This window comes from Nicotiana sylvestris, chromosome 4 (genome assembly GCF_000393655.2).
Source record: "Nicotiana sylvestris chromosome 4, ASM39365v2, whole genome shotgun sequence".
Classification (NCBI taxonomy): Eukaryota; Viridiplantae; Streptophyta; class Magnoliopsida; order Solanales; family Solanaceae; genus Nicotiana; species Nicotiana sylvestris.
This window is the reverse complement of record NC_091060.1, coordinates 36,606,956-36,679,044: the sequence shown is the minus strand read 5'-3', so window position 1 is coordinate 36,679,044 and position 72,089 is coordinate 36,606,956. Positions and strand designations below refer to the sequence as shown.

The 72,089-nt window shown below is 37.7% G+C and overlaps 2 protein-coding genes across 2 annotated transcripts; one reads left to right on the top strand and one right to left on the bottom strand.

Annotated features, from left to right (window-relative positions):
* The first annotated feature begins 24,772 nt into the window (after positions 1-24,772).
* On the top strand, positions 24,773-27,885 carry LOC104233814 (U-box domain-containing protein 11-like). Its single transcript, XM_009787263.2, has 4 exons — positions 24,773-25,162; positions 25,723-25,839; positions 25,919-26,371; positions 26,524-27,885. The coding sequence occupies exons 1-4, from the start codon at positions 24,866-24,868 to the stop codon at positions 27,592-27,594; spliced, it is 1,938 nt and encodes a 645-aa protein (XP_009785565.1). The 5' UTR covers positions 24,773-24,865; the 3' UTR covers positions 27,595-27,885.
* A 9,397-nt stretch (positions 27,886-37,282) lies between these two features.
* LOC104233812 (putative 1-phosphatidylinositol-3-phosphate 5-kinase FAB1C) lies at positions 37,283-47,079 on the bottom strand. The gene is made up of 11 exons (XM_009787262.2): positions 45,650-47,079; positions 44,495-45,271; positions 44,260-44,413; positions 43,833-44,177; positions 41,896-42,567; positions 41,484-41,815; positions 41,251-41,377; positions 40,955-41,110; positions 39,337-40,821; positions 38,975-39,241; positions 37,283-37,824 (listed from the first exon to the last, which is right to left on the bottom strand). The coding sequence occupies exons 1-11, from the start codon at positions 46,114-46,116 to the stop codon at positions 37,570-37,572; spliced, it is 5,037 nt and encodes a 1,678-aa protein (XP_009785564.1). The 5' UTR covers positions 46,117-47,079; the 3' UTR covers positions 37,283-37,569.
* Between the last annotated feature and the right edge of the window lie 25,010 nt (positions 47,080-72,089).

Sequence of the window (72,089 nt, the reverse complement as noted above, 5' to 3'; positions counted from 1 at the left end):
GATCAAAATCTCAGTCTGATGAATCTTTCTCCTGAGATACCAAAAAGAAAAAACCTAGTCTGATGAACCTTCTCCTAGGATCAAAATCTTAGTCCGACGAATTTTTCTCCTAAGATAGAGACCTAGTCTGACGAACCTTCTCCTAGGATCAAAATCTCAGTCTGATGAATCTTTCTCCTGAGATACCAAAAAGAAAAAACCTAGTCTGATGAACCTTCTCCTAGGATCAAAATCTTAGTCCGACGAATTTTTCTCCTAAGATAGAGACCTAGTCTGACGAACCTTCTCCTAGGATCAAAATCTTAGTCTGATGAATCTTTCTCCTAAGATACCCAAAAACAAAAAATCTTAGTCTGACGAATCTTTCTCCTAAGATACCAAAAAGAAAAGACCTAGTCTGATGAACCTTCTCCTAGGATCAAAATCTTAGTCCGACGAATTTTTCTTCTAAGATAGAGACCTAGTCTGACGAACCTTCTCCTAGGATCAAAATCTTAGTCCGATGAATCTTTCTCCTAAGATGCTAAAAAAAACATTTAAAAAAAGAGTCATTTTCCTAAATCCAGGCACCCACCTGTATAATGAGGGGAATACATTTCAGTTTTTTTCATTACAAGTGTTGAAGTTGGGAGCCCGCCCATAGAACAGAGGAATACATTTCAGTCCTTACATTTCAACCATTGAAGTTAGGCGCCCACCCGTATAACAAGGGAATACATCCTAATCTAGTGTTTAGTTCACTCTCAGCACTGCATCAGTAGTATCAGTGGGCAACGATTTTGCTAACGACTCACAAACCTTCCCAGTGCAAACTGGGTTAGGAAATTTTGTTTGTTTTGTTTGTTTTGATTGTCAGGGCCTGCCTGTAGAGCAGAAGATTCTTATATGTCAAAGATTGAAGAAGTTAGGGGTCCGCCTGTAGAACAGCGGGGTCGTTCAAAGTCAAGCCGTAACCCATTGGAAGGCAGAAGGCTACAACAAAAATCTCCAGCACTCAATCCAAGATAGAAGCAACAAGAAGCTCGCCCCAAGAATGCGAGTCAATAGTCTGAGAGGGTCAACAAAAGCTAGTCACAAAAAAAAAAAAAAAAAAGAAGAAGAAGAAAAAAGAAGAAAAATGAATGAATCCGAAGCACGGAAGTGGAGAACGGATGTAATCTGCTCAAGAACTAGCGCCTACAACTAGCAAGTATCAAGGTTCAAATCCAAAGTCTGTATGAAGCACCATTCAAGACTCAAGACCAAGTTTCAGAAGACTTAAGAGATAGGAATCCTTGTAACTAGTAGCTGATAGGCTTAGTTAGTCTTTTTCAGTTTTCATTTTAATGACAGGACCGCGGACCGGAACCTCGACGGAACGGCACCTCGATCGGCTCTTCACCTCGGTACAACTCTGCCATCTCTCTCTCATTTCCGAACTACACGTGGCCTGATTCCTGTATAACCAAGGATATGTAGGCAGCTCAGATACCAGGGCTCGGTCACATTCCCACCCTTTCCTTAAGTGTAGTCCGTCCAAGTAATGGTCGGGTCAAAAACACGGCTAGTCGTTCTTTGTCGGAAAACTCTTCGTGTTTCCAGTCAAAGAGGGCAGCTGTAAGCACGTGATTTTTGACCCTCCCCGGGAATTTTTACGTTCTTAAGCTTAAATATCTAAGTTAGGACTAGTATAGCAATTTTAACTATTTTTACTTTATTTCGTTGCAAAAAAAGAAAATCACAAAATATATATATATATAATTTTAGTTTATGTATTTCTCATAAACTTGAAAAATACAAAAATTGCACTTTATTTTTATACCTTATATAATTTCGAAAAATACAAAAAAATAATAATTCTATTAAAGTTTTATAGGCATTTTTAACTTTGAAAAAATACAAAAATATTACCTCATATTTTATCTTAATATTTAAAAACGAAAATTACAAAAAATAGTTTTATTAATATTTTGTAGCTATTTTTAAACCTTGAAAAATATTTAAAAGATATAGTTTTGTTTAAATACTAGTCTTATTTTTGGTAGTTATTTTGCTTACATAGGACTAGTTAAGCAACGTGTTCCTATTTCTCGGGTCCGGGCAAAAGAATAATATTCGGGTTTAAACTACCCGGTTTTAGGCCTAATTTTCGGACCTAGCCCATAATGAACAGTGTCCAGGACACGTGGGGAACCCCACCACGCGTGGGAGACATATGCCTCGAACCCCACCACGCGCGGGGCTTATTTTCATGGGCATTGTATTATAAAAACACGGACAAAAGCATAAAAGAGGGGGGGACCAACGAAAAGATTTGGGGAATTTGAAAAAGAGGGGACTTTGGAAATCTTAAAGAAAGAAAAGAATGGGCAGGAGGATTTTTGGGAATTTTTAAAGAAAGAGTACTGTACATCTTCTTGTTTATAAAGAAGAGGAGGAGGAACGAAAGAGGGACCTTTAAATTTTTTAAAAAGAGGGTACTGTTCCTCTTTCTTCTTCAAGAAGAAGAAAGAAAGAAACCTACGAAAAAACCCTACTGAACGACGCCCTCCCATCCAGCTACGTCAAAACCCTACTGTCAAACCCAATTCCTCCATAACCACCACCAAACGAGCCGTCTCCTCCCAAACTTTGTCGACAACAATCCCCAAACAGCTCCCTCCGTCAACTGCTCTAACCACCATAACCAACACCCAAACACCATCACCTCGTCCCCAGCTGCTCGTCGAAGCTGCATCGGCATCCTCACCTTCCCGTCGACCTTAACCCAGAACCCACCAGCTCCTCACCACCACCCAAACACCACCACTAAACAGACCCCTCCATCGTCCAGCTGCTGCCCGTCAAGCAGCAGCCATCGCTGCTGCATTGTCAAGCCTCACCTTCCCGTCGACCACTGCCCATCGAACTCCACAACTAACCAGAAAAACCCTACCCATCAACCACTGTAACCAGCCCCCCCACTCCCTCACGTCGTCATTGGCACCAACCACCCGTAGCAGCGTCGACCACTCTCCGAACAACCATCCCTCCTCCTCCTAGTTTCATCGTAGACCCCATTGCTACGTTGGTCGAGCGGCAGCCATTGTCTTTGTTGTTCGTTTTCAGCATGTCCGTCAAACAACAGCCCACGATCACCTACTGCCCAGCATCGTCCAAAACCACTGGCGTACACCACCAAACAGGTCCGTCAGTAAGGTCGAGTTGAAGTCGAGTTCCAGTCCAAAGTCCAAAAGTTGAGTCGAGGTCCGGTTCGTCGAGTGTGTTCCGGGGTTTTCGTTGTTGTTCCGCGTCCAGTGAGGTCTGGTTTGAATTCCGTCGGGGTCGTGTTTGTCGTCCTGAGTTTGTCGAGGTTCAAAGGTTAGTAAACTTCAAGCATTAGATAAGGAAATGTTACGTTGAATGTTTGAAGATGCAATATATAAATTGATGCGATAATGTTCTGCTTATGTTTTCACCATATGCGTTTTGTTCATTTTTGGTGTTTCGTATTTTTGTTTATTTGATATCATTTAATTAAGTAGGGTTAGTTGTTCCATGACACAGTTTGACGTTAATTTGTTCGTCTTTTCTCTTGCTTAGATCATTCGGACAAAACTAGCATTACTTGTTGTTATTACTTCCAAAACACTCATTTTGTTAGATTCCTTTTATTAAAATTGTAACGAGTTATGAGATTTCAGTTGTAAATAGGCCATAAGGTTTAGTATTGTTAAAGGCACAAAAATGGCATCCTTTTAAAATATATATATATAAAAAATAATAATAATAAAATAAATAAAAAATAAATGATAATAAAAAAAATAAAATGAGACGAGCCTCGCCGAATAAAAATACAAATTGCGGGGCCCTCATAAAACATACGTATCAAATACTTAGATTCCGGGACGGGCCGTTTAGCAAATTTCACGGCCCTATCCCAAAATAATAATGCGTTGGTTGCTTTAGGCGCGTTTTAATAATGTTATCTCCCTAAACTCGGGTGCACATTTATGTGACCCAAATCCAAATCTCAACGGAGTCGAAATATGTCTTTAGTCACGGGCGCATTGATTGTGGCGTGGCCCGAGATGCATTTCCATGACGTTGTAAATTCCTTTTAATAATAAATGAGACGAGCCTCGACAAACAAAAATGTAGAAGCTGCGGGGCCCTCTAAATGCATATATATTAAAAATACTTAGAATTCGGGACATGCCGTTTAGCAAATTTTACGGCCTTCCCCAAAACAACCATACGTTAGTTGCTTTAGGCGCGTCTTAAATAATTTATTTTTCTTAATTCGGGTGCACATTTATGTGACCCAAATCCAAATCTCAACCGAGTCGAGATATATCAATAACCACGGGTGCATTGATGTAACGTGGTTCGAGATATGTTTTCACGACGTTGCAAGTCCTATAAAAATAACAGTGAATGATAAAAGCGGTTTAAAAGATAAAATTGGCACATAAGTTCATACTTGTATAAAATCAGATAATCAAGCCGAATATAACAATTGAGCGACCGTGCTAGAACCACGGAACTCGGGAATGCCTAACACCTTCTCCCGGGTTAACAGAATTCCTTATCCGGATTTCTGGTACGCAGACTGTAATATAGAGTCATTCTTTTCCTCGATTCGGGATTAAAATTGGTGACTTGGGACACCTTAAATCTCCCAAGTGGCGACTCTGAAATAATTAAACGAATCCCGTTTCGGTTGTCCTTTAATTGGAAAAAACTCCCTCACGCCCCTCGGGTGCGGAAAAAGGAGGTGTGACACTTACCTCGATGAAACGAGCACAATTCAAGCCTCAATTACCGCTTTACATCTTGTTTCCACCACCAACTCGCTTGTATCTAGCCACAATTTGCTTAATGATATCAATAAATATTAAATGAATCAATTCTAATGCATGAAAATAGGTTTTATAAAGATTTCCTCAAAAGTCAAAAATCTACCCCGGGTCTGCTTGGTCCAAACCCGAAATTTAGACCAAAACCAGATTACTCATTCCCCCACGAGCTCAAATATGTAATTTGTTTTGAAATCGGACCTCAAATCGAGGTCAAAATCCCTATTTTTGTGAAAACTTAGGTTCTACCCAAAACACCCAATTTCCCCCATGAAAATAATTGATTTGAAGTTGAAATCATGTTAAAAAATGTTAATGATTGAAGAAAACTAGTTTAAAATGGCTTACAATTGATTTGGAGAAGAAAGGTTATTTGAAAATTCGCCTCTTATGTCTTTGGGGTTTTGAAAAGTGAAAAATAACTGAAAAGTCCGTGTAAATATACTCCTCTCAGACCCTCTCCGCGGACCGCATAAAACAGACTGCGGTCGCGCAGCTCCACCGCAGACCGCATAAAACGGACTGCGGCCGCGCAGCTTCACCGCGGACCGCAAGAAATCGAGCGCGGCCACGGAGGCTTGGCCTTGCTCACCGCGCACCACACAAATCCCACCACGGTCGCGGAGTCCCCACCGCGGACCGCGAGACCTGGCTTCAGAGACCTGCAACTTCTATGAATCTGCAACTTTTTTTTTCCTAAGTTCAAAACTTGCCGAAACACATCTGAAACACACTCGAGCCCTCGGGGATCCTAACCAAACACACGTACTAACTCAACAACATCATACGAACTTACGTGCGATCAAATCGCCAAAATAACCTCAATAACAATAAATCAAACCTCAAAATCAAGAAATTTTTCTCAAACTTTCAAGTATCAAATTTAGCAATTTAGGTCCGAATCATGTCTAACGACGTCCGGTTTCAACCAAACTTTACAGAAATGACTTAAACCATATATAAGACCTGTACCGGGCGCCGGAACCAAAATACGGGCCCGATACCATCTCTTTCTAATCAAACTCCATTTAAATTTCCTTAAAAAATTTCAGAAAACAATTTCCTTTAAAAATTCATTTCTCGGGCTCGGGAACTTGTAATTCGATTCCATGCATACATCCAAGTCCCATATTTTTCTACGGACCCTCCGGGACCGTCAAATCACGGATCCGGGTCCGTTTACCCAAAAATATTGACCGAAGTCAAATTTATTCATTTTACAGTCAAAACTTATCATTTTTCACAAAATTTCATATTTAAGCTTTCCGGCTACGCGCTAGGACTGCACACGCAAATCGAGGTGGCTCTAAATGAGATTTTCAAGGCCTCAGAACACGGAAGTTTTGTTTTAAAACAAGTGATGGCCCTTTTTGGGTCATCACAGTTTGTTTCGTCGGCTACAACGAGGTCATTATTGAGCAAGCTTTCTCTAGGTTCAACAATGGTGGCTTTCGATTTCTCCACTACATACAAGTACCAACTCGAAGTTTGAATCTCAATTTTTAGTCAAAGAAGAAAAAGCAAAGCAGCAGCAACAGAGAAGAAACCGGCATTTGAAGTTATCTAAATTTTAAATATCAGCTAAACTTTAAAAAGTAGGTACAAGTTAAATATGGTCGACTTAATAGGACTCTCCACGAAATTTTTACCAAATGACCTATTTGCATGTAGTCATCAATTTATCCTAAAAAGTCTGTCGGGAGACCACTAATTTTGTGCCTCCTAGAAATGGAAAGTCTAGTACTTATGGCTAATGAGACTAATTTTGGTTTCTAACCCCTTTTCCATTTTCTATTCAATTTATGAACTCTCTCTATTTGACTACCCCTTTAGTATTTTTTAAAAATTCTTTATGGGGATGAGAAGATAGAAGAGAATGATTTTGATAGTGATAGGATCGAAACCTTGCATCTATGGTGCAGTCATAAGTTATGTATCAACTAACTATAACACCAATCCCTTCATTAGCCGTTGGAAGAAAATTATTTATTACGAAATTTGTGATAATCAATTTTTCTTCTTTTCGATGAAGAATTGCGTCTGATTATCTCAGTACATGATTAGCAAAAGGACATCAATCGTTTGTTTTTAGAGAAAGTATAAAATTCACATATAGCTACTTTTCAGCTTCTGTTATTGAAAAACAGTAATTGAAAGTCTTGGAATTTAATTTGTAAAATTTGTAACTTCATAATAGTGACTTATTTTTCTAAAATAGGGTGTAACATAGGCCAACGAACGGTATTTCTACATGGGAAATTTTCGTTCCTATACCATATAGGAAATTATATTACCAAATATGCTCATAGTTTGTATATTACCCACCATGCTAATAGTATTTCTACAAAATATAGACAATTAATTAAATAAGGAATCATTGTAGCTGTAAGTTTCCTTATTTAGGCGCTAAAATTGGGGAATTAAATATTCTTTTAGATCTTCTACAACGCAAATCACGCACATTCATAATTATCGTCGGATTCGTTTCAAATTTTCCGTACTCTGGTTTTGCGATACACTCTGTTTGCACTTTTTTCTGATTTCACAAATCAAAAACGACTAAATCTTCTACAATTCTTCTGCAACAAACGCAATTATGTCCAAATTTCAGTAATACAAAGCAAAGGAAAAGAGAGCAGCAATTCCACCATTGACAGCCACTAAAAAGCTTTGAATTCAAATTTGGGTTTTCAAAAATCATTATTTGTTTGGATTGGGTGTTGTTGAAAATAATTGGGAATATGGTTTGGAGTTTATATCTCAATTTTGAGGGGTTTTGGTGAAGATTAGACTTGGTTTTGGCTGAATTTCGGATTGAAACTCGAAGAAGAAGAAGAAGAAGAAGAAGAAGAAGAAGAAGAAGAAGAAGAAGAAGAAGAAGACGACATGACATACATTATATTGCAGAAATTGTAGAAAAATTGTAGACTGTTGTTTTTTATTTTTATTTTATTCATTTATATTGTATGAAATTTGAACAACATTGTATAAAAATTATATTTAAGTGGTATTATATTGTAGTTGTATATAACTTAGTAGAAATAATGTACGAAAATTGTAGATAATTTGTAGATAAGTTGTATAATATATAATTAGTTGTATGAAAATTATTTTTACTATTTATAAATCAGATACAAAATATACAAAAGATATTTTATATAAATTTTGTATAAAATTTGTATGTAAGTTTTATGTTATTGTAGTTGTATTTAACTGGGTGAAAATAATGTGTGAAAATTGTAGATAAGTTGTATTCCTCTATAACGGGAGATGTTGGCATATCAAATAACTTTAGTGTTACAGACGAACATGCATGAAAATAAAGATAAATTCTGTTATGAATAGTTTGTATAAATTTTGTAGATAATTTGTAGAAACATTGAAATTCTGTATTTTCATATTAATTTTCAAATGATATGTAGTTTTATTGTAGAATAAATGTAGAAAATAAGTCATTGTGAGTCTTATTTGACTCATTCCTCACATTCAACCTATTCAACAAATTCATGCCTCTTTAAATACAATACAACCATACTTTCTTGAATTTAAAGGTATAGCAATATATATAACTTAAAAAACATCTTCTCCTCTGCACAAGTTAGCTTCAAAACAAACAAAGTGGAATAACAAGCTCCCATCAAAAATTTTAACACAAAAACACAAAGCTCAAATTTTATGTTATTGTAATTATATTTAACTAGGTGAAAATAATGTGTGAAAGTTGTAGAAAATTGTAGATAAGTTGCATTCCTCTATAACAAGAGATGTTGGCATATCAAGTAAGTTTAGTGTTCCAGGCGAACATGCATGAAAATCAAGATAAATTCTGTTATGAACAGTTTGTAGAAATTTTGTAGATAATTTGTAGAAACATTGAAATTTTGTATTTTCATATTAATTTTTCAAATGATATGTAGCTTTATTGTAGATTAAATGTAGAAAATAAGCCATTGTGAGTATTTGACTCATTCCTCACATTCAACCTATTCTACAAATTCACGCCTCTTTAAATATAATAAAACCATACTTTCTTGAATTTAAAGGTAAAGCAATATATATAACTTAAAAAATATCTTCTCCTCTACACAAGTTAGCTCCAAAATAGACGAAGTGGAATAACAAGCTCCCAACAAAACTTTTAACACAAAAACACAAAGCTCAAATTTTATGTTATTGTAGTTGTATTTAACTAGGTGAAAATAATGTGTGAAAGCTGTAGAAAATTGTAGATAAGTTGTATTCCTCTATAACAGGAGATGTTGGCATATCAAGTAACTTTAGTGTTCCAGACGAACATGCATGAAAATAAAGATAAATTCTGTTATGAACAGTTTGTAGAAATTTTGTAGATAATTTGTAGAAACATTGAAATTCTGTATTTTCATATTAATTTTTCAAATGATATGTAGTTTTATTGTAGATTAAATGTAGAAAACAAGCCATTGTGAGTCTTATTTGACTCATTCCTCACATTCAACCTATTCTACAAATTCACGCCTCTTTAAATACAGTACAACCATACTTTCTTGAATTTAAAGGTATAACAATATATATAATTTAAAAAACATCTTCTCCTCTGCACAAGGTAGCTCCAAAACAGACGAAGTGGAATAACAAGCTCCCATCAAAATTTTTAACACAAAAACACAAAGCTAAAAAATAAATAAACAACAATCTATAATTTTTCTACAATTTATCTACAATTTCTGCAATATAATGTATGTCATGTCTTCTTCTTCTTCTTCTTCTTCTTCTTCTTCTTCTTCTTCTTCTTCTTCTTCTTCTTCTTCTTCTTCTTCTTCGAGTTTCAATCTGAAATTCAGTCAAAACAAAGTCTAATCTTCACAAAAACCCCTCAAAATTGAGATATAAACTCCAAACCATATTCTCAATTATTTACAACAACACCCAATCCAAACAAATAATGATTTTTGAAAATCTAAATTTGAATTAAAAGCTTCAAATCTTTTTAATGGCTGTCAATGGTGGAATTGCTGCTCTTTTTTTCTTTCCTCTTATATTACTGAAATTTGGGATTGCCAGATAGAGAGAGACGTAGAGAGAATTCTCAATTTTTTGCAATAACATCTAATCCAAACAAACAATGTCTTTTGAAAACCTAAATTCGAATTCAAAGCTTCAAAGCTTTTTAATGGTTGTCAATGGTGGAGGGGTTACATATTTTCGCTGGTTTTAGAAGAGAAAATCGTGGGTGTTTGAAGAGGAAATCGTGGGGATTTAGAGAGAGAAACTTGGGGGAGTGGGAATATACGGTTGAGTAAAATTAGGAGACTAATTAATACCATTAAAATCATAAAATGGTACATAAATGATAATTAGGTATATAAAAAATAATTATATTAAAAGTTAAGTACGAAAGGTAATATAGTTTATACAGCATAGAAATGTAAAACTTCCTTTCTATATAAATTTGACCCATTAGTTGGGCCTAATGATTTGCACTCGACAAGGCCTGGTGTTTTAGTCTTTGTCAGGGAGCGCAATGTGCAATGATGAATGATGATAGTTCATGGGCTAGGTCCTGGGTAAAGGACCAACGGAAAAGAGGCAATCGGAAAAAATCACAAATAGTGACTTACAATTGATAATTGAAAAATAGTTATACTTTTGAAAATAATTAAAATTTAGTCATTTTTTCATCTAAAGATTAAATCTAAACAAAAATATCCTTAAAATACAAAAAAAAATATCCGACATAACATGTTGGAGTTCGAATTTTTTACATACGAGATTCCAGCATAATATGTTGGAATTTCGTAATGTGGTGAAGTTCCAATATAATATGCTGGAAGTTTATACGCAGGAGTTCCATAATCCAATATATTATGCTGGAACTTTCCGTATACTGAAGTTCCAACATAATATGCTGGAAGTTTAAACGCATGAGCTCCATAATCCAGCATATTGTGCTAGAACTTTTTGTGTTTCAGCAAAATAGTGGCTATTTTTCAATAACTTTGCAAGCGCTGGCTATTTTTCAATTATCAGCCCGAAAACTGGCTAGCTCGTGCTATTTTTACGGAGGAAACGGATGCTCCTTATGGCTGTCTACGAGTTCTCATTCGATATTCGGTACCCATATTAGGATTCAACTAAATCCGATTTCACGATGAGAAGTTCTATATTAAGGGTAAAGCGCTTCCTAAAAGCTTGAACCCAAGACATGTGATTAAGAATGAACAAATACATACTACTCCACCAAACTCTTATTAGTTACGATTTCTACCTATGTGGTGGAATATAAGGTTGCTTGCTAAAGGAGTTGGCTCTCAACCGTAAGAACAAACTCATAATATAATTTTTTGGATTTTTACAAATAGTTAAAGGAAGTTAACCAGAAATATAACAGAGGTATTTCCTATTCATGATACTGTAGTTTTAGTTTCTTTTCTGTTTTTGGATTAACATAGTTTTAGTTCTAACATCGTAGCCTCTGAGTTGTTCTCGCACCGTATTCAAGTGTCTCCACTCACAAGTGAAGACTCTTTACCAACATTTTGTTAGCTTTCATTTTCTTCTATTTTCCTTCCACTATGAAAGGAATACTACGTATTAAGATAATACAAGGCTTTAGTTAGTTAATTCAAGCAGTGGCGGAAGCAGTATTTTCACCACCAAGGAAATTAAAAAAATATAAAAAATAAACACGCAAAAAAGCTAAGGTTGGAGATTCACCACCTAATATATACAGTATAATTTTCGACAAAGGGGCTTCGGCTGAACCCCTTACGACCACCTAGCTCTGCACTTGAATACATGATCAAAAAACAAAAGAAAGAATTTTCTTTCTCAATATAAATTGAACCAAGCTGAGAATATGCCTCCAAATCCAATCCTTATTGACAAAATACATTGCTTAGACATAGTATTTTACAAGAAACAAGAAAAAAATGATTTTGTATTAGCTATAAATGCACTATAAATCCTTTTCTTTATCTTGCTTTTCCATCCCTTTCCACTCGACACAACATAGGTTTGTATTTATCCTTCTTTTTATCTTCTTCTTTGAATTAAGAAAAGTAGCATAGTACTGTACAAAGTATCTTGCATTCATATAGGGTGCGGGGAAGAATAACATCTCAAAGAGCGTGAAGTAGAGAATTTACCTTAATGAAAGTACTAGTGGCTGATTCCACGGCTCAAACCCATTATTTATAAATCACACAAAAATAACTTTATCGTTACTCTTAGCTCCCTTTCCTATCTTCTTTGGATTAATTTGACTTATACGAAAGCTAACATTAAGTTGTTGGACTTGTATAGACTTTCTTTGAAATGGTCCCAAAGAAAGCTAATAACATCCACAAATTCCGCCGTGACCAATGGCCGTCCATTGTAATGCTATTTGCTGGCAAAGTAGTCGTTGCCACGTTTTGAATATCTTACATTACGTAATATATTGCTTACCTGAAATAAAGTCCTCCTGCCAAACTTAGGAGGCAGGAACCCTTAACAAACTTTTATAGTTGAACATAAAATAATTTCAACTAGTAATTAGAAAATAAAAACTAATAATAATGATAATAATATATACTGTCTTTATACCAAAAAGAAGAAACCAAAGAGAATGAACAACAACCTATTCCAAAAATATATCTAGACTGTCAACATTATCGTTATAGAATCTAACTTGGATGCAAGAATAAGTCATCCAACCAAAAACATTTAACAAAAAATAATAAAAAATTTCCGCCTCTATTTTAAATTTTTTATTTCTTTCTTAAATTTTGTGTTCAATTAAATACCACCACATTAGGACATAGAAAGTATGAACTACAAGCCTTCCTGATCCCAACCAAGTAACTTTTTCTTGGTTGAGGTAGTTTAGGTTCTTTTTTCTTCCATTCTTCTTCTCTTTTATGCCAGAAAATAAAAGAGATTAATGGTTTCTTATAATAACATGAATAATTATGAGGTAGAAAAAGTTCTAAGTTAGTGGAGAAGCGTAAAGACCGGTCGTTGAGGCACATCTTATTTATATATTGTGTGGTGTTAAGGTTCGACATATTTTCTTTGCATTCGTTGACAAATTGTACTTTGAACAAGTGAAAAATAAAATGATAAATATTTTCTTTGCCAAATTCCACTAAATCTGAATTAACTGTCTTAATCGTTAAAACTTTCTGTAATCTTCTTTTCTCTATGTAACACACAAAAGGTTAGAAACGAGGACAGTCAATAAATGATAAATTATAAACACTACTATTGGTGATTGTATATTACCTTCCAAGTTTCCAAAAAATATATTTGGTATACTAAATATATTGAAAGGGTGCATTATATTTGAACCAGATTAATTGTTTGAAAAATATACTTAGGTAAGAATATGTATTAAGTAATTATGATTTAGTGATAAAAACATATGTCAAGACATGCATCATATATTTATTGAGTTAGTATAAATATTCGATGCAGACAATTCTTTTGCCAAAACCGTATACATTTGAACACCGTTAAGCTGAAACTAGAGTCTCGAAGAGTGTCGTGGACGGCATATAGAATTTCTATTTTTAGTATTTTTCCATTTTATTATTTGTAAAATATTAATATTAAATATGTTGCAAATACCAAAAAAGGAAAGAAGTGAACACCGCAAAAAGGAGGTTGTCGTTATACCCTGTATGGCCATGAAAGATACTTCATTATTGTCGTGCAAATTATTGTCTGTTCAACATCCCTTTGAAAAAAAAGTTGAAATTGATAATTGGTCTGACAAATATTTCAAGTGAAATAAAGTTTTTATGTAAAGCCCGACTATTTTTAGGATTCTTTTTCTCTTGAGTTAATATTCGTACGATCAAGATCTGATGACAAGGTTGATATCAAAGTCTTAAGTCGGTAAAAATGCTTAAATAAATATTAAAGGATAATTTGGAATCAAGTTATGTGAGTACAACGGCAAAATTAGTGAAAGGAAAGGTGTTAAGAGGCCAAGCATAGAAAATGACTCAGTTTTGCCACGCTACCTGAATTTGATCTAGAAAAACAATTCAGTTTTACTCCAGCACGCAATCACCTATAGGTATAAATTTTAAATTTTGGCAGAGCCTTCTATTTTAGGGTTTTGAGCATTAAGTCTTCTCCTACCAAGGAAAAATGATGTGGGGAAAACTTCCACGCTCAAAGGTGAGTAATTCTTGGGTAAATAAATGAATTTTCAATATTTAATCATCCCCCTAACATCAAATTACTTGGCAAATTTCTAGATTTCAAGAAATATCTTCAAAAACTCAAGAGAGGAAAAACCTAAGATTTTGTAGGAACTACGCGAGTTTAATGAAAAGACTTGGACAATTGCTTCAAAGTAAGTTTAGTTTACAATTCCCTAAGTCAAGGGTCTAACAAAGAAATCACTACTAGAAATTCGAGATAAACCGTCAAAAAAAAACCGACCAAAGTAGGTTGGTAAAACCTAATAATTGTCCAAAACGCGACCATTAAGGTGTGGTGGTATGTTGAAGGTCGGAAGGGCATACCGACCAAACTTGGTGGTCGGTCAATTAAACTCAAAAAAAAATTGCTGAAAAAAACCGACCAAAGTTGGTCGGTTTTTCCCGACCAAAGTCGATCGGTATTTTAATTATGTAATTAAAAAATGCACCATCTGGGAATGAAACCGAGGTCTGTACTGTGGCAGGATACTATTCACCGCTAAACCATTGGTGCATTTTGTTTTAAGACTGTCTTTTATTTCATTTATACTTTTTAATTATATATTCGCATGAAAATAACAGACCAATGTCGGTCGTTTTATTAAAAAATAAAATTACCGACCGAATTCGGTCGATTTTTCAAAATGAACGTCCGAATTAACCAATCGATTTCAGTTCGTTTTTTAAATAGTAATTTTAATTTATTTTAAATGAAAAACCAACCAAAGTTGGTCGGTTTCTTGAAAAATAGATTTCGCGGGACTTAAAAATAGTTTCACCCATTTTTGTGCCAAAGAAAACCGACCAAAGTTGGTCGGTTTCGTGGAAAAATATTTTAAAAATAAAATATTTTGAAAAACTAACCGATTTTTGTCGAATTTTTAGTAGTGAATGCTAAATAAAATTTTTTGTTAATTTTGTTAATGTGATGACCTGCCATGTCATCATGCCACATAGGCACCATTTGGCATATATTAATGCCATGTGGAAGCTTACATAAGAAGAAGGCTAGCATTTGTGAGAACATTCCAGAGAGGTATGAATATTTCCTTAGGAATAACCTAGATCCTTATGGATTTGCTAGGAAAGTCCTTGGAATCTTCTAGGCTTGTAGAGAATTCTAGAAAAAAACCCTTATATTGTAAATATCAAGGACTTGTATAATAATTAATATTTACACACTAGCCCTTAGGAGACTACTATATAAAAGGGGCCACTCATTTGTAATTCACCAAGCAAACAATTCAAGTTCTCTCTAATACAAAGCTTCCTTTAACAATTCTCTTATGTTCTTTCTTCCATTCTCTTAGCGATCTTGAGTGTAGTAAGGCTGAATTGACATAGCAAGAACGTGAGCAAGTTGTGCAAGATCGTGAGCGAGTTGTCAAGTACTGCACGTGTACTTAGTTAACAACTAAGGACGTGACAACGTGGTATCAGAGCGAAGGTTTCAACTAAGGGAATGGCGAACGACGGAGAAATTAACGCTGCCAACACCCAAGCCAACGTCATCCAAGATGCTGCTAGCAAGAGCGGCCGTAGCAAAAAGAGGAATGCCACCAACAAGAGCCAGGATGTGCCATCTGAGGTTGTGTCAAACGAAGGGCTTACATCCCAAGAACCATCTGCCACTGAGGCGAGCAAGGATGAAGTGGAGGTCCTTCGAGAGGATGTCTCGCTTGGTAAAGAGTGGGTAATGAAGATGAACAAGGGGATGGACGTCGTGGAAGTCTTTGTCCAACGCTTGGGGAAGGTGGAATGCACCCTTAATGTTCTTGAGGGGCACACTCTTGAAGAGATTGAGAGTATCCAAAATGACTTGGAAAGACGTACACAGACTGAGATGGCACTAAGGCAAACCATCACTGCCTTAGAGTGCAGACTCATGGAGGCTTTGAGTACTATCAATGCTATGAAGGCAAAGATAGAGTCACTCGAGGAGCACGTCAATGCTGGCGTGACCGAGGTAGCCAGCAATATTGTGGTGACGAGGGAGGCCAATATCGAGGCTCCCAAACCCTCGGTGTTCAAAGGTGTTTGTGATGCACAAGAAGTGGAAAACTTCCTTTGGCACTTGGAGAACTACTTCAGGCACGGCAAAGTGAGGGACGATGAGGCCAAGATCAACACTGCGGTATTGTACCTCTCAGAGACTGCCATGCTATGGTGGAGAAGGAAGATGGCCGACGTGGATAAATGTCTATGTACTATTAGCACATGGGATCAGTTCAAAGCGGAGTTCAAGCGACAGTTCTTTCCAAATAATGTCTTGTACGAGGCAAGGCGCAAGCTTAGGGAATTGAAGCAAATAGGAAGCATACGTAACTATGTCAAGGAGTTCACTACCCTTATGCTTCAAATCCCCAACCTGACCAATGATGACTTGTTGTTCCACTTCATGGACGGGTTGCAAAATTGGGCTAAGCAAGAGTTGCAATGCCGGCAAGTCACTAATATAGACCAAACCATAGTGGAGGCCGAATCATTGATGGATTTCAGGCATGACAAGCACGACAAAGGCAATGGCAAGGAGTCAAAAGTTAACAATGTCAAAGGTGGGGGAGACCGTGGCAAAGGCAAGGAGATACGACAACAATACTCCAAGACTCAAGATCCCAAAAAGTCCAGTGGTCGTCAGGGCTATGCCGAGAAAAAGGCAAAGGCCGTGAAGAAGGAATGCTATATATTTGGAGGGCCGCACGGCTTCAGGAATTGTCCCAACCTCAAGAGCCTCAGTTCCATGGTCCGTAAACAGAAGGAGCAGCCGCAAGGAGAGAGTTCGGGAACCGCACAGTTGGGTATGATCGGATTATGTGGTGTTGTCATAAAGCAAGCTATCCAACCTACCGATAATAACAATCAGTACGTGGATCTCACCATCAATAACAAGCCCGCTCGTGCAATGGTGGATACTAGAGCAACTCATAATTTCGTAACTGAGGTTGTCGCAAAGAGACTAGAATTGAAGCTTACTCCAACCAACTTTTGCGTCAAGACCGTGAATGCCGAAGTACATAATGCTCGTAAGGTAGCTAATGTAGTTGGTGTCAAATAGGGATCTTGTAAAGGTATGACAAACTTTACCGTAACCGCTATGGATATCTTTGACATCATACTAGGGTAAGAGTTCTTTAGACATTGTCATACTTTGATCGACCCCTACCTCCAACGTCTCTTGGTTATGGAGCGAGAAGGAGCTTGCATGGTACCTACAATGACTATGCCACATGGACAGAGCCAAGCACAGCTCTCAGCTATGCAGGTTATCAAGGGGATCAAGAAGGGGGAGCTGATGTTCGTGGCAACCATCACAAGTCTGGAGGAAGACAAGAATTTTCAAGAGACATTGCTGCCTTGCATAGAGAAGTTGCTTGAGCTAAACAAAGATGTCATGCCCGAAGAGTTGCCTAAGCACTTGCCGCCTAGGCGAGAGGTGGATCATAAGATTAAGTTGGAGCCAGGGGCTAAGCCACCCGCATTGCTCGAGCTAGAGGATCTCAAGAAATAATTGAAAGAGTTGTTGGATGCTGGTCAAATTTGCCCATCAAAGGCACCTTTCGGCGCACCAGTATTGTTCCAGAAGAAGAAGGATAGATCGTTGCGCTTGTGCATAGACTACCGAGAACTTAATAAGGTTACAGTGAAGAAAAAGTACCCGATCCCGCTCATTGCTGATTTGTTTGATAGACTTAGGCAAGCAAAGTACTTTACCAAGGTGGATCTTCGAAAGGGCTACTACCAGGTTCACATTGCGGAAAAGGGATGAGCCAAAGACAACATGTGTGACGAGATATGGAGCCTTTGAGTGGTTGGTTATGCCCTTCGGCTTAACCAATGCACCGGCCATATTTTGCACCCTTATGAACAAGATCGTCCATCCCTACCTTGATCAGTTCATGGTAGTCTACCTAAACGACATAGTCATGTACAACAACACCTTGGAGGAGCACATGGAGCACTTAAGGAAGGTTTTCCAAGTCTTGCGAGAGAACGGGCTATACATCAAGAGGGAGAAATGTGAGTTCGCACAATCAAAGGTGCATTTCTTGGGCCATGTCATTAGCAATGGCGAGCTACGCATGGACGAGGCTTAGGTACATACTATCCAGGAGTGGGAGGCACCCATAAAGGTAACTGAGTTGAGATCCTTCCTTGGCCTTGCTAACTACTCTCGTTGGTTTATTAGTGGATACTCAGCAAAGGCCGCACCATTGACTGAGTTGCTAAAGAAGAACGAGACATGGGTTTGGACGGAGTATTGTCAAAAGGCGTTTGAATGCCTTAAGGCAGTTGTAACAGAGGAGCCAGTCTTGGCATTACCTGACTTTGCCAAGACATTTGAGGTGCACACAGATGCCTCAGACCGCCATTGGGGGTGTCCTGATGCAGGATAAGCATCCCATAGCATTTGAGATCCGCAAGTTAAATAAGACAGAGCGGCGTTACACAGTGCAAGAGAAGGAAATGATTGCCATTATGCATTGCCTTCGTATATGGAGACATTATCTGCTCGAGTCGAGGTTCGTGGTCAAGACTGATAATGTGGCTACTAGCTATTTTCGGACACAAAAGAAGCTCACACCAAAGCAGGTTAGGTGGCATGATTTCTTGGCCGAGTTTGATTATGCGCTGTAGTATAAGCTGGGAAAAGGTAATGTTGTAGCCGATGCCTTGAGCCGGAAAGCCGAGCTTGCTGAAATTACTTCAGTGAGATGGGACATTAGGGAGGCTATAAAAGAAGGCATGCAGCATGACCTAGCAGCCAAACAACTTATCGAGTTAGCCAACAAAGGCAAGATCTCATACAAGCTTGACATGCCATCGTATCTTAAGATCTACCCTTCCTTCCATGCCAGCATGCTTAAGCCATATCATGAAGATAAGGATGATCCGAGTAGGGGCCAATCAAGTCGAGCGCCAATGACTATCACCGCCTCACATGATCGGGAGATTGAGGCTATCATAGATTACCAGGCCAGGCGAAAACAAGGGCAAAAAGCCATCGATATGTTCCTCGTCCATTGGAAAGGGCAATCACCGGAGGAGGCCACGTAGGAACGATATGAAGACTTGTGGCAATTCAAAGATAAGATCCGAGAGTTTATGCAGCAGCATTGCACCGCGGTAGTCGCAATATTGGGCGGGGGAGAGTGTGATGACCCACCATGTCATCATGCCACATAGGTGCCATTTGGCATATATTAATGTTATGTGGAAGCTTACATAAGAAGAAGGCTAGAATTTGTGAGAACATTCTAGAGATGTATGGACATTTTCTTAGGAAGAACCTAGATCCTCATGGATTTGATAGGAAAGTCCTTGGAATCTTCTAGGCTTGTAGAGAATTCTAGAAAAAGCCCTTATCTTGTAAATATCAAGGACTTGTATAATAATTAATATTTACACACTGGCCCCTAGCCCCTAGGAGACTACTATATAAAGGGGGCCACCCATTTGTAATTCACTAAGCAAATAATTCAAGTTCTCTCTAATACAAAGCTTCCTTTAACAATTCTCTGAACAATACAAACAATTCAGTAACGGAACCAATTTGTTTAACCAGAAAATAGGAATTTCGGTCAAAACTTATTCTTAGAAGAACTCGGGTTACTGATAATCAAATATGGAATGAATAAGAAGAATTGACTTAACGATAGCTGAATAAGTAAAGGAAAGCAAAGTAAATCAGTATATTCCAATCATATTTTGTGTCCTTACAAATGTTATTTCTCTCCTTTTATAGCTATTTCTAAGTAATACGTTTCTTTTCCTCTCATAACAGAGCCATTATGAGCAATTAGTGACATTTAATGTAACGTTATAATTGACACTCGTAACTGTTTCGTGAAGATTCTATAACGTTTTCAATCACTGATGCTCATTAATTACAGATAATACGCATCTATACTTTTTGCTATCTAGGTTCATTCCTCCGATGTCTCTTCAAATCACGAAGAGGTCCGAGTAACCGTTCCTTCCTATTTTCTTGAATCTTTGCCCGTGCCTATTAAGGCTCGTATCTCTTCAATTATTCTTTGCTAGCTGTCGTCCTTTTATTGATTCATGTGTCTTGACGTATCAACACATAATTAATTCTAAATGTTAACTTGATTTTTCCCAATACAACTAGATTCATTCCGTAACTTTAATAACAATCGATATTTAACCTCATGTGCTTGTGAATTAAAAAAAGAAGGAGGTCAATCAAAAAGAACAAATAAAATTCATGCCAACTCCCTTTTTTCAACTTCAAGTAAATATTATCCAAAGACATTTGCTTGAAATAGAGTAATTGAAAAGAGAAAGAAGAAAAGTGAAGTGAGTTCATAGTTTAAACTTGTAGATTATCCGATAATTACTGTAATAGCTAGCTACTTATCATTTAGCTCTAGATACCTTTTTTCACTCTTTTTTTTTTTCTTTTTCTGTTGCATCAAGGGATTACGAGAAAGAGGATTGTATTCCTACAGTACTATTAAATTATTATGTATTAATAACTCATTTTAATTTACCATTAAGGTTGTGGTAGATTGTTATATTTTTATAGTTTATTTGGCCAAGTTTCTAAAATCAATTTATTTTGATTTTTGAAGAGTATTTTTTGAAAAGTACTTTTAAAAAAAGGTAATTTGTGTTTGACTAATCAATTTAAAAAATACTTTAGAGTAACAATTTGTGTTTGCTCAAGTTTTTCGTAAAATGCTTTTAGATGTCAAATTACTAATAAGAGCATGAAAAATTTACTTAATAGTTAATATTATTTAAGTAGATAAATAATTTTAAATATATATTATGAAAGACTATAATTAAGCTTTTATTTCTTCAGCTAAAATATGAAAATAAAATTACAAAATACTTTATTCCTTCAATGATTTAAGTATATCAAAATATTATTTAACAAATATAAAAGCATTCACCCCAAAAGTTACCTTGTATTAGAAATCTATCCTAAAAATAGAAAAAAAATACTAATACATTTGAAGAATTGCATTTTGAATACCTAAATATTAGGTTAAGCTTAGTAGGATTATTTTTGTTAAAGGTGCTTTTGCCAAGAAAAAAAAAATTAAAAACATATTCTGCTCCTCGTAGAAGTTACCTTTTTCAACTTCTCAAGAATAGCTTCTATTCTACTCAAATATATATTTTTCTTCCTAAAAGCTTGACCAAATACCTGAATTTTTTTTAAAAATAAATCTTTTTAGCGTTGGAGAAACGTGGTCAAATAAGCTATTAACCAAAGATCTCGAGTTTTGAATATAAACTTATCTTTGATAGAAAGTACTTTACCTCCAAATTTAAAAAGTTTAGGCATAACTTCAAATTAATCAAATCTTAAAGCAGAGAAACAAAAAATAACTCATTTTAACTTTGCTTTACAATGTTTATCTTGGACCTACCATTAGAAGTTCAGTGGCTAAAAATAAGACTCCCAATTTTCAAATTGACGAATGTGATGGACAATGACTTGCCTTCTCCAGTTATCTTCCAATTCGCCCATTGTAGTTGCCCCAAGATTCCACAAGCAATGCATATAATATAAAAAGTTAAAAACCAAAGACTTCACAACCCATAAAATATTATAAAAAAGTTGGATCAATCATTTGCTAAAAATGATTTAAAAATTGGGTTTTTGGTTATATCTTTACAGCTTCTCATTAGCCAACTACATCAAATATTCTCCTTCCAACTGTATTCTTTTGGTTCTTTCTCTCCTACACTTTTCCTTACCTCACCTCTCTCTTTCTCTCTCCACCACTTACTTTACAACCAAGATTATAGATTTTTTTTTTTTTGCTGTTGGTTTTTATTTAAAATATATTATCTTCTTACTTCTCTCTTTATTAAATTACTTCTTTCGTTTGAAATGAGATGAATTACTTTCCTTTTTAGTCTATTCCAAAATAAATGATACATTTTTAAATTTGAAAATAATTCAACTTTAAACTTTTTATTTTACCTATTTTACCTTTAATGAGAAGTTTTTGTAACTACACAAATGTCATGGCCCCCACAAACTAAATTTCGTGATACTACTCAAACTAACTTCGTGCTGACTCTAAACTAACTCATCTAAATTGAAACGGAAGGAGTATTTATTATCCTTTTAAGTGATATAATTCAACTCTAAATTTTAACTTTTAAATTTCTTGCCGACTCAAACTAACTCATCTAAATTGAAACGGAAGGAGTATTTATTTTCCTTTTAAGTGATACTACTTTCTTTTCAATTTATGCAATGCTATTCTTTTTCATGTTATGCGACACTCAATAAAAAGTTTTATAATCACTCAAATATTATAATATATTTGATATTACAAATTTTATAACCACGTAAATATCATAACATATTTGATGCCACAAATTCAAACGAAGAAAGTATTGTAGGCATATAAATTTTATTGAAATCAAATCCGTAAAATAATTTGGAATATATTTTAAATTCAAGATACATTAGTTCAAATAAATTCATTGGGCTATATAATTAGATAAGTCCAACATATATGGATTAAATAAATAAGTCTTAATCCATTGGGCTAGCTCATTTAATTGGGTTAAAGTGATGAGCCCACTTCATTAAGCCCAAAATATTATCTTCCTAGAGGCCCAGTTTGGTGTCACGTGTCAAATGACGTGGCATGCCAAGTTAAATGGAAAAGCCAATAGGATCACGCCACATGTCAAAATGACAAGGCATGCCAGTCACATTGAATGACCAATGAAATCGCGACACGTGTGCAAGTGACATGTTCTGGCCAATCAAATGCGGCCCTGTCACACTCCAATTTGATTGGTCGGAAAGAGTTTATTTTTATCACAACTCCTCTCTTCCATAACTATCAATAAGGGTCTTCATAACTCAGAAAAGACACTAAAGGCAAGAGAGAACTCGTGGATCAAACGCTGCATATTTCTCTAAAGCTACAAGCATTCAAGTGTTCTAAGGATTAAAAGATCGAGATGAAGATTCAAGAACAAGTTGCAAGTCCTTGGATTAAAAAGACGTTAGGATCAAGATCAGACCTCAAGCACTTGGATTAAAATAAATTAAAATTCAAGATTAAGCTCAAAAGCTCTTTTATTTAATGTTGAAGAGTAAAATCAGAGGATTCATAGAGATTGTACATTTAAATATTTAAAATAAAATACTACAATTGTTGCAATATTTTTCGGTCTTGATTCTATTTTCTCGACGCAAATTTATTATCTACAAGTATATAAGTAGAACGTAAAAGAAAATAAGGATTGCGAAAGTCGAGCTCACATTCTTACTAATCTTCTTTAAATTTTATTTAAGAAATTACAACAATGATGTATTCTATGAAGTAGTTTACGAATTAAGTCATATATTGTTCTGACTTAAAAAATCAATATAACATTATCAATTCCCAAAACCTTTACCTTTTCAAGAAATTAATATATTTCTATATTACCAAAATGTTCTCTTCTGTTCATGTTATTTGTCTTTCAAGAATTTTGTACACCCCTTAAGAAATACTCCTATAATTTAAAACTTTAATCACAAAAGTATTTGCTTAAATTACCTTTTATCTCTTCATAAATATTGCTATTTAAATTAATACTCCACTACTTAACACAGTAAAAAGTAAATATGAAAATATACAAAATGATTTCTTATCTTTTTTAAATGTAAAATATTTTTTTTAAAAAAAGATCAGTTTCTTAGAAGGACTAATGTATGAGCCTAAGGTAGTATCATGTATACACAGACATACTATCAAAAGTGATGATGTGGTAGTAAGTACTCGTTTATCCTAAATAAAAAAAATGTTGTGCTTGAGTCCTAAAAGTAAAACCGCTTTTTGAAGGAAATTGGGACCTCTCACATAAATTCAGATTAGTTGGTAGGGGTGGACATAATTTGGGTAAACCCGAAATTTAAATTTTTGTTGGATTTTTGGTTTGGATTTTCGGATTATGGATTCAATTTTAGATTTAACTTTTAAAATTTTGGATTACAGATTGGATATTGAATTTAGTACTTTGGATTTTTGGATATCCGAAAATTCGAAATTATATTTAGTCCATCATCCATATATCAATAGTAATGGGTTAAATATCCTATCCATCAGATATTATCTCATATATTCAGTATTAATTACTAAGTTTTTGTCAGAATACTTTTTATTTGGACATGGTTTTACTATTGGTACTTCTTATTGACTGTATTAATGTCTCTCTTATATTTTCTTAATAATTATTTCATTACTTAAATACTTTATTTGGATGATTGCGGTGAGAATGAGGAACTTTTCAAGCACTTTAACATGACTACTTCATTTGAATATTCATTTTTTTTTTTTTTGTAAAAAGACAAAACATCTTAACTTATAAGCTCAAAACCGAAAATCCAAAATATCCAAATCAATTAATCCGAAATTGATCTTAAAAAATCCAATCCAATCCGGATTTATTTGGATTGAATTTGAATAGTAATTTCTTCAATTCGAAAACCAAAAACTCAAACCAAAATTTTCATATCCAATCCGAACCGTCGGAACATCTATCCCTTGTTAGTTGGGCACCTAAGCGAGTATCGAGGCCCGGACGAGAAACAGAAAAAAGAAGTATACAGAGAGAGTTTGTAACGGGCTGACTAAGTTGTCCCTTGATTTCCTCTCCTCCATTTTCTTATATAATAATAATAACGTTATTATTATTATTATTATTATTATTATTATAATATTATTATAATATTATTATTAAACATTTAACAATCCCCCAACTCTTTAACACAAGCCTCATAAACCCCCTATTGGTACCACATATTAGTCCCTGCATTGTGGTTGTACTTACAAAAATCCTCCTCCGCCCCCAACCACCACCACCACCACCACCACCACCACCACCACCATGGCCGGCGGAGAGTCCACCGCCGTCGCGACTAAGATCCCACTCCAGCTAGTTCACGACGTCAGTCGAATTTCCAGTGCCGGATTTTCTGGTTTGTTCAAGAAAGACTCTACTGATTTGGGCAGAAGATTGTCCCCTTTGGCTCATTTGCTTGAGGAAATCAGGGATTCAAACAACACCCTTTTGAGTTCTTCATCTTCTTCCCACAATTCTTTCCTTTATGATCTCTCTGTAGCTCTCAAGGCTTCAAAAAGATTGCTTTTAGCTGCTAATGACTTTGATCCCAAGATCTCATCTGTAAGTCCGCAGTGTTAAAATTACTTGGTTTGTTTTGCATTTCTGTGTCTGCACTTAAGTGGTTTATAAGGGGTTGAATTTGACATGTTAATTTTGCATTTCCTAAGTTTTAGTTGACAATTGTGAAATAAAGCAATGTACTTGTTGTTTCTGTGATGTGTTGATCATTTGTTCTCCTTGTTCGGTTGTTCTGTGTTTGAAGGTGCATAAGTTTTGGCATTAGGTCATTTCTTCCCATACTATGCAAAAGTAATTCACATTTGATATTATCTTAATGCTAGTTAAAGTGAATTAGAGATGATCCAAAAATAATCATTCACTAGTCAAATTGAAAATGGTGCGCGATGTTAATAATCATGAGAAGCTATTGGCCCTGGTAGTGAAGATATTCTTTTGCAGGAAACTAGTTTTGATTCATTTGTAGCTAATGCTAGTTACATTTCCAATTTTGTGCCTCCAACATGCCGATATAGAATAGATCTATAGTATTACTCACAAATCGTAGTGACATTCAATAAAAAGAAGCTCTCCTAATTGAGATCTTCAATTTCTGATTTAAGGACGCGGCAAGGAAGAAGATCGTTTTTCAATTTCAATGTGTGACATGGAAATTGGAGAAATCCCTAGGCAGCTTACCATATGACCAGTTCGACATATCAGAAGAAGTACAAGAGCAGGTTAGTTCTGAGCTTTTACTTTTTCTTGCTTATGTGTTTTCTCCATTGGATTCTTCCCCTAATATTTCTACTTTTCCAGGTTGAATTGGTAAGAACACAGTTGAAACGAGCAAAAGAGAGGTATGGTGGACCTGTGACTTCAAATTTGTTATCTCGAGCATTGTCCCAACCATTAGATAAGGAGATTGATCCGCTTCACTCGGCCAGTAGGGGAATTGGAAGTTTACATGTAGAGAATATTGGCAATATTGATCACGAAGTTGGGCCAAAACTTGGAGGTGTTCCTTTGGGTAGTGGTCCAAATGGAAATGATTGCAGTCTGATAGTTCAGGAACCAGAAAATCTAGGGAATTCAACCAAATTGTCTGAGGTTGCTTTCCCCAATATTCATGGTTCGGCCAGCGAAGACGACTCACCCAGAAAGAATTTCGTGGAGAGCAAGAAGACAAATTCTCCTATAATTCCTGAAGAGTATCTCTGCCCTATATCCCTTGAACTCATGAGGGATCCTGTAATTGTGGCAACAGGACAGGTACCACGCCCATTATTCTGAAGCATTTGGCATTTGACTGCATATGTGTGTTTCATTTTGTCTCTTAGATGAAACTATTCTCGGGATTCTCTTTTTGGGTGGAAAATCTTCAAATGTAGTATGCTTACTGTACACTTTTCTTATTCCCACAGACTTATGAGAGATCTTTCATACAAAGATGGATAGACGGAGGCAACACAAGATGCCCAAAAACTCAGCAGATGCTCCAAGATCTTACGCTGACACCAAATATTGCTTTGCGAAGTCTCATTTCTGATTGGTGTGCAAAGAACAATATGGAGCAACCAACTGCATTAGCATATGCGAGAATAAAGAGAAGTGATGGATCATTTCGTGATGTTAGTGGGGATATAGCAGCTATTGATGCAATTGTACGCAAGCTTTCAAGCAGGTCCACTGAGGATCGGAGAGCTGCAGTAGCGGAGATACGGTCGCTATCCAAAAGAAGTACAGACAACAGAATTTTGCTTGCTGAAGCTGGTGCAATCCCCGTGTTGGTTAACTTGTTGACATCTGAAGACAGTCAAATTCAAGATAATGCCGTCACTTCTATTCTTAACCTCTCTATATTTGATAGCAACAAGGGGCTTATAATGCTTGCCGGCGCTGTTCCTTCTATCGTTCAAGTTCTCAGAGCTGGAAGCATGGAAGCAAAAGAAAATGCAGCAGCAACCATCTTTAGTTTGTCACTTGGAGATGAGAATAAAATAATAATAGGCGCATCGGGGGCCATACCAGCTCTGGTCGAATTGCTTCGGACTGGAAGCACTAGAGGGAAGAAAGATGCTGCAACAGCATTGTTTAACTTATGCATATATCAAGGAAACAAGGGTAGGGCAGTTCGGGCTGGGATTATACCAGCATTGTTGACGATGCTGACAGATTCAAGCAATTGCATGGTTGATGAAGCTTTAACCATTCTTTCCGTTCTTGCCAGCCACCAAGAAGCCAAGGCTGCCATAGCAAAAGCGAGCACAATCCCTGCACTGATAGATCTACTAAGGACAGGTCTACCTCGTAATAAAGAGAATGCGGCTGCAATCTTACTCTCCTTGTGCAAGAGAGATCCTGAGAATTTATCTTGCCTTCGTAGGCTCGGTGCACTTATACCTCTTTCGGAGCTTGCTAATAGTGGCACGGAGAGAGCAAAGAGGAAGGCGGCTACTTTGTTGGAGCACCTTAGTAAATCCCAGCAACCTTGACTGGTGTTCTATCGGTGAATGATTTGTTAATTGCTTCTTTCATTCTTATCTGACCGTGAATATTACACGATTCTATTTAGAGTGTGATAATATCTAAGAAAGGGAGCTTGAGAAAATAAGTTAATCTCATTGCTCCATGATTCAGTGTATCTATTTAGTCTGTTTTTGAGTGAGCCACTGATTCGTTTGACCTGTATCTTTTCATTATTTGTTACTAATTGATCAATTTCTGTTTCACATTATGGTGCGACGAAAATTTATCAACTCTGTATAAAATGAGACATTTTGATATGTGGTTAGTTGCACTTTCATTTTTCTTATGCTAGCCTTCTGCTTGTGATGTCTTCCATAGATTTATAAGTGAATTGAAGCTAAGAGGAAACCAATCATTCATTGAAATTGTAAATATGAAATTGTTTTACTATCCCTTTGAGAGAAGAAAAAGTCTTGATGCTTTTCTGGCAACAGCCCACAGTTTTGTCTCAATCTATTCACATCCCTTGATTCATTTTCTGAAAGGGAATAGTGTAAGTATGACTTCTCTATTGGCATTTTCTTGAAAATAACAGGGCTATCCAATTCCAGGGAATGATTCTCCTTTCTATTTGACCAAGGAGCACTGCAGTAACAAGTTGCAGTCCTTGTGCATGAAAACAGAGTATAGCAGCTCAAATTCATTAGTGATATTGTCCGTTTTAAGCGTACCATTCACTTTTACTTGTCCACCATACTAAAAGTATATTTTCACTTTTACTTGTTCACTATACTAAATCAAGAGAAAGAAGAGAATCTTCTTTTCCTGTTTTTCCCTTATCATTAACTATATATTCCCAAATCATTTCCCAAGATTTTTAGAAATGCTATCATTGTTATGGGTAAAATATATACTTCATTTATTTTTTCTTAAAGGGAGTGCAAAGTTAAAAGTAGGGGTGTACAAAGGAAACCGATAAACCGCACCAAACTGATAATCTAAGTCAAATCGGAAAAATTAAATCCGACTATGGTTTGGTGTTAGAAAAAAAACACTGACCATAATTGGTTTTAACTAAAAAAGTCAAACCGAAATCAAACCAATCCGACATTACATGTACACAAGTTTTAAAATTATTTTAAACATAAAAATAATTATTGTGATATAATTTAAACTCTTTAATAGTTCTCTCTTTTGATATATTATTTCAAGCTTGGACTTAGAACATTTGAATGGTCAAATATGTTTTATAGAACTTTTGAATGGTCAAATATGTTTTAAAGCCTATAAAAGTTAGTAACTCAAATAAAGCCCAAAGCAAAATCAAATTAATACTAATGCTAACAAAAAAAAATTCAATTCAATACTAGAAATGACAATACTATTGGATATTTATTTTTTAGTTTTGCATATATATATATATATTTGCAGTGATTTAGATAGTGAAAATGCATAACTCACTTTTAATATTATTTAGTCATATAATTAATACTTAGTACTTATTAGTCGTACTTATTTTAACATGATTTAGTACTTTTAGATTATGTTTATTTTTATTATGGCTTATTAATTAGCAATATTTATCTTATGCAATTTGTTGAGTATTTTAGTATAATCATGACTCATCTCACATTATTTTGTATTATTTTATTAAGTAACATCTTATATAGTTTTATCCTACTAGGACTTAAGAAATATTAAAACTCAAATTATAAATTTTATGCTATGAAGATTTTGTCGGAAAAAAAATCCGAAAAATTCGAGAAAAAACCTTGATTGAAAACCCTGACTTTTGTTGGTTTGATTTGGTTTATAAATTTAAAAATCCAAGACAATTGGTTTGGTTTGGTAATTGAAAAATCCGAACCAACCTAGCATATGTACACCCCTAGTCAAAAGTGGACAATTAAAAGTAAACGGAAGAAGTACGTCACTAGGATCTAATGTGCTTTATAATATATTTAACACTTCTCTCGGCGTGTTTGACGATATGAGATTTGCCTTGGATGTCACAGAAAACCATCGTGTAACCCAATGTGCCAACTTTTACTATATTTATGCTAGAAAATGTGTGGAAAATTAAAAAGAAAACAAATAAAAGCCATATATTTCTCACTGTTGCAAAGATATGTATCCATTTGCTTTTCTTTTTACATTAAGCTGGATGAAGTGCTGCTTCTTTGGTAAGATTGTGACTTCTTTTACTTGACTGTTCTGAAAAAAATAGGTTAAATTTTCGGTTACTACGTTGTTCATACTTGATTACTTCAAGGCACGTAAATTACTTTGTTTATCAGAAAAAGGGTAGAAATTTCACAGAAATATGATAAAACTCAACATTTTATTTTTTTGAGTAACTTACCAAATAAAGTTTGAACATTGGGAAGTTAGGTCCTTCCTCTTTCCAAATTACTGGATTTCAGCTAAACTTTAGTCAAGTATTCACACTTTTAATTAGTTATTAGTACTTATATTTGGTGTTCACATTATAAGACTAATTAAAGTCAACATTTTGGTATTCTTTTTTTTCCCCCCATGAACCTTACTTTATTGAGTTATTGTTGTCAATTTTGAAATTGATGAATAATATTCTTTTTCTCATGCAAAAATTACGAGCCCCAAAAAACTAAAGAGAGCTAGAAAGTACACATTCGGAAGGCTCCAGATTAATAAATAAACATCTACATCTCACAGTTGAATTATTTTTAACCTCTTTTAAATTGAGTAATTTATTTTCAAATTTCTTTTTCTTAGATCATTTTCTCTTGGTGCAAAACATTGACTGCAAATATATTATTCACACTGCATTTGTTTCAAAGGAATACTCCAACACGAAAGCTAATACCTTGATGTTAAATGAGAAACCACGCAATGTTTCATTATTAGTATCAAAACAAAAAATAAAGGAAATTGGCTGGCAAAGCTTTTATTTGTCGAAGCTTTTTTACTCCTTCCTCCGTCTCATAATATGTATGTATCGTGATTCTCTTGTGCACGCCTCTTAAGAAAGAATAGTTTTTGACTACTTTACCCTTATTAAATGTTTTCTCAATTTATGTATCATCTCCATCAATGACATTATCCATATCTTTACCAAATGTGAATATGCAATTAATTTGCTTTATAGAATATACGAAGAGACACCTAGGATAATTAACAAATTAGTAATGCAAATTCTTCCAACAGATAAATGGCATTCATCTTTCCTTCAAACAAAATTTCAAACGCGTTTTGAAAATTTTCCTACTAAAACTATTGTGGAGGCAAAAAATTCAACTTGAAAGTTACTTTAGTATTATTGGCAAGGGAAAACTAGCTTTTTCTCCGGCTAGCAAGGAAATTTCCACGTTCACCTCTCGTAACTCTACTTAGAATTAATAACAAATAATTTACTAGCATTGTTAATGTAGGTGCATAATGCATGTGCGAATCATGTTAAAAGGGTGAGTCTATAATCCGTCGAGTCTCAAATTATGTGCCACTGACTCTCCCCGAGATGTTCCAAACAATTTGGGGGACAATTTTACGTGCATTTAATTTAGGAAAAATTTCAGAAACTTCCCCTCACGTTTTGCTTCGTAACACTGACCTCCCCTTACGTTTGCAATCTTACGGGTACATCCCGTATTCTAACTTCTTTGTAACAGCTATTTTATTATATTTTTGATTAATAGAAAAAATAACATATCTGGACTGATTTGCCCTCCCTAAGATTATGCTCTTTTGATTTATCAATATCTTCTTTAAGTAAGTAAATTCCTACAAAAACGTGCAGGGAGGTCCCTAATAATTACTAGTAAAATAACTTTGGTAGACTATTTCAGTACTTTTCATGGGAACCAGTTATACAAATGAGAGAAGTCCATGTTGATATAATTCTTTTGCTCATTTCTAACGCAAAATACTTTATTAGTCAAAAAAGCAAAAGAAAGGAATCTCTCACCAATTCCCGGATCCACACCGTGATTTACGCAACTAATTTTGATTATCAATCCTTATTATTAACAAATGATATTGCCTCTATGTAGTTATGTACCCCATAATCCACGAGTTTAATTCTTTTTTCATATGATGATATGTATATCTAATGTTACTCACTTATTTTTAAATTTAAACTCATACTATTATACTAAAGTAATTGTTTGAATCTCTAATCTTCATATCCAAGTAAATCAATATATTACAATATGTTTTAGTTTTCAATATTAGCTTACTTCACTATCCAACCTCTGACCCTCCGCCTTCACTTTTATTTGAGTTGTCAATATCTTTTGCTGCTTAGCTGTGGCGTCACATGTTCTTTACAAAAGAATGTGATCCACATAAATAAAAGTTTGTACATATATCATGCGTTGAAAGTAAGTTTTCCTTCACATGTAACACGATATTAATAAAGAAAGAAAAATTAAAATGACAAATTTATCATCTCCACATAATATGTTCAATCTTCCAATAATTAATTAATTGATGCAAATTACAGTTTGCAAACAATACTATATTATTTACAGGATGGTTTTAAGGTTCTTCCATCTATTTCCTCATTTGTTGCTTCCTACAATTTTAAATATGGAGTAGTTTTTTTAAGCAAATTGAATTTGTTTTAGAAAACAAAAGGTCATTTATTACTTTCTTTTTTTTAAATTTTTTTTAATCTTGACGCTCCAATTATGGAGTATTACTTATGAAACGATTAAAGAGGAGATAAAAGGTAGTTTAAATAAATGCTCTTATGATTAAGGTTGTTAAATATGTGTGTTATGTAGCGTGCAAAATTATTGACATAATAACATACCAGAATAAAAATCGGTTTTATTACGTTTTCGCAGTTTTCTTAATATCTTTGTCTCTTTATATGAAGAAAAAGTTTAGAGAAGAAGTGAGGGAGTAAATTTAGCTCTCACCTTACACATACAGACTATAATAGTAATTGTGGATTAAAAAAAATAAAGAGAATAAGGAATTTGAGAGAAGTGCATGGACGATTCTTTTCTTGAATGGCTAAGAAAGTTGCTTCTTAGAATTGCTTTAACAAAAGGGGAACATGAGATAGAATTATCACATGTTCCAGATGAACCTATAATTAACACTAAATAATTTTGAACTTTCCACAGACCCTAATTAAAAAGGAAATGGAAAGGAAAAAGACTGTTGCTTAAAAAAGTAGTACTACCTTTTGGATTGCATAAAAGCATCCAAAGCCTGCCCCTTTTTCCTTTCTTTCCCCTTTTTTTTTGGTCCTTTCCTACTTTCGTGGTGAGGTTTTCCGCATCACGATAGTATTGACCCTTGTGCGCGATCATAATCGGACAAAGCTGCTCGCCTTATGACCCACAATTAAAAATGAACTTGGAACGAGACGCAAACATTCCCAAGATATGGTTCCCTCTAGTCCGTAGAATTCATTTTTTGAGTGGACAATCGCATTCCTAATAAATTAAACGCATTTCACGAAGACAACTAGGTGGCGCCTGAGTTGGACTAACTCAACAAATGTACAAAGCAGACATCTCCGCGATATACTTAGCCGGCTTGTTCTCTATGATTGGTTCTTTACTCGACTTGACTCAAGTTTGAACCTTGGCTTACGCATCTAGCCAGTAAAAGAAGAGGGACACGAAAGTGGAAGGAGTAAAACACCCTGTATAGGGGTAAAACCGGGATCGTGATATACCCCGTTTTCCGACGTGATAAGCCAACTTCGAGACATGATAGCAAGGGGCCGAAATCGAGGCGAAGTTCTCATCGAGTCGAAGTCTGGGGGCGTAACGCCCATCCTCGAGAATATTGGGGTCATGGTCCGGGACCGGTCCTAGCTTTGAATAACTTCGAAGAACGTTGTTAGGTAATCAAGCACGACCAACAGAAGGCCGTGGTATCTGTGACCGGCCGGGTATCACGGAGGGGATCTCAGCATGTATCGATAGGGAACCGACAATCAGTTAATTAGAAGATTTTTACCGTTTATAAGAATTGTATCTAGAGTGAGACTCTCCTACTATATAAATGGGGTCTGATATTTCATAACACACGTTATAACACGCATTCCAAGGCAATATATTTTTACTTTTCTCTGTCATTAGCTTTTATTTTGTTCATCAGTGCTGATCACAGTGAGCTCGGATCGCGAGGAAAGATTTCACTAAGGCTGAAACTATCTTACGCGTGTGGTTTAAATTTATTTTTATCTTTACTTGTTCAATCTAATCCAATTGACTGCTTTGTATCAAATTAATCCGCGTATCCTTACAAATTCAATTGTTATCCGATTTTGAGGGTAAACAGTTTGGCGCCCACCGTGGGGCTAAGGATAATAGTGGCTATTTGATACAAACTTCTATAACACACCCTATTTTACACTAGTTGTTTGGAATGTCTTTGATTTCAGGTTAAAGTTTGAAATGTCGAACTCCCAGTCTGCCCCTTTAAACATGGATGTTGAATCGACCACCATGGCCAGAACAACAATGTAGCGCCTGGTAACGAGGTGCCCTCCGTCAACCCCAACAGAGTTCCAGTTGCGAACCCGATCGCCGTTAGCTCACATGTGGCCATCAGTGCAAATTTGCCAACCGATCCTGAGAACAATATCTGCAGGGAAGTCCAATCGGTTGCACAAAATATGCACGGCGATGAAGATGATGGGATCAACTTGCGGGTGATCTTCGAAATGTTATAGGCTCAACAGGCAGCAATAACCCAGCTCCAGAACCAAAGCGGCGCCCCGAGCAGAATTGAGCCCGAGCCGTCCAGGGAATTCATCCGCAGAAATGGACCGGTCGCGGAGAGACCGAATAAAATGAATCGGGAACCAATCCCGAGATCATTAAAATGCTCGAGGAGCTGACAAAACGGGTAGAATCGGGAGAGAAGAAAATAGAAGCCAATAACGAAAAAGTGGAAACTTACAATTCTAGGATCAATCAAATACTAGGAACACCGCCGATATTAAAAGGCCTGGATTCCAAGAAGTTTGTTCAAAAAACTTTCCCTTCGAGAGCAACTCCGAAGTCGATCCCTAAAAAGTTTCGCATACCTGAGATTCCTAAGTACAACGGAATGACCGACCCGAATAAGCACGTAACCTCCTACACATGTGCCATCAAAGGGAACGACTTGGAGGATGATGAGATCGAGTTTGTCCTGCTGAAAAAGTTCGGGGAAACTCTGTTAAAGGGAGCTATGATATGGTATCATAATTTACCTCCTAATTCTATTGATTCGTTTGTTATACTTGCAGATTCCTTCGTGAAAGCACACGCTGGGGCTATCAAGGTCGAGACCAGAAAGTCAGACCTTTTCAAAGTGAAATAGAGGGACAATGAGATGCTCAGAGAATTCGTATGTCGGTTTCAAATGAAACGGATGGACCTGCCTACGGCCGTGGACGATTGGGCCATTTAGGCCTTCACCCAGGGACTCAATGTTCGAAGCTCGTTGGCTTTACAGTAGTTGAAACAAAATCTGGTAGAGTATCCGATTGTTACTTTAGATGGCGTGCATAACTGTATCAATCAAAAATCAGGGTCCAAGATGATCAACTTGTGGCCCCTTCTGGGTCCATTTATCCCATTAGAGCTGTCAACATGGTCAAGAGAGACATTGATCGTGAACCAAGATCAAACAAGGATCGTTACCAACCGTACAACGGGGACCGAAGAGGTAACGAGTTCGGGCGAAACCCTATGAGAAGTGAGAAGAGGAGCGATCGAGGTCAAGATAATCGGGGACTCATGAGCAAAAATAGTTTCGACAGGCCCATCGAGCCTAAGGAAGCACCAAGATTATCGGAATACAACTTTAACGTCGCCGCCGCCGCCATCGTATCTGCCATCGGACGCATCAAAGACACCAAATGGCCTCAACCTATAAAGTCCGATCCAGCCCAAAGGGATCCTAATCTAATATGCAAATATCATGGCATTCACAGACACAAAACAGAAGATTGCTGACAATTAAGAGAGGAAGTAGCCCGACTATTCAACAACGGGCATCTCCGAAAATTCCTGAGCGATTGAGCCAAGAATCATTTCAGTTATAGAGATGCTAATAAATAGATCAAGCAGGAAGAACCTCAGCACATCATTAGCATGATCATCAGTGGGGGTCAACTTTCCTTAAAGGCCGATGTTGAAGCGCACCAAAGTATCCATCACAAGGAAAAAACGGACTCGGGATTATGTGCCAGAAGGAATCTTGTCTTTCAATGGCGAAGACGCAGAAGAGGTTGTGCATCCTCACAACGATGCAGTGGTAATATCTGTACTCATAAATAAATCCCGAGTTAAGTGTGTGTTAATTGATCAAGGTAGCTCAGCCAACATCATCAGATCGAGGGTCGTGAAATAGCTCGGTCTACAAGATCAAAGCGTGATTGCAGTCCGAGTTTTAAATGGATTCAACATGGCATGTGAAACCACTAAAGGGGAGATAACATTAACGGTGAACGTCGTCGGGACCATCTAGAAAGCCAAGTTCTATGTAATCGAAGGAGAGATGAGGTACAACGCTCTATTCGGGAGGCTATGGATCCACAACATGAAGGCAGTACCTTCGACCCTGCACCAAGTGTTAAAATTCCCAACGCTAGGAGGGATTAACATAATCTACGGAGAACAAGCAACTGCGAAGGAAATGTTCGCGGTCGAAATGTGATCCCGATATCCGCACTTACAACGATAAAAATCCCGGGTTCGGTCACCGAGGTAGATGCCAAATAGCAATTACCAACATCGGCTCGTGATACACCCTGGTTCTTGACGTGATAAGCCAAGCTTGAGACATAATGGCAAGGGGCTGAAATCGAGGCGAAGTTCTCATCGAGTCAAAGTCTAGGGGTGTAACGCCCATCCTCGAGAATATCGGGGTCATGATTCGGGACCAGTCCTAGCTTTGAATAACTTCGAAGGACGTTGTCAGGTAATCACACATGACCAACAAAAGACCATGATATCCGTGACTGGTCGGGTATCACGACGGGGATCTCGGCATATATCAATAGGGAACCGACAATCAATTAATTAGAAGATTTTTACCCTTTATAAGAATTGTACCTAGAGTGAGACTCTCCTACTATATAAAAGGGGTTTGATGTTTTATAACACACATTGTAACACGCATTCCAAAGAAATATATTATCACTTTTCTCTATCATTAGCTCTTATCTTGTTCATCAGTGCTGGTCACAGTGAGCCCAAATCGAGGGGAAAGATTTCAGTAAGGCTGAAACTATCCTACGCGTGTGGTTTGAATTTATTTTTATCTTTACTTTTCAATCTAATCCAATTTACTGCTTTGTGTCAAATTAATCCACGTATCCTTAAAATCACATATAAATTCAATTGTTATCCAATTTTGAAGGTAAACACACCCCTCGCTCGTGCCAATTTGACACAGTATTCTCACAGCATAAAACGAAGACTAGTTGACACAATGTCCACACGCAACCTACCATGGACTTAGAAAAAAATTAGGCACATATCACTTTTAGCCCTTGTCGAAACTATTTACATCTAGTAGCCACAAAAGTATATAAAATTTGTATATTTTTGTATATAACATAGTACAAAAATGCACATATATACAAACAATATACAACAAAAATACAATTTTTAGGCTATTATTTTGAGAGCGGCTATACAATGTGTCATTTTCCCTAAAAAAATTCTAAATCAAAGTCCAGATACAAAGTACTAACACTGATGATGCAATGACTAATAACAGAAATATAAAAAGAAACTTTATTAATTACCTGGATGAAGCCTGTAAATGTACAGATGGTTAAATCAAATGTACCCTTTGCCAGATTTCTCAACACACAAGATGACAGTTCACTATTTCTAAACCTTTTACAAGGGGCCAATTGCTACCCCTAGTATTACAAAAGAATATAATGTACCAATTGGAATAGATCAACCTCCCTTCCTGCAGTTCTTTGCAAATACCATTTTGTTTTTGCTTATTGGCAGAAAGTTCTTGTAATGAATATAATGAATTTAAGATGTTTAAGATGACCATTGATCAGGCACTGTGAGGAAATAGCTTGTCATTGCTTTTCTGAATCTTTTTTTGTATTGTTTCGGAGAAACAATAGTTGGCGATGCATTCTTCGGCCCTCCAAGTATCCCGGATGCCTTAACCCATGTCTCCAAGTGTTTGTCCCAAGTATATTGCCTCATGAAATCTATGATCCCTACGACTAGCTCCTTGCACTCTTCGTCCACCCCAACTAGCAAAGAGTAATCCATCACATCAACCGACTGCCAACAAGAGCAGCTTTATCAGTCATCGCTCAAACTAGATACGTAAAAAAAAAGAAGAGAAAAGAGTAAAAGTAAAATAAATTTGGTGACTGAACTCCATGGAGAAAGTTTCAAGTACAACGCCATTTTACTTCAGCACTAATAAACAATTACAAACCAGCTAAAGGAACATGTTAAATCAAATTTAGCGCCTTCCAATCCAACAAAAGTTTTGTCATATCGTAGCGTGACAACCTAAACAGAAGAGCTCTCTTAGTGAAACTTCCTACGAACCATACAACACTGTCAAACTACAATATTGCTATTACACTGTACCATCTTTTAAAAGTAAATCATACGTCTCCAGATACAAAAAGTGATTTAGATGAATTATGTACTGCATATTTCTGTGCAAATCAAACATCTTTGGTCAAAACAGAAACAGTAGGGTTCTCGGGTATTATTCATGGCAATAGATAGATTGAAAATCAATACATTACTAGATATGCCATGTCAGCCGTGTAATGAGAAAAATCCTAATAGTCAACCTTCTTAATTTAACTTTGTACAGTTCAAGTTTGCTAATAAATCTAATACTTTCAACCTTTTAAGTCCAGCTATTACTCCTTCCCTGAAGCTTAAAGCTCAATTCAGTAGGGTGGCTAATTTCTACTGAATTTCCTAAATTTGACTCGTAAGACATTTGCTCCTTGCTACCCTTCTCTCTTACAGCAAAACCATATGCCTACGTACACACGGACTCGTATTTGCACATCCATTAGCAGGAAATATAACTGAGATTAGCAAACTGGACATCCTAAGTTCTGTTTTCATATTACTTAGAGACAAATAATAACAGTACTCCTTGATAAAGTGCTTATCAAACCAAAGGAGACTAGTGTACCCTCCATTATCCAAAAAAAAGAATTTTGAAAAAAAAAATACTATGCTTTCTAGGAGTCTTTTAGCCCTACTAGAGATTCTTATGGAAATAGAAGTATAGAGAAAATTTTGTGTAATGTTTGCCTGGATGATTAAATGTAGAAACATGGTCAGCGAGGATTCATATAACCGACCCAACTTGTTTGGGACAGAGGCGCAGTAGTAATAGTAGTAGTTATATATAAAAGAAATTTTAAGAAACAAAGTTGGACGCTAAGCAGCTTACCGCCAAAAAGGCTGTATCATTCCAAACAGCTCTCTCCAGGCTTCTTTTTGCTTTGCTTCCAAGAAATATAGGTTTGGTACGCAATGTTTCTAAAAGATTCATGTCCAATAACACTTTGTTTGCCCCAGTTTTGTCGGCATTGTAACGGGATCGTAGAGAGCCCTTAAGATCATAGACCTTAGATATTGTTCTTCCAAAAAAGAGATTCTCCATCACAATCAGATCCATTTTTGTTTCCCTGCCTCCTTTCATTTGTTTAACCGAAACCTAGCATATACAACAGAAATTAAAATATAACATTTTCAAAATAAAAGAAGTATTTCTATTCACCACCAAACCAAGCTGCATATAAGGAGTCCAACCTGATATATTCCCAGAACTTTAGCAAGGGAAGTTGGACTTCTTGAGCTAACAGAATCCGTTAGATATTTGAAGTAGTCGGGTCCAAATTCTTCAAAAGATTCTAACTCAGTTTTCTGGACTTGTTTAATTATGAATCTTTCATCCAATGACTTAGCGAAATAAACATTGCTCTTTCCACCTTGAGCAGTCCATCTCTTGCAACGGCTTATAGACCGTATAAAGTCCAGTTCATCAGGACAGTAGTTCTTCCTCAGAGCATCAAACTGCTTAGCAAAGTAACAAGTGACAGAAAACTTCACCTTCCCCCCGGCATTTGAAGATTCGTCCTCAAAAGAGATCCTTAGGTGAGGGGAAGTCTTCGAATCTGCAAAGAGGGAACTAATCGTACTGGAAGCATCTTCGGAACCATAGCTTCCATAATTGATATAATCCATGTCTGAAGAGCCAAAAGACTGCCAAACATTAGAAGCCGCTCCATTCTCCCTCCTGATGCCGTTTGTGTTCCAACCCATTTCAGTCACATTTGGCTTATCGGTGACCCGGTCTTTATATTCTTTGGAACTAAGAGCATAAGATATTATGCTAGTAGGTTCATTGTCATAAACAGATATTATTAGGTCATTGTAGCCAACCATTAACCTGGCTCCATCATGTACAAGAGATGCATAAGAAATAAATGAGGGTGATGAACTCATTAGGAGATTAACCTTCTGAGCCTCACTGGGTGATATTTGAGAATAAGTTCTCTGAACACAGGAAACAGGGTCTCTGATCATATTCCTATAGTCTCCAGAAGCATGAAAAGATCTAATTGCTGTTAACTGCATCGAAGAAGGCGGCAATCCCTTCTTGATTCTGTCTTGAAGTCTCAGTGCAGAGTCGAATGAGTTAACTCTTGCTGGTGATTTTAGCCTTGAAAAAGGAGGATAATCAAGTTGCCTGAAAGGAGCAGCTTCCGATCCATTCCGTTGTAATATCTGAGCTTTTTTGGGAGATCGATCAGTACCAGTCCAAGCAGAATCTATCTTATCAGAAAGAACAGAAGCCGCTGAAGGAGCTCGTTCCAAGGATGTTTTATTAACTGCATTCTCTCCTTCCATCTGCGTGTCCTGTGTTTTCTCGAACTCACACGAGGTAAACATGGAGCCTTCCACCAGCCCATAAGGTGACTCATGAGTCTCCTCCTGTTCAGGATATTCCTCTAAGTTTGAGAAGTCAATTTCAGTCTCTTCATAGACATGCTCAAGAGGGTCATTCTTCAGAATCATATCGTTTCTCCAATCCGTCAGCTCATTACAAGATCCAGAATCCTCTGAACCCACTGAACCAGAGCTCTCTTGGAGGAGGGACTCCACAGAAAGAAGCCGATGATCCCAAACATGTGAAGAAATCACAAGGGAATGCCTCAAGCGATTAAGTTCAAGAATGTCAACCGCTACCTGCCCTTGTTCTGAAGTTTCTGCATCAGCAGTTTGAAGCAAGTCCTGTTGTAGAAACAAACAGAAGCAACTGGGATAAGGAAGAAGACCGCATTTATCTTACACGCTTGAACACAGAAATTTGCCATGAAAAGGAAAATGTGGAAGTATTAGACATTAATCTCTTGTTGGTACTTACATGGTAATCACTCTTTTCTTTCATAAGTAAGTCTTTCAACTCCATGATGCAGTCATGCACTTCAGTTTTACCAGATGGTTCATGTATACTTTTCTCTTCAATCCTGCGAAAAGCACTGGATATCTCTGCATACAAGGCTTTGGCTTTGCACAATAGCTGCAGGAAACATAAGATAGTATTATACATAGCTATTTAAAAGCTAACACTAAAATATAAAAATAAAAAAGAAATAGAAAAATTCCAAACACGCAGCATCATTGCAAGATAATGGAAAATGTTTTTGGAACTTATAGCACCTCAGCTGTTTCTTTCCGTAACCACTCCTTCTCTGTGTAGCTACTGAAATCAAGAGTTGATGGAGGTAAACGAACTGACAGAATATCAATAGGAGAATAGCGGAAGAATGCAATCGTACTACCACACCTGCACAGGCAAATGGAAAACTTTATTCTCTAAATAGCAGCACTGAAAATCAATAATTGAATGATTGGAGTGATTGCACATTACTGGCAGAAGACAAACTACGCACCCGTAAAACCGGAGGCAGTCCCTTTGGAGAGAATGACCACAGCTAGCAACACGGTTGGCAGTTGCATTGTTTGAAAAACTAAGTTCCAAAAACTTACCAAATGAGAGTCCCCAAGCAGCATCTGACATTACTACTCTAGGAGTTGCTGGTGGGATTCCCTCTATTTGTGCACACTTGAGACATCGATGCCACATCCATATCTTTTTGTCACATTCACCAGGCAGCTTCACCGAGGGTAGCCGTCTAACATTTATAGTAAGGTTCCCTTGTTGGTGCGTATAACAAATGACGTGGTCCTCAGCTGGCTCCTTGCATGATTGACAGGAAGATACCTGGAATATGAAGTGCAATACATAAATAGCTTGAAAGAACTAAAAATTGGATATAAGAAGATGACCCCTAACAACTTTACCTGACCAAAAAGATCATCCTGAAGATATCGCCCGAGTGGCTTGTCAAAAGAGCCATAGAACTTTATGCGGAGAAGCCGAGATCGTTCACATACATTTCCATTTAGAACACATCGACTAGAAAATGATACTAATATGCTTTGATGACTGTCAGCAGCTGAATAGAATTCATTAGAGGGTTCAATTTCATCTGATCTCTCAAGCTTTGACAGCTCTGGTAATTCTCCTGGTTGACTCTCCACTTGGCCTAAAGTTACTTGTGATCTTTCACCGGCTTGATTTATTGTTTCAACAGATTCAACAGGTCTTATATCATGTAAATTGTCATGGCATGCAGTAGAGAGAAGATCTCTGTCTCTAGAATCATCTAGGGTGGGTGGATCATTACAAGGAGGGTAATGATGCTCCAACGATGACGCTGGTAACCCAACATCGGCATTGCAGGTGGAAGATCCTACATTATCAGCAGTATGAGAAATCACTGAAATAGCATTATCAGCAGATACCATCTCTGGTATGGCAATTGAGGGTGTTACAGACAATTTAGGTAGACTAGCACCCTCATCGGCAAGGAAAGATGTTTCAAGGGACAGATGATATGCCGCAAAGACTGCATACTGGAAGACTTTCTTCACCTTCTTGAGCTCTTCACAACACAAACCCCTCAGCAAGACCTACAAAACGTCAAATGAAAGGGCAGTTAACATCTGATCCTTGATGACAATACATTACATTCTGGACTTTTTTTTCTCCCTTTGTTTAATCCTTTCTTTCTGAAAAAACTCTTTTTGGGCAAAAAAGACCATGATCGGCATCAATTCACTGAGTAACAAACAGGATGAAAGTTCACTAAGCATTTTCAAAGTCAATACAGCATATTATGACTGGTACCTGATGATTAGCTTCAGCCTATCAAAGCACAAGCAACTTAGAAAGTTTTACTAGAGTGATAATTTACTATTGCAGATGGTGTACATTATAATTGATCGCTTCTATTTCACCAAGTTCTTACAAAAAGTCCACTACTTGGAATTGAGAATGTACAGGTGACACAAAAGAAATCATCAGACACAGCCTAACATAAGTATAATATGATGAAAAAATGACTAATAATATTAAAGTTAAAAAGGAAGTAAGTATAGGTAATTTTCGAGGGGGTATAGCGTAGGTCTGTTTTGTACAGAAGTATTAGTAGACCAAACAGGATGATAAGAGCAGATCATATTGCTCAAGTTAATCATCTATGTATGGTTTTTTTTTTTCAGTTTATTCTGTCTTCTCTTTTCCTCTTTTCTCATTGCTCCCATGGAAAAAGCTTGCCTTTCCTTCGAGTTAAACTTACTTTCCATAATATCGCGGGGACCATATGTCAAGGTTTACCGTGAATATTAAGACCACTGATCTTTTCAGTTACATCCTTTTTTAAGATGCCCGAAATGACACCAAGCAAATAAGTATTTCTCGGATGATTGTTGTGACAGCTCGCTCTTAGGAACATGGAATTGCAGAATTGGCATTATGACGTCCAGGGCCTTAATAGTTTGTCTGTGAAATCAAATCACTGTTGAATTTCAGTGACAACTATAACAATTACCATATATTGTGGATGCGAAAATTGTGGAAAGAAGGCATGTCATGCTCAGAGACTGGTGTAAAGCACTTCCAAATAAATTACATGACAAGCAGGTGAAATTAGAAACGTAGTCATTCAAGGAAACAGAAGAAAGGGTGAGGGTATCTGCATAAATATCAGATACAAGTAATAAATAGAGAACACTAAAGAGCCGAGCCATAGAATTTCACAATTCTAGCACAAGGTACTATTTAAATCCAATGTACTTATGAGATATGGACGATATAAGTCTTAATTATAGCTCAAATATTTAAAAGTTTCAGCACAAGAAGAACCAATGTTGGAGTCTGAGGCAGAAAAAATTACCGTGCAACCTAAACGCCTAGGACAACCATCAAAAAACATCAAAGTTTTTGACGGCTTCTTGTTGAAATGGTTTGGAGGTTCATGCTCTTCAGAAACTTTTTCTAAGTGAAAGAGCTCACAATATCCCAATCTTGCAGTGGCTATGTTATCGATGGACGGAGTAATAACAGCACCAGTGCACCTAGCTATCCGCTCCAGCAGTGGCCTCTTAACATTTAACACCAAAGAGATCTCTTTTGCCAATAGATGATCCTGAGCATGAGAAGATACACTTTTCTCCACAAGTAGCACATTAGGACGGTGGGCTTCGATTCTTGAAACGATCCTCTTCAAATGCTCCCTTTCCTGTTAGGACAATACAAGTCATAAACTTGTCTCTAATTGCTCTTATCTCAATCATAGAAAGATAGACAAATCAACCAAAAACCTGTTGCAATAATGTGTTAAAAGATGCCAACTGATTGGGAACTCTTTGGTACTCAAGTGCTCCTCCTAATAGAAGCAATCTAGCATTTTTGTAGTGTGAAGTCATGCGCTTGTGTTTAATATTCTTTGTACAGACTACTCCTTTAACAAGGGTGCTGCATTGAAACAAAACTGAATGATGAGACATGAGTAAGCAAGCCTAAGACCCAAATGTTTAAGAAAAGAAAGTATTTTACCTTTCCCTTGGGCTTCCAGAAGCTACACATTTAACCTTTACGTAATAACCAGGATCCATACTGCCTCCTTCACTGGTATCTGGCTTCACGAAATTCGCAGCTTGCCATGCTAGTGATGTAACTATGTCAACCCAATCATCGGCACTGCTTTCTTTCCCTGACTTTATTCCTTCACCTTGCAATAGCTGTAAGACAAGAGCCCTGAAATGGCCCTGTACAACGGCTTTTAAAGGTTCCTTGTGATCCACATGCTCCTTCTCATTTTCAGGGAACACGGTGGTAATGCTCGCACCTGAAGAAAACATTGCACCTGACTCTCCAATTTCATCATCCTCATCATCATATGAGAAGAAATTATTTTCTGTCTCGTCATCTTCATCAGGTGGAGGAGGTAACCATATGAGACTGCCATTTCTAAGATCGACTGGCTTTTGCTTCCCTAACTGGTTCCGATACACTGACAAATGTTCAACACTATCATCAGCAGTCTGTTGTAGATCCTTTGCCCCTTTCTCAAGCCTTCTTAAAACATCCAAGGCTTCTTGATCAAAGGGACCATCATCATTTTGATCTTGCTGTACAGAATGCCCAACTCTATTGGAAATAAAACGAGTCCTAGAGGGGCTGTCCGATGGACTTGATCCAACTGACCTTAAGTTGTTATATTCATGTCTAGTACTAACACTACTTGAATCTATATCTGAATTATCATGAAAATGACTACTAGATGGGCTAAAGAATTGGTTTGTGCAATCCCCTCCTTCGTCTTCATCACTCCTGAAATTATTTCCAAAAGCGGCTTATAAATACAAATTTGACAGAACTCCGCAACCAAATGAAACAAAAATTCGAGTATATTTTGATAGTTAAACAAACAAAAAAAGATTTGGTTAATGATCATAAAACTAGATATGACAGTACAGTATGACACATCATAATATTTGCAGCATCTACTACTTCAAGACAAGATAACTCTGGGTACAAATCCAAATCTAATCATGAGAAAACATATTAATGCCAAGGTCTAATACAAATAATGTTGGAATATGAATTATGCAGGATATATGTGCTTCCATTTAATATGTTAAAGAATTTGAAAAGCACATTATCTTGATAACAAAGCAAAATAGAGTATATGATAACCTCATCCGGTACCTGCTTGGCGCGTGACGGAGAGATACTGGAGATGAATGATTTGAAAAGGTTGTAAAACTATTCTTGATTGCAGTATGGGAAGAATAATCATCAAATTTGTCAGTACCAAAATCTGAGGGATAAATTTTGTCACTAAACTTGTTTGCGCCTTTATGCCAAGTCCTTAGATTAGAACACAACTTGCAAGACTTTATATCAATCACAGTCCCTTCTGATTCAGATGCAACAACAACATCAGAAGATTCAAAATTGTGAATGCAATCACCACAGAAGAGTCCATTGCAACTTTGGCAATTATACTTTTTGCAAGAATCCGTAAACTTCAACTTGCATTCCCAACAGGTTTTGCCACTGTCAAAATCCATGTTGCATTTGCTATCTAAGGAAGTTGGATGACTCGTTCGCCACAAAATCCAAGACTTAATTTTCTCAATCAAATCCAGTAGTGAATTATCAGGAACTCCCATAGACTGGCAGTAACCCCACAATCAGAATAATCACCAATTTTGCTTCAATTGATCAAAGTTTAAAACTTTTCTCCTAATCTGTTAATTGGAAACTATTAAACCCACAATAAAAATGGTGGGTTTTTTTTTTCTTTTCCTTTCTGCAAGTTACATATAAAGAAAAAAGTTTCCCCCAAAAATTCACTAAATATTGGAAAGGGGGAAACAGATTACAGTAATTTGGATACACACGAAGTCTGGTATGTATATCTATTAAGTATAAGATCTAAACAAATAAGGAAATGAAATTAAAGTTTGTTTGACCAAATTTCTAGAACTCAAGACTTAAACACCCTACTCAACCAATACCAGAATCTTCAACATTTGTTCCCAAGATAGAATTTTTCATCACAAGAAACACAAAAAATCCAGATTCTTGGTACCAAACAAACTACTCATATCAGATTCTGTTATAAATGCTAAGCAGTTAATCAAACAGTTAAACTTTCCAAAACCCAGAAATTATATTGAGGAAAAAGAAAACACCCCCATCAAAAGAAAAGTGTCAAATAAAAGATTCCAGATCAAGAAACCACAAGAAAAGGATGTGGGGGTGTATAAGAAGTTGAATTCTTGGTATAGAGATTAATTGTAAATGGTTTAAAGAACAAAGAGTAGAAGAATGAAAAGGAGGAAAAGGAAGAGTATTAAGCAGAAGGTTCCTTTACTACTATTGGCTCGTATCTCCATGTACATAATAACCATAATCTGCTGCCTCTTCTTCTTCAACAACAATAATATTTTCTCTCTCTTTACCATATTTCTTGGCATAGCTTTTGCTTTCATTTTCACTTCTCAAACTACATTAAAATAATCCACTAAGTATAGTATACACTTAGTACAACATGCAGCTTAACAAATAACAATTCACATGCATACACAATTATATACAACATAGTACAAGTCTCTCTCTAGCTTTAGAAGGGAGCCGACGTAATCGATAAATATGCTGACATGTGATCGTTAGGTTATTTGAACCGTAAAAATAACCTCTTACAAATAAACTAAACTGCGTAATAATATATAAAACCTTGTGGTCCGGACCTTCTCAAACACAAGCCCTTTCTTCAATTCTCTCTAGCTTTACTTTCAATCACTATCCACTTTATCTTTCTTATAGTTTATTATGTCAAGAAAATGACACCCTTTTCAACTTATTCTATATTCTTTTTTCTTTTCTTGGTTATTTAACTGTTTTATGTTTGTTTAGCATTATATAATAATTGTTTTATTTTCTTGGTTATTAAATTCCTCTTAACCAGTTATGTCTATTCTTTTCTCAGTCATTCGTTAGCTTCGGATTTATTAAGCTATAATTAGAAATTATTTTTTTCTCTGAAATTCTTTAAAGGGTATTCAAATTCTTGAGCTGCTATTGGTCAGAAACAGCGTATGGAATTAAGTATTTTGTCTGCTCAGTCAGCTGCAGTACACAACTTGTAAAAGATTTTGGCTTCCTTTAAAAATATTTTATGCTGGAATATTGTCACCATCTCATTCTCCTTGCGTGTTGCCACGAGTGAATTCTTTTTCTTTTCTCTAATGGAGATTAGGCTGGTAATTTTTTCTTTCTAGGTGCTAGACTAGTAGAGAAAAAGGTACTACAATCACACTTTTCTATAATTGCATTCTTATATAATAGCTATTTACTATAAAAATCAAATTTTTCCCAAATTGAATATTATATTATGTTATAATATATGTCCTTTATAGCAACAAAAAAAATTCGAAACAAACGAGGTTGTCATAAAGAGATTTGACTGTATTCTTTTCCTTTTGAGAAGAGACTGATACGGTGAAAAACCATGATAGTCAAATCACTTAATCAGAAGCGAAGTTAAAATTTAAAGTTTATGAGTTTGGCGTTCTAACAATTTTTATTAGTAATTTGTATATACTTTGTATTAAATGAATTTCTCAAGATAAATATAAGGTTTGGACTAAAGTGATCGGGTTCAGCCGATCCCGTATTGTCAAAGCTACCTAGCTAACTCTCGTACCAAGCAGGGGCGTATGTATAACTATACCGATGAGTTCAATTGAACTCATAACTTTCAATGTGGAGCATAAATCTACGTGTAATTAATTAAAATCGTAACAAATAGTAGATATAAACTCATAACTTTAAAAATATAACGAATTCAATTGTAAAAACCTTAAAAATTCTGCATCTGCCTCTCATAGCAACCTATAAAAATCTTTTGTTTCAAAACTAAAAATTATGATAAAATACACATTTAATGTATCTTAACATCATAATTTAGTTCACTTGTTTGTAAATATTTTCCTGCGGTAATAAAATTTCTAATTGCCTACCCAAAAAAATATTACTATAATTCAGTTTTAAGTGTGGCTTACAACATAATAATGAGCATAATAATGTGGCTTTTCACATGAATACTTAATACACATTTAATGTAGGTGGCATACACCGAATTTCCACATAAGCTCTCGAGGCATTGGACTATATGGAACTTAGTTCGAGTGATTTGGTGATGGGAAAAACAGTTCGAGGGAGTTTGTTGGGTTTATGAACAATAGTCTTTTACATTGATAAATAAAAAGGAAAAGGAAGCTACATATAAATTTTAAAGATATGTTTGATGGTGCGAGACTTTGTTTAAGCCAACCATACAAGCTTGATTCAATATAGTGCATATCTGATGTTGAAATTGCGTGTCTGAAGTTTAGACCTTCTCTGCCAAAGCTTTAGCAAAGCATAACTTCTGTTACGCAACGCCTTCCTGATGTTCTTTGGAAGGGTAACGTAAGGCTAAGCAACCGATGTCAGTGCGGTTGTTGTCCGCCAATGAGGTCCCCTCCGCACGCTAGACTAGATTGTCAATGTCGTGCGGGAAAACCAATGTCACGAGCAATTGCGGAAGCTGAGAGAAAATTGAGTTTTGAATGATGATGATGATTTTATTGATGATTGAAATGTTGATTACAAAAGATGTGGTGTCGAGGGGGAGAGACACCAGAAAATTGCTTGCTTGAAAATATTTGATTGTTTGGTCCCCCTTAATAATGCTTAAAAAAATAAACCAACATTACATGACTAGTCCTAATAAAGCTGTAGAAGCACACTAAATGAAAATGATGTAAACTAGCCTATAATTACAATGAAAATGACTTAGTTTATTACAAGGTAGAACTAAGTCCAATGGCAGCAATTTTGTCTTGTGGGTCAGGGTCTGCGCGCGCGTTGCTGTGGGCGCGCGCGACACTTGCTGTGTTGGCCTGAGGCTGGGCGCTGGTGCTTGGCATCAGGGTCTGTGCGCGAGGTGCTGCTGGAATGGGCCTGCAGCTGGGCGCTGGCGAGGCATCAGGATCTGCGCGCGCGGCATTGTCAGGGCGCGCAGTGCTGCTGTCATTGGCCAGCCCTTGGGCGTTGGCGAGAGGCATCGGTGGGGCGACAGAGGCGCATGCGCGCTTGTCACTTGGAGTAGCCAAGACCACGGGGCCGACCATGGTGCTAGGCATTGTGAGGCTTGCTAGGCCGCCATGGGGCGCGACCAGGGGTCATGGGGCATGTCTAGAAAGCGGCCAATGATATTCTCCCCTACGTGAGTTGGCGCCGTCCTCGGAGCCTTATGATGATAATGATGATGATGCTTCTGGTGGTTGTTGGATGGGAGGTCTGCGCCCTATTGTTCTGTGAGCTTACTGTTGTAGCGACGTAATGATTTCATGCGGCTGACATGGAAGACTGGATGGATCTTCCACCAGGATGAAATTTTCACCTGGTATGTGGACTTCCCAATGCGTTTTTTGATGGGCAGGGGCCCGATGTATTTTTGTTTCCGGCGAGGGTCATGGGTCCTCTCTGCAAACAAGTATCGCTTTGGGATGCATAACATTACTTTGTCCCCTGTTTGATGTTGGGCAAAGCAAAGATTTTGTTCGGTGAATCTTTTTGCCCGCTCTTGGGCTTTGACGAGATAGCTCCGCACTATCCCCATGTTGCGCTCCCATTCGCTCGAGAAGTTGGCAGCTCGAGGAGATTTCGGCATGGTTGATGCATTCACCGTTTGCGGGAGAAGCGGTTGCTGTCCGGTAACAATTTCAAAAGGGCTTTTGTTTGTATGATGGCTCTTTTGAGAATTGAAACACAGTTGAGCAGCATCGAGGAGCTTCACCCAATGCTTCTGTGATCCGGTTGCAAAGTTGCGGAGATATTCCTCCAGCATATCATCGAACCGGTCTGTCTGGCCATCCGATGATGGATGGATGTCTGAGTTGTGACTCAATATTGATCCAAAGCACCTGAAGAGATGGGCCCAAAAGTTGCTAGTGAAGCGTGAGTCGCGCCTACTAACAATGTCTTTGGGCAGGTCCCAATGTTTGACAATGTGCGAGAAGAAGAGTCGAGTTGTATCTTCTGCTGAGATGTTCTGCGGGGCTGCTATGAAGGTTGCATAGTTTGAAAATTGATCTATGACAACCATGATGGATGCAAGATTACCGACTCGGGGCAATCCCGTGATGATCTGAGGGAAACACTTTCCCATGGTCTCTGAGGGACATGTAATGGCTGCGAGGGTCCCGTCTGTGATGAGTGATCCGACTTGTCCTTGTGGCATGGCTGACAAGTCTTCACACACTGATGAGCGTCACCAGTCTTTTGAGGCCGATGACATGATGGCTGATTGTTGCTGCGAAGGGTAGCCGGAACCAGGGGTTCATGTCTGTTGACTACCTTCTCCAACTGCATGGCCGAGATGTTTTCAGCGGCCATCTTTATGGGAAAGCATGGTATGGTGCAGGGCTTGGCCCCGTTTTCTCCCATCATCAGGAGCATGTTGGCATATGGTACCGGTATGGTGTTGGTTTGCCTCATGAACTCCAAACCCACTATGATGTCGAAGTCATCTATGATTGCGATGCGCAGGTCGATGCTTCCTTTGTATGGGCCAAGTTTCACTGGGACATTTGTAGCTGTTCCACCCAATGTCTGAGGTGGTGAGTTGATAGCCTTGACGCGGCCTTTGCTCTTTTGTACCACAAGACCTAGGCGCTCTACTTGCGTTGATGACAAGTAGTTATGGGTGGCACCCGTGTCTATCAATGCGTGAAGGGGCTTGCCGTTCACTTTCAATTCGACGAACATTAGGGTCCTCGCTTGCTTAGGAGGTCCTTCGTCCATCTTTTCTTTCCCTTTCCTGGTGATCGGGACTGATGTTTTCTTAGGAGGACATGCACTGGTCCCCGCTAAGGCATGAGGGATAGAGCCAACAATTGCATTGAAGGCGCCTACCTGGTTGTCTTCTGATGTGTCTGATGCATCTGACTCATCCTCGATAGTCTAATGAGCATTGTCCTTTATGTTTGGGCATTCATTGTTCCAATGTGCCCCGCCGCAATGACGACATTCTGAGGGAGGCTTTCTCCCCTGATTTTTGTTGATGGATGCAACACTGTTGCTGCTGGAGGGAGGAGTCTTAGTTTTGGATGCACTCCGATCTCCCCCACTTTTGCTTGGGCCACCATTGCTGGGATGGTTCCCATTGAATCCCCTCGGACAGACGGCTGGGGCCTGTCGTTCTGAGTTCCCAAATGATAATCGCCAAGGCATTCTGCAGCTTGAATGGCCTTGGGCAGGGTGTCTACACGTTGTCTCTGTAGTTCCATATGGGCATGAGGTTTCAAACCTTCTATGAATGCGAAGAGTTTGTCTTTGTCCCCCATGTTGCGTATGTTTAGCATAGTGCAGAGAATTCGCGCACGTACTCCCGCACTGATTTGGTGTGGCGGAGTTCCCGTAGCTTTCTCCTTGCATTGTATTCCACATTTCCTGGGAAGAACTGCAGGCGTATGGCTACCTTCAATTCATCCCATGTCTGGAGAGTATCTTCACCGGCCTTGATGGCTTCGTATTTGACCCGCCACCAAAGTTTGGCATCGCCCTGAAGATACATGGCAGCAGTCGCTACCTTTTTGGATTCCTCCAAATGGCCCACGGCATCGAAGTATTGTTCGATGTCGAAGATGAAGTTTTCCACTTCTTTAGCATCCCGGGATCCGTCGTATGGCTTTGGCTCCGGTATCTTAAGCTTTTGTGGAATGGGGGTGAGGTTTGCTGCACCCCTGATGTGATGGTCGCCTTCTCGAAGTAGGCTCTGTAAGGCAGCATTGACAACGTTGAGCTTGTCAGTCAAGTCGTTTATGGTTTGCTGCATGGCAGTTAGTCTGTCTGCCTCATGTTGCTGATGGGCTAAATCGTCGGCACGCTCCTGTTGGAGGTCCTCAAATTTGCCATGAATATTGGCAGTTTCGATGGCTGCCGTTTGTCGGTCCTCGTCGGAGTCACGACTGATGTTTGCAATGTCATTTTCCGCCTGCCGCATTCGGCGGTCCAGGTCGTCCAACCTTTTCACTAGGTTGTTATTTTGATCAGGCACCGTATCCACGATCGGTCGTAATCGGTCAACCGTCTCTTCTAAGGATGCTAGGCGCTCCCCATGATTCACCATGGTCAGAAATGGTGATGATGGCAAATGTGTTCCCTCGTCCGATGTCGAGCCTAGGCTCTGATACCAACTGTTACTCAATGCCTTCCTGATGTTCTTTGGAAGGGCAACGTAAGGCTAAGCAACCGATGTCAGTGCGGTTGCTGTCCGCCAATGAGGTCCCCTCCGCACGCTAGACTAGATTATCAGTGTCGTGCGGGAAAACCAATGTCACGAGCAATTGCGGAAGCTGAGAGAGAATTGGGTTTTGAATGATGATGATAATTTTATTGATGACTGAAATGCTGATTACAAAAGATGTGGTGTCGAGGGGGAGAGACACCAGAAAATTGCTTGCTTGAAAATGTTTGATTGTTTGGTCCCCCTTAATAATGCTTAAAAAAAAATAAACCAACATTACATGACTAGTCCTAATAAAGCTGTAGAAGCACACTGAATGAAAATGATGTAAACTAGCCTATAATTACAATGAAAAAGACTTAGTTTATTACAAGGTAGAACTAAGTCTGATGGCAACAACTTTGTCTTGCGGGTCAGGGTCTGCGCGCGCGTTGCTGTGGGCGCGTGCGACACTTGCTGTGTTGGCCTGAGGCTGGGCGCTGGTGCTTGACATCAGGGTCTGTGCGCGAGGCGCTACTGGAATGGGCTTGCAACTGGGCGCTGGCGAGGCATCAGGATCTGCGCGCGCGGCATTGTCAGGGCGCGCGACGCTGTTGTCATTGGCCAGCCCTTGGGCGCTGGCGAGAGGCATCGGTGGGGCGACAGAGGTGCATGCGCACTTGTCACTTGGCGCAACCAAGACCACGGGGCCGACCATGGCGCTAGGCATTGTGAGGCTTGCTAGGCCGCCATGGGGCGCGGCCAGGGGTCATGGGGCGTGTCTGGAAAGCGGCCCATGACACTTCTTATGCCAAGGTCTAAAGTTCAAACTGTTAGACTAGCTTTCAAAGTTTGATTTTCTTAGTGCTGTATAATTATTTATTTTTTATTTTTTTTGGTTTCCCACCCGGGGTTCGGTATCTGTATTGGAGCCCTACTATATCCGGATTCGCGTCACGTAGGGCCCCATTCGGGGGAAGCACTTCTTACCAAGGATTTTTCATACCCAGGGTTCAAACCCAAGACCTCTGATTAAGAGAGAAACAGTGTCATCCATTGTACCACATCCTTTGGTGGTGCTGTATAGTTATTTTATCTATGGTATTGGATGCACAAATACTTCAGAAACATATCAAAGATCTATTTGTAAATCATACAAGTGTTCGGGTGGAGTTGCAAAGAAAAAGAAACATTTGACGTTGCATCAGATATGTATCTGGCTTTGATATCACATATATTAACATAATGGATATTGAGTTAACTCTCGACGACCCATGTTGAAAAATCTTAATAGTTCAGTTTGTTCATACCTAAATTTTTATCTCATTGGTAAGGGTTTGATTCCTACCTTGTAAGCTCCTCTCTTATTTCCCCTTAGTATATTTTTTTTTTAAAAAAAAAAAGTTAATAGCACTATACCAAAATAATGTGAAAATATTAAAGTCTATATACTTAGCCAACATGACATTTTTATAAAAATATTTGAAAATCGAATCAAAGAAAGACTTGACTAAGCAATTCCTGAAATCGCAGTCATGTAATATTGTCACGAAATATAGGCGAGGAAGTATTTGGTTTTGCATTATTAGTGCCCCCCCCCCCCCCCCCCCCCCGTTTTTTTTTCCCTTTTTTCTTTGGGACATTCTGAAGTTAAGCTTTCCCATAGCATTTCATTTCTCTCATTCAGTGCTTTAAGTCAAGACCAGAATCATATGGCAATTGATAAAATCAAAATGGAACAAGTGGAAGTGTTTAAAAAGTGCTTTATGATTATTTCCATGTTGATAAATTCTATAGGAAATTTGAAGTTTACATATTTTGAGGTACATGACAAATTCATTTTAATAGAACTAAAATCCATCTAAATATAGTTTCTTTTCCTTATTCCAATTAGTTTTCATAGTCTTTCTTATTTGAGTAAATTAATGAATGGTCATTCAGTTTTGTGTTCATTACTAAAAAGTCAGTTTTTTTTGTTACATAAAAGTCATTCAACTTTGTGTTCATTACCTAAAAGTAACTTTTCTTTCTTTTATTGCATAAAAATTATTTTACTTTGCTCTAGCTATCACAACAATCACCTTGGCCAGATTTTATAATACTTTCACTTGAAAATTCTATTATAACCTTGATATTATAATTAATCTTCCCATTTATGTAATTCCTTGAAGGGGAATAATTTATTATAAATCTCTACAATTCTTCCCACATATCAAATAATCAAGGAACACCTCTATTTATAATAGTATGAAACCTATTTTTTGCTTGAAATAGGAAAACATATTCATATACAATTCTGATTACAAGTCTTATGTAGACATGAATTAAATAAACTAGCAAATATCAAATCGTAAATAATTAAGGTTTCATATTACAACTTTGAATTAGTTTTCCAACATTCTCTCGTAATTCAAAGTTGTATACGTCTGATTTTTTTGTTGTGTGTTAGAGCACTTCTCTCTAACTTTTATGTAATGACCCGGGCGGTCATTTTGAGTATTTTATCCCCGATCCCCTAAATTATACTTCCATGTAACTTGCCGGGGTGTTTGATTTTGATTTCGGAGTGAAAATAGGATATATAGTCCCTAAGTTGAAAGTTTAAGTTGTAAAAGTTGACCGTAGTTTGACTTTTATGTAGACGATCCCGGAATGGAGTTTTAATAATTCCAATAACTATGTAGGGTAATTTTAGACTTAGGAGCGCGATGGGATATTGATTTGGAGGTTCGTAGGTTGTTTCCGCGTAAATTGGCGAAAATTAGAAAATGGAAGGTTTGAAAGTTTGACCGGCTGTTGAATTTATTGATATCGGGGTCAGAATCTGATTCCGGGAGTTGGAATAGGTCCATAATGTCATTTATAACTTGTGTGAAAAATTTAAAATCAATTGGAGTTATTTTGGTATGAATCGGCATTAGTTTTGAAATTCGGAAGTTATAAGTTCATAGGCTTGAATTTGGGTTGCGATTCGTAGAATCGATGTTGTTTGATATGATTTTTGGCCTCGAGTAGGTCCTTTATGTATTTTGGAACTAGTTGGTATATTGAGACACGGTCCCGAGGACCTCGGGTGTGATTCGGATCGAATTCAGAACAATTTGGACTTGTTGAATTTTGCTGAAGGTTGGCAGTGTCTTCGCACCTGCGGAGGTATTGGCTGCAGGTGCGGGCTCACAAAAGCGAGCTAGAGATTGCAGGTGAGGAGCTGGTCTTATCTAGATGGGGTCGCAGAAGCGGGCAAGTGTCCGCACTTGCGACATCGCAGGTGTGATGGCTGGAAATGCAAAAGCGGAGGGTCGCGCAAAAGCGAGAGATGACCTCGCACCTGCGACGTCGTAGAAGCGGAATATTTTCGCCAGTGCGAGGGGTCGAATTCTAGTGCATTTTCGCAGAAGCGAAGGAAATCTCCCAAAGCGATATCGCGGAAGCAGCCACTGCTCTGCAGGTGCGAACAGTGCCTACACAAAACATATAATTCAGGAGTTGTCCATTTTTATCCATTTTTGCGATTTAGATCTCGGTGAGAAGCGATTGTTTGGGATATTTTCAAGGAAAATATTGGGGTAAGAATTTCTAAGTCAATTTTGGTTAAATTACCCGAATCTATTGTTGTTTTTAGCATTTAATTGGTGTTTTATGTTGGAAAATTGTGAATTCCCCCTTTGGCTAAATTTGAGGGCCGAATTGTGATCGGAATTTAGTAATTTTGGTATGGTTGAATTCATCGTTGAATGGAGGTACAGGTTTCGTAACTTTTGTAAATTCGAGACATGGGCCCCACATTAACTTTCTGAGTTGACTTTTTAATTTCTTCGTAAATATAATAAATTTTACCATTCGAAATAGTTTCCTATAGTTATATTTATAGTATGAAATTATTTTGGCTAGATTCGAGCCATTCAGAGTTGGATAAGCGAGGAAAAAACCTACTAGTGGATTGAGATAGCACTATTAAGTGACTTGTCTAATTTTATGTGGGGAAAATTTCACTTAGGATTGGTGTTGTTATGAAATTGTGATGTGTGAAAGCCGTGCACGCGAGGTAACTAGTGTGTACACGAGCTAATTGTGAAAAATTCTGACTTTAGCTATGTAGATCCCTGTCACATATTAGTTTAGTTATTTTATCATGTTATATTCATCATCATTAGTCTATTTTCACATGTTCTATTTGCCTTACCTTTTTCTTGCTAATTGCTCTACCTGTTTAGTTGAAGTTTGTTCCCTTTATTTCGTGCTCATTATTTGAATGTTGAACTCCTTATTTGAAGTTGTTAAAATATGAAATATCTAATTGTTGAAATTAGTATTGAGATATAAAGGTCGTGAATCACATTGAGGCAAAGTGTTAAATTGTGAAATACTGTTTTGTTGAGTTGCTCACTTTCGGTTATTTTGTTGAGTTTTCGTGTACATTGTGGTTGAGCTGTGGGCTCCTTATTGTAAAAAAATAATATTATTGTTGATTTCTTTGACAAGTTGTGATATTTGGGCACTTGAGGTACAAATTGTGATATGTTATGATATTGATACGTATGCGGTGGTATAAGGTCCGGGTGTTAAAACGCATGCGGTGAGATAAGGTGCGGTTGATACGCGCGGCTAGTAGGGGAACTACTAGAAGTCATGCGGTGTGCTAAAACGCGGGATGCTATTTCGGGAAAAATGATTAATAAAATTAAATATAAAAGCTCCCACAGTGAGATAAGGAAAGATTGTGAATTTATTTATGATTTGAGACTACGAAATGGTACCTCGGTAGTGATTCCTGTTGATACTTTCTATTTCTTCACTTGTGTTTTTGGTGTTTGTTCCGTGTCATAATTTCCTTGTTTTCTTCCGTGATGTATTATTTGCCTTTATTCTGTGTAGCTAAATTGTGGCATACTCCTTAATTGTTTCATTTCCATTGTCATTATTGATATATTTATAACTCTTTTGTCCCATTTCTTATTATTTTCAGTAGGGCCCTGACCTGGCTTCGTCACTACTCTACCGAGGTTAGGCTTAATACTTGCTGGGTACTAATTTGGTGTACTCATTCTACGCTTCTGCATATCTTTTTGTGCAGATCCAGATACTTCCTACAAGACTAGACATCAGTGAGCTGAGCCTATACGTGGAGACTTCAAGGTATACATGCTGGCGTCCGCAGGCCTTGAAGTCCCCCTCTACTTATATTATGTTATTTCCTTATCCTTATTAGACTAAGATGTATAGAGTTATTCAGTGGTACTTCATAGAGATTATGACTTGTTTTTCTCTGGGTTTTGAGAAATTTGCATATGTACTGAGTTTTGGAGATTTTTCCTTATATTAGTTGTCGAGTTTTAAGATTTTAAATTATTATTTAGTTATTTCAGCATGTTTGTTAGGTTTACCTAGTCTCAAAGACTAGGTGCCATCATGATATCCTACGAAGGAAAATTGGGGTCGTGACAAGTTGGTATCAGAGCTCTAGGTTCATAGGCGTTATGAGTCACAAACAAGTTTAGTAGAGTCTCGTGGATCAGTATGAAGACGTCTATACTTATCTTCGGGAGGCTATAAAACTATTAGGAAAAGTTTCGCTTCTTTGATTCCTTATCGTGCGAATTTGTTGACTTCGAAATTCTAAATCATTGACTTTCTATTCTCTCACAGATGGTAAAGACATGCACAACTGAATCATATGATTAGACACCATGCGCCCCGGTTAGAGCACAATATGGCGGGCCGGGGCAGAGGCCGAGGACGGCCATATGGTGCAGTCATAGCACCTGCACAAGCTTCTACAGAGGAGTCACTGGTAACTCCAATTGGAGAGCGGGCATCTGAGATGCATGTTACTACCCCTGCACTCTAGGAGACCTTTGCCCAGTTTTTGAGCAAGTTTGGCGCTTTAGCTTAGGCGGGGTTAATTCCACTTGTTCTTGCCACATCTCAAGCCAGGGGAGAGATACAGACTCTAGAGTAACGGGTCCAGGTTGACTAGGTCCTAGAGGTTGTACTAGTGCAACTGGTTGTTCTAGTATAGCCCAATATTAGGGCAACAACTTCTGAGGGGGAGCAACTCAGGCTCGAGAGGTACAAGAAGTACCATCCTCTTGTCGAAACTCCATTTCAAAACTCGGATCAAGGATCTACACCTTCCTAAATTTGACTTCTTTCCCCGGAACATCAGCAGAACGAATGAACTTACCCAGCGACTCGATCATAGGAATTTAGAACATCTACGTGCTGGTAAATGAAAACCACCTTGACCGAATCAAAGTAAACAAGAATGTCGAATCAGGCCTCCCTTTTCCTTGAAAGAATTCACACGCGTCCACTAGCTTTCCCAAGATAAAGGGTCAGCAGTTTGGCATCAGAGGATGTCCATATTTTTCTTGAAGAGTGCCATGTATCCTTTGTACTATGGGTATTGTGGAGTCTAGTGGGGTTGTTTTGACTACGTTCCAGCTTAAGGGAGCATCTTATCAGTGGTGGCAAGAGTATAAGTTGGGTAGTCTAGGCGAGGCAGCTTCATTCACTTGGGCTTATTTCTTAGATATGTTTTTGAGGGAGTTTGTTCCCCAGAGTCTTAGGGATGCATGGCACATAGAGTTTGAGCAGTTGCGCCGGGGTGCTATGACCGTATCAGAGTATGTAGTCTGGTTCAGTGATTTATCCAGGCATGCACCAGCCTTGATTGCTACTATTAGAGAGTGAGTTCGTCAATTTATCGAGGGGCTCAACCCTGGTATCAGATTCAGCATGGCTCGAGAGCTGGAGATGGATATCGCATACCAGCAAGTAGTGGGGATCGCTAGGATATTGGAGGGTTTGTAGGCCCAGGAGAGAGAGGATAGGGAGGCTAAAAGGCCTTGAGATTTTGGCACATATAGTAGTGTCCGTGCCCTAGTTGCAACCCGTCATGGTAGAGGCTATGTAAGTCATCCTATTTATTTAGCAGTTCTAGCTTCCAACGATATTCCGGCTACTTCCAGGCCTCATGTTCCCCATTATGCACCGCTATTGTCTAATGTACCTCCTGCATGGGGTGCTTTCAGTGGTCAATCTAGCCGGTCAGGCCCGAGCCATTCACAGCAACCACATCCTCTAAGAGCTTGCTTTGAGTGTGGTGACACTCGTCATATGGTGAGGGATTGCCTAGATTCAGTAGGGGTGCACCTCCATAGATTACTTAGGCCCCACATATTCCACAGGGCCCTTAGGCTTCTCAGGCCATGGTTACCGCTTCAGTTGCCACTCCACCTGCACAACCAGCTCAAAGTAGAGGCCGGGCAGGTAGAGGTCGCCCTAGAGGGGGAGGTCAGGCCAGATATTATGCTCTTCCAGCTAGGACTAAGGCAGTTTCCTCTGACTCAGTTATCATAGGTATTATTCCGGTTTGTCATAGAGAGGCATCAACCTTGTTTGATCCAGGCTCCACCTATTCCTATGTATCATCTTATTTTGCTCCATATTTAGGTGTATTTCATGATTCTCTGAGTTCTCTTGTGTATCCACGCTTGTGGAGATTCCATTATTGTTGACCGTGTATGTCGATTATGTTTAATTGTACTAAGTGGTTTTGATACTAGAGCCGATATATTATTGCTCAGTATGGTAGATTTTGATATTATTTTGGGAATGGACTGGTTGTCGCCCTATCATTCTATTCTCGATTGTCGCACCAAGATTGTGATGTTGGCTGTGCCAGGTGTACCACAGATAGAGTGTAAGGGTGCCTTAGATTATGTTCCTAACAGGGTTATCTCATTTATAAAGGTTCAGCGTATGGATGAGAAGGGGTGCAATGCTTATCTTGCCTTCGCGAGGGATGTTAGTGTAGATACTCTTACCATAGAATTAGTTCCGATAGTGAGGTATTTTCTAGATGTATTTCCAATGGATCTTCCAGGCATACCGCCCAACAGGGATATCGATTTTGGTATTGATTTGCTACTAGGCACTCAGCCCATTTCTATTCCACCATATCGCATGGACCCAGTAGAGTTGAAAAAGTTAAAAGATTAGTTGCAATAGTTGCTTGATAAGGGTTTCATTCGGCCCAGTGTATCCCCTTGGGGTGCTCCATTTTTGTTTGTAAAGAAGAAGGATGGTTCTATATGCATGTGTATTGATTATCGGCAGTTGACCAAGGTTACAATGAAGAACAGGTATCCATTGCCACGCATTGATGACCTATTTGATCAGTTACAGGGTGACAGAGTGTTCTCAAAGATCCAATTGCGTTTGGGCTATCATCAGTTGAAAATTCGGGAGCCAGATATCTCGAAGACTTCCTTCAGGACTCGGCATGGTCATTACGAGTTCCTTGTGATGTCATTTGGGCTAACCAATGGCCAGTAACATTCATGCACTTGATGAACAGTATATTCCAGCCCTATCTTGACCCATTCATTATTGTGTTTATTGACGACATCTTGGTGTATTCCTATAGCCGGAAGAATCATGAGCATCACTTGAGGACCGTACTTCAGACCTTGAGAGAAAAGAAGTTATATTTTCAAAGTGTGAATTCTAGCTTAATTCAGTGGGATTTTTGGGTTGTATAGTGTTGAGTGAGGGAATCCAGGTAGATCCGAATAAAATTGAAGCAGTATAGAGTTGGCCCACACCGTCTTCAGCTATTGAGATTCGGAGTTTTCTTAGTTTGGTAGGGTATTATCGCCGATTTGTAGAGGGTTCTTATCTATTATTGCACCTATGACTAGATTGACCCAGAAGGGTGCTCCGTTCAGGTGGACCGAGGAGTGTGAGGAGAGATTTTAAAAGCTTAAGACATCTTTGACTACAACCCCAGTGTTGGTGTTGCCTACATGTTCAGGGTCTTATACTGTGTATTGTGATACGTCGCATATTGGTCTTGGGATGGTGTTGATGCAAGACGGTAGGGTGATTGCCTATGCATCTAGACAATTAAAGCTATATGAGAGGAATTATTTGGTCCACGACCTTGAGTTAGCAGCTAATGTTCATGCCTTGAAGACTTGGCGTCACTATCTGTACCGTGTCCATTGTGAGCTCCATACTGACCATCAGAGCCTACAATATCTGTTCAAACAGAAAGATCTTAATCTGCAGCAGCGAATGTAGTTAGAGTTACTTAAGTACTATGATATCACCATCTGTATCATCCCGGGAAGGCCAATATGGTGGTCGATGCCTTGAGTCAAAAGGTAGAGAGTTTGGGCAGTTTAGTATATCTACCGGTAGTAGAGAGGCCATTAGCATTGAAGGTTCAGGCCTTAGCCAACCAGTTTGTTAAATTGGATGTCTTGGAGCCCAGTCGAGTTCTTGCCTGTATGGTTTCTCGGTCTTCTCTATATGATCATATCATAGAGTGTCAGTATGATGACCCACATCTACTTGTCCTCAAGGACACGATTTAACACGGTAATGCCAAAGAGGTCACTATTTGGGATGATGGTGTATTACGGATGCATGGCAGGCTATGTGTGCCAAATGTAGATGGGTTGCATGAGTTAATTCTCCAGGAGGCTCATAGTTCGCGATACTCCATTCATCCGGGTGCTAATAAGAAGTATGAGCATCAACGGCTAGGCGGATTGCTTCAGAGGCTAGAGATTCCAAAGTAGAAGTGGGAGCGGCTTACTATGGATTTTGTTGTTGGGCTCCCACGGACTCGGAGGAAATTCGATGCAGTATGGGTCATTATGGATAGGTTGACTAAGTCGGCTCATTTCATTCCTGTTGTGACTATTGATTCTTCAGAGCAGTTGGCTCGAGTCTATATCTGCAAGATTTTCAGACTTCATGGCATGTCGATATCCATCATCTCTGATGGGGATACGTAGTTTACATTGCGGTTCTGGAGGGCTGTATAACATGAGTTAGGCACACGGGTTAAGCTAAGTACAGTATTTCACCCTCAAAAGGACGGACAATCTGAGCTCACTATTCAGATATTGGAGAATATGCTCCGTGCATATGTGATGGGGTTTAGGGGTTCTTGGGATCAGTTCTTGCTGCTTGCGAAGTTTTCCTACAACAGTAGCTGCCAATCGAACATTCAAATGGCTCCATATGAGAATTTATGTGGGAGACGATATCGGTCTCCGGTGGATTGGTTTGAGCCGGATTAGGCTAGACTATTTGATACTGACTTAGTTCAGGATGCTTTGGACAAGGTCAAGCTGGTTCAGGATCAGCTTCGCACGGTACAGTCTAGACAGAAGAGTTACGCCGATCGGAAAGTTCGTGATGTTGCTTACATGGTGGGGAAGAAGGTAGTACTCAGAGTTTCGTCTATGAAGGGTGTTATGAGGTTCGGGAAGAGGGGAAAGTTGAGCCCTCAGTATATTGGTCCTTTTGAGGTACTTGAGAGGATTGGATGGGCGGCTTATAAACTTGCATTGCCGCCTAGTCTATCGAGTGTTCACCCAGTGTTTCATTTTTCCATGCTCCGGAAGTATGTCGTTGATCCGTCGTATGATTTGGACTTCAGCACGGTTAAGTTGGATAGTGATTTGACTTATGACGTGGAGACGGTGGTCATTAGACCGGTAGGTTCGAAAGTCGAGGTCAAAAAACATAGCTTCAGTGAAAGTGCATTGGACAGGCCAGCTAGCAGGGGAGGCTACTTGGGAGACTGAGCGGGATATGCGGAGCAGATATCCACGCCTATTTGAGACTCTAGGTATGATTCTAAACTAGTTCAAGGACGAATGTTTGTTTAAGAGGGGGAGGATGTAACGACCCGGTCGGTCGTTTTGAGTATTTTCGCCCCGATCCCCTAAATTGTGCTTCCTCAATACTATATTGTGGTTATGTAACTTGTCGGGATATTTGGTTTTGGTTTCGGAGTGAAATGGGACACATAGTCCCTAAGTTGAAAGTTTAAGTTGTAAGAGTTGATCGTAGTTTGATGTCACGCCCCGACCTCGAGGAGCGCTGTGAGCACGTGATTTTAGTTTCGCGCGACAATCGCTCCAAAAGAAATAAAAAAATAATAACAATTGGTCCTGCTGTACAATTTTTGGATTTTTACATGGCACTGTGTTAATTATTTACGATTTTTGCCCATTTTATTTTATTAAAACAAAATACAAAAAATGTATGTGTCATGCGTAATTTGAACCGTAATCCGGTTGTTAAATAGAAAATCATAAATAGGCATCTTTGTTCGTGATTTTTGTTTTGTTTGATTTTACCTGTTTTAAATATTTTGATATATGTGTGCAAATAATTGTATTAAGTGTTTATTTAATTTTAATTTGATTTACTTAGGTTTTGTTATAAAATAAAAAAAATAATAAAAGAGAAAATGCAAAATTGGGTTTGAAAATCAGTTTGGGCTGATTTTCAATTTAGTTCAAAGCCCAAACAAACTCAGCCCAAACCCCATGTAAACCCGGTCCAGATCAGCTGACCTCAGGAGGCGTTCCAAACGACGCCGTTTTGATCCAATCTGATCTGGGCCGTTGATCTCAGATTGATCAACGGCCAAGATCTCTCACCCCAAACCCACTAACACACCCGACCCGTCTCACCCGGACCGACCCCAACCCTTTACCCTTGAAACGACGTCGTTCCCTGTTAGTCGAAGGATCCTGGCCCTTCATCACATCTCATCCAACGGCCAGGATCCACCTACCCACTAACTATATAAACTCATAACATTACCCTGCCCCCCTATCCGAACCCCAGCCTTCATCGTCTTCAACCCCAAACCCTAGAGCCGCCTCTGTACACCTTCACCATGAAAGCCGGCGGCATGAACGCCGATGACCTTCACCTTAACACCCTAAAACCACCTTGACACCCTGAACATGGATCTGTAGTCTGTTTAGTTCGAATCATCCTCTAGGTCCTCGAATCTTCATTTGAAGATTCGAGCAAAACTCGATCATACGAGAAACACTTCGTTTAAAGTCCGTTCAACCTTAAGAAAGGTCTGTTCGAATCTAAGTAAGATTTTGATTTTTCGGGGTTTAAGGTAAGTTTTGCTTTTCTTTTCTTATTTCTGTTAGTCCATGTGATTGATTAAAGGTCTATTCATGTTTTGTTTTAATTTGTGTCTTTGAATTTTTTTTATCAACTGTTGTTTGTCCACTTTACCTGAACCTTTGTGTTTGTTTGAATCCCTCTCCTATTCTGATAATGCGTATATATGTATGTGTTGTGCAATTAACTGAACCTCAAATTTGAACCGATTAACTGACTCCTCAAGTAAAATTCTGTTTGGTCAGTACAATTCAAATCATGTGTCGATACTGTTAAATGTCTGATTTTTGGCTACGATTGTGTATGTTATGATTAGTATAGTCGAGTCGACAAATGTCGTCAATTAATTTCAATAGTTCAAATGTTAACAATTGAACCTGTTGCCTGCTGCAACTCTGTTTGAATCAAAGTAAAAATCAAGTGTGGTCACTTATAGTTGCTGTATTTGAATCTGAAAGTGAAAGGGTAGATGGTTAATTGTAATCTGAATTGATGGCATGTGCATTTGTGCACAACATGTGCATAAAGGTCCTGTTTGAATTAAAATAGTTTGAAAGCATATGCTGTCAGACTACATTTTGCTGCCCATACTCTACTTTAGCCTCAGAAATAATAAACATTACTTAAAGTGAGTCTGCCGGGGAATATCATGGGTTTTTTTGTTCATACTTAATTAGCCAAGTGGAATCTGAAAATGTGAAGGCACATGGGAGGGGTGTTGTGATATTCTAAACAGGCTGTTAAAGATTTGATTTTAGGCTTATAAAAGGCAGACTGCCATCAGTTTTAAAAGGAAAGAGAAGACATCTGATATTAGAGAGGCAGACAGAGGAGATTGGAGAGGAGGGAGCTGAAATACACAGATATTAATACACACAGAGCATATAGGAGACAGAGATAGGAGAGGAATACATCTGATATTAGGGAACACACATAGGGAACTCAGACTGGACTGGGGGTTGGGATTTTCAGAACAGATAGAGAGAGGTTAAGAAATAGAAAGCATACAGTCAACAATCAGAAACTGCTTCTTCCTATTGCTGTTTGGGTTTCATTTGTTCAATCTGTTCAATCAATTCTGATTCTTTGAAGTTCCAATTGAGTCTACTAGTCGAGTGTTTTCATTGGTTTACTACTGGTTTTGGTCTGCCTGGAGTTATGATTCTACTCCACTGTGTGCTGCTGTCATTTGGCCACTCTTTCTATCGGCTATAGTTGTATTCTTGCACTCGAGCCTGTTCTGCTGTGTTGTTTTGTTTGCTGCTGTTACTTTGTTCCTGCTGCTGCTGATCTTCTCTATCTTCTTCCTTTTCTTCCGTCGTATTCAACATCCAGGTACACATTTCATACTGATGTAACCATGAGAGGCATGAATTGAAAGATCTGAAGAATTTTTAAATCATCTGTTGCCTTACTTACAGCTTTGCGAATGTTGTTAAAGTTGTATAAATTCTATTATTTGTAGTCCAATAGAAAACACATTAGTAAGTTTGTACTTAATTGAAAATATTCTAGTCTAAAACTGCGATATGGTTGTTGGCAGTACACGTGATGTAGTCATATAATTCATGGAATGTGCTATCATTTGGTAGAATTGTTAATTCAAACTCTTCTTCCAGTTATATTTGAATAGGTAGGGGCAAATGGCTGTTAAATCTAGCCAAATATAATACAGTCTTGAATCATCCAGTTTCGATTTCTTTAGGCAGTTTATAGGACTAGTTTTGAACATTATCAGTAGCATCTTTTAATAAAGAATTCTGTTAATCCTGTTTAAGCAATTTGATTTAGATTCGACTTAAGGATGTTGTCGGATTAAGTATTGCATCTCATCAATATCACATGTAATTTCTTTGTTCAACCAAAGCATTTTCGTAAGGTATGGCGTCTTTTCATTTTTAAGTAATTAGAAATTGATAGGAATCCGGTTTAGGCCAAAGCATATACTTCAATTAGCATACATCTTTCTTTCTTCTATTTCTGGAAACAAAAATAATAGAAATGTAGTCACTTTAGGATATCCTCTTCTAAAATAATGAGACGAGCCTTGCTAAATAAAAACGCAAATTGCGGGGTCCTCAACAACTAATCATAATATTTAGAATTCAGGCTAGGCCGTTTAGTGAATCTCATGGCCTTCTCAAAAAATAATAACGCGTTAGACTCTTTAGGCGCGGCTTAATTAAATCATATTCTTAAATTCGGGTGCACATTGATGTGACCCAAATCCAAATCTCAACGAAGTCAAAATGTGTTGACGATCACGGGCGCATTGATTGTGACGTGGTTCGAGATGCATTTTCACGACGTTGCAATTCTATAAAAATAAGTGATAATGATAAAAGCGGTTTAAACTTAATAAAAGCACGTAAGTCATAACATGTTTTTAAATCAGATATTTAGCCATTATAACAATTTAAGCGACCGTGCTAGAACCACGGGATTCGAGGATGCCTAACACCTTCCCTCGGGTCAACAGAATTCCTTACTTAGAATTTCTGGTTCGCAGACTTCATTTGGAAAAGTCGAAAATTTCCTCGATTTGGGATTCAAGATAAACCGGTGACTTGGGACACCAAAAACCAAACCTTTCCCAAGTGGCGACTCTGAATTAAATAAATAATCCCATTTCGAATATTGTCACTTAAATTGGAAAAACTCCCTCGCGCATTTAACCCTTCGGGGCGGGCGCGCAAAAAGGAGGTGTGACAGCTCTGGCGACTCTGCTGGGGACTGAACCCAGAACCACTGGTTCAGGGTTCAAGAATTCGAGCTTAGAATAATTGTTATATTTGGATTTATTATCTGATCTTTATTACATGTTTTTGCATAACGTGCTAAATGTTGTCTTTTACCGCTTTGATATTATCTGAACTGTATATAAACTGTGCCGAAACCCTTCTCTTCTTACCTCCGGGGAGAAGCTCGCTGGTCGAGACTCCCTATTCTGTTAGTGTCAATACCTGAAATAAGAAAGAGGTCGGACAAGTTACAAAGCCGGACGATCTCGCGGGTCCCCGGTACGTAGCCCCCTCCTCGACTCGAGTTGTCCGCTCGGGTACACAGTCTAGAACAAATACCCAGGTTACGAACCTAGAATAACTTGACTTCATGCCGGATCCCTAGTAGGAACGCTTATTTGCATCATGTTGCATTTGACTTAGGGGACTCAACACAGGGGTTGGGTCCGTCTAGGACTAGCAACCTGAAATGAAAAGACCATCCTGTTGCATCCTATTTGTTTCCGTGCATTTATTTGTCTCGGACATGCATGCTGCCTGACTTTGGAGTATTTGAAAAATATAAACAAAAAAAAATAATAAAAAATAACAGTGTATAGGGCTAATTTTCTACTTTGAAAAATAGCAATGCCCAATTACTGTCAAAACTCTGCCGAAATTTTGCGATAATAAAAAGGGAAAATATTTTGTCTTCAATAATTTGCTTTACTAAGAAAAAGAAAAAAACAAAAAGATAGAAAAATAGTCTTTTATTTTTGGAAAGTTGTTTGTTGAAAAGGAAAGAATTTTGTTCTAAAATAATTCCGTTAATTTGACCGAACTACGCGGATCTGATTCTCACCGGATGTGAGATACGTAGGCAAACCTCATCGGTTCCGGCCCCAATTTTTAAAAAAAAATCCAAAAAAATATATTTCCCTTTAGTTCTTTCTTTATAAATTTTTCCTTAGAAAATATTAAAAAAAAAAGAAACAAAAAAAATAATATAGAAGTTTTCTTAAACTCAAATAAAAATAGTCTCCTTCTTTCTGAAGTCTTTCATGTGAAATAATGTAATAAGAATTAAAATCAGCAATAAAAATCCAAAAAAAAAATACTCTTTACTTTCTAGTCTCTCTTTTGTAAAATGTTTTTTTTTTAAAAAAAAATATTTGAAAAATTGAATTTCAAAATGTTAGGATTTTTTTTTAGAAGTGCTTTTGTAAATAAATAAAACTCAGAATTCCACATCATTTTCTTAAAAGTCCCTCTTTCAAAATTTAAGAGGCAACATCATATACATTCTTTCTTCCGTAGAAAAGGTAAAACAAACGAAAAAAAAATCAACCAAACATATTTTCTTTTTTAATAAATTTCCAGAATTCAAGTCAAAAGCAAATAAATTTTTTAGAAGTCTTTCTTTAAAAAATAAAACAAAAATCAAAATAAACAAAATTTTCTTTCTTCTTTTAAAGTATTTATTTCAAAAAAAAAAAAATTGAATAAGTAAATAAACAAAGAGTAGTCAAATCTTTTGAGCCCTATGCTAAATGAGCACTTGGTTCTTTATTTTTATACTTGTTAGTTTCGAACTACGTAATGATCTGATTCACGTAGGCATCGTGATACGTAGACAATCCTCATCGGATCCGGTCGCATTTCTTTTACTGCAAAATAAAAAATATATAATAATAAAAAAAAGGGAAAAAACTAATAAAGAGGAAAAATGCCGGAATGACGCATGCTCTCGTAGCAAACATGTAGTAATCCACTTAACTGTATAGGTGCATCATGGCCAACGTGAGATTAACTACCTGTTATTCGCTGCAAATTAACCGTGCGTTTGTCGTTGAGTATCCAGGGTTTTGAAAAGACGATTGGTTTGGTGAAAGTCTGGCCTCGCACTCATACTTCACGAGGTCAAGGAGAAGTGTTCAACTACCTGTTATTAGGACCAGAAGCAGTACTCACACTTACTTCACCAGGTCAAAAGGAAGTGTGGAAATGTCTTCAGAAATTCCATTGCAAACACCTCCTTTTTGCGCGCCCGCCCCGAAGGGTTAAATGCGCGAGGGAGTTTTTCCAATTTAAGTGACAATATTCGAAATGGGATTATTTATTTAATTCAGAGTCGCCACTTGGGAAAGGTTTGGTTTTTGGTGTCCCAAGTCACCGGTTTATCTTGAATCCCAAATCGAGGAAATTTTCGACTTTTCCAAATGAAGTCTGCGAACCAGAAATTCTAAGTAAGGAATTCTGTTGACCCGAGGGAAGGTGTTAGGCATCCTCGAATCCCGTGGTTCTAGCACGGTCGCTTAAATTGTTATAATGGCTAAATATCTGATTTAAATACATGTTATGACTTACGTGCTTTTATTAAGTTTAAACCGCTTTTATCATTATCACTTATTTTTATAGAATTGCAACGTCGTGAAAATGCATCTCGAACCACGTCACAATCAATGCGCCCGTGATCGTCAACACATTTTGACTTCGTTGAGATTTGGATTTGGGTCACATCAATGTGCACCCGAATTTAAGAATATGATTTAATTAAGCCGCGCCTAAAGAGTCTAACGCGTTATTATTTTTTGAGAAGGCCATGAGATTCACTAAACGGCCTAGCCTGAATTCTAAATATTATGATTAGTTGTTGAGGTCCCCGCAATTTGCGTTTTTATTTAGCAAGGCTCGTCTCATTATTTTAGAAGAGGATATCCTAAAGTGACTACATTTCTATTATTTTTGTTTCCAGAAATAGAAGAAAGAAAGATGTATGCTAATTGAAGTATATGCTTTGGCCTAAACCGGATTCCTATCAATTTCTAATTACTTAAAAATGAAAAGACGCCATACCTTACGAAAATGCTTTGGTTGAACAAAGAAATTACATGTGATATTGATGAGATGCAATACTTAATCCGACAACATCCTTAAGTCGAATCTAAATCAAATTGCTTAAACAGGATTAACAGAGTTCTTTATTAAAAGATGTTACTGATAATGTTCAAAACTAGTCCTATAAACTGCCTAAAGAAATCGAAACTGGATGATTCAAGACTGTATTATATTTGGCTAGATTTAACAGCCATTTGCCCCTACCTATTCAAACATAACTGGAAGAAGAGTTTGAATTAACAATTCTACCAAATGATAGCACATTCCATGAATTATATGACTACATCACGTGTACTGCCAACAACCATATCGCAGTTTTAGACTAGAATATTTTCAATTAAGTACAAACTTACTAATGTGTTTTCTATTAGACTACAAATAACAGAATTTATACAACTTTAACAACATTCGCAAAGCTGTAAGTAAGGCAACAGATGATTTAAAAATTCTTCAGATCTTTCAATTCATGCCTCTCATGGTTACATCAGTATGAAATGTGTACCTGGATGTTGAATACGACAGAAGAAAAGGAAGAAGATAGAGAAGATCAGCAGCAGCAGGAACAAAGTAACAGCAGCAAACAAAACAACACAGCAGAACAGGCTCGAGTGCAAGAATACAACTATAGCCGATAGAAAGAGTGGCCAAATGACAGCAGCACACAGTGGAGTAGAATCAGAACTCCAGGCAGACCAAAACCAGTAGTAAACCAATGAAAACACTCGACTAGTAGACTCAATTGGAACTTCAAAGAATCAGAATTGATTGAACAGATTGAACAAATGAAACCCAAACAGCAATAGGAAGAAGCAGTTTCTGATTGTTGACTGTATGCTTTCTATCTCTTAACCTCTCTCTATCTATTCTGAAAATCCCAACCCCCAGTCCAGTCTGAGTTCCCTATGTGTGTTCCCTAATATCAGATGTATTCCTCTCCTATCTCTGTCTCCTATATGCTCTGTGTGTATTAATATCTGTGTATTTCAGCTCCCTCCTCTCCAATCTCCTCTATCTGCCTCTCTAATATCAGATGTCTTCTCTTTCCTTTTAAAACTGATGGCAGTCTGCCTTTTATAAGCCTAAAATCAAACCTTTAACAGCCTGTTTAGAATATCACAACACCCCTCCCATGTGCCTTCACATTTTCAGATTCCACTTAGCTAATTAAGTATGAACAAAAAAACCCATGATATTCCCCGGCAGACTCACTTTAAGTAATGTTTATTATTTCTGAGGCTAAAGTAGAGTATTGGCAGCAGAATGTAGTCTGACAGCATATGCTGTCAAACTATTTTAATTCAAACAGGACCTTTATGCACATGTTGTGCACAAATGCACATGCCATCAATTCAGATTACAATTAACCATCTACCCTTTTACTTTCAGATTCAAATACAGCAACTATAAGTGACCACACTTGATTCTTACTTTGATTCAAACAAAGTTGCAGCAGGCAACAGGTTCAATTGTTAACATTTGAACTATTGAAATTAATTGACGACATTTGTCGACTCGACTATACTAATCATAACATACACAATCGTAGCCAAAAATCAGACATTTAACAGTATCGACACATGATTTGAATTGTACTGACCAAACAGAATTGTACTTGAGGAGTCAGTTAATCGGTTCAAATTTGAGGTTCAGTTAATTGCACAACACATACATATATACGCATTATCAGAATAGGAGAGGGATTCAAACAAACACAAAGGTTCAGGTAAAGTGGACAAACAACAGTTGATAAAAAAAATTCAAAGACACAAATTAAAACAAAACATGAACA

Bases quoted from the DNA above. Each gene is read 5' to 3' on its own strand.
- LOC104233812 (XM_009787262.2), bottom strand. From the start codon at position 46,116: ATGGGAGTTCCTGATAATTCACTACTGGATTTGATTGAGAAAATTAAG. The intron at 45,272-45,649 runs GTACCGGATGAG...AAATAATTTCAG, and splicing joins CTCCGTCACGCGCCAAGCAG to GAGTGATGAAGACGAAGGAG. The intron at 44,178-44,259 runs GTTTTTGGTTGA...TTGTCCTAACAG, and splicing joins TTAACACATTATTGCAACAG to GAAAGGGAGCATTTGAAGAG.
- LOC104233814 (XM_009787263.2), top strand. From the start codon at position 24,866: ATGGCCGGCGGAGAGTCCACCGCCGTCGCGACTAAGATCCCACTCCAG. The intron at 25,163-25,722 runs GTAAGTCCGCAG...TTCTGATTTAAG, and splicing joins TTGATCCCAAGATCTCATCT to GACGCGGCAAGGAAGAAGAT. The intron at 25,840-25,918 runs GTTAGTTCTGAG...CTACTTTTCCAG, and splicing joins CAGAAGAAGTACAAGAGCAG to GTTGAATTGGTAAGAACACA.